Source organism: Cyprinus carpio, chromosome A2 (assembly GCF_018340385.1).
Source record: "Cyprinus carpio isolate SPL01 chromosome A2, ASM1834038v1, whole genome shotgun sequence".
NCBI lineage: Eukaryota > Metazoa > Chordata > Actinopteri > Cypriniformes > Cyprinidae > Cyprinus > Cyprinus carpio.
Window position 1 is genome coordinate 16,523,218 of NC_056573.1, and position 60,948 is coordinate 16,584,165.

Consider the following 60,948-nt stretch of genomic DNA (forward strand, 5'->3'; position numbering starts at 1 on the left):
GGCGCAGACCAATGTACTGTTCCCAAAACATAAAGGGGTAGCCGTTGGGATAGTTCTGGATTCCCTGACGCATAAATTCCTCGCAGATTGTGCGCACACTCTCAATAGCTTCAATGAAGTCTGAGGCTTGTCTGAGGCCATTTAGGTAGAAAGGAAACTGAGCGAACTCTAGAGGCTCTGCTGCAGGGACTGAAAGAGAGAAGTATTGCTCTTAGACATGAACACACTTTTGAAACATGCATCCATAAATATGACTTTGATCACCTTGCTAATGTCATTGTCTTTGGTTTACTTACTGCGAAGGTTCTCCCCAGTGGTGTCGTACTTATCATTGATCCACTCCCGAGGATGGGGGTAAAAGTTGGCTTGGGAGGCAGCATAGCCTAGTGGATCATTACTGACCCATACTGTCAGGTAGATGTAAAATACCTCTGGTGGAATCAGACCATCCTCATCCACCAGGCGACGAGATGTGAGCTTTAAAAGAAACGAAATGTATAAATGTAAGTTTTGGGATTAACACAAAGTTTTGGAGGAGTTTTTAAAAAGAATGGTCCAATAGTTGACCACACACCTGGCTGTAGTTGAAAGGGTCTTTTTTAGAGCCGGTTTGTATGAGAAGCTTGTATGCCAGCGCTCCATCCTCTGTGCCATTGCGATAGCTGTCATAGGTGATTCTGCCAGCTTCCCAGTCAGCATCAAATGTAGCCTGCAGACCTACATGGAGTATGAATGTTTACAATTAGACCTACTGTGAGAAAGCTGTTCAAACCTTCCTACTTTTCTTTACACAATTCAGTAAGCTATGACAGAGGATTGTTAAAATCGCTCCTCCCTTAGAGAAGGGGGCAAAAACTTGGGTCAGATTTAATGCCAAACCACACACACACAAACTGGCGTATAAACCAAAAAGCACCCCCCCCACACCTTGCTGGGTCCTCCATCTTTCTGCCTGGTGCTGAATAAATGTGTGTGGGCTGAATAAACTAACCAGAGAAACCCTTTCGTGCTCTCCAAATAACAAAGTCTGGCAACAGCTGAAAAACAGTTTCCACAACCATTCTGTAATTACAGAGATCTCCTCACAAGAAAAGGAAATAGCATAAGGGAGAAAGAGAGAGTCTTTTAACCACCTCCAGTTTCCACAGCCTTTCAAAATAAATAGCTTCTTTTTAACTCGCTGGGTTTGAGTTATAGTGGATTCACCTCACAGTAAAGCTCTCAATACACACCAAAGTGAGCAAAGAGGTCACAAACTCTCTGAGATAACCCCTGACCCTCCCATAATCCTCACTATGCCCAGGATGGTGGAACACAAATGCAGATGACAAAAGTGAACTTTCATTGACCTCTATCTCTCACCTTTAGAGTAAAGAGCTTTTCCCACACAATGAATGAGCACAGCTGAAAATGATAGTTTATGTGGCATTTTTCACCATAGCTATGTTTCATATTTACTAATATTTTGTAGATACTTATAAATCCTTATCTATAAACAACACAATGGTGCAAGACAAGTTATGGGCTGAATTTTCAGACTTAGAGTTAGGCTTTTCAAAAAAATAGTCATAGTAGTAAAAGCTGTAGCCTTAGCAATCACCGCTAATGAAAATTAACTTATTGTGAACTTACCTTTGAGCCAATCCTGGAAGTAGTGCAGCCACATTCTGGGAAGCTTGTGATTGCTGTCCTTAACTACATATTTTACAGAGTTGAAGGCATTGTGAAGCTGTAGAAGCTGTCTTTGAGAATGGGCATAGTCAAAGCCATCCATGGTAACCAGGTACATGTTATAGAAGGAGAAGTATTTAAACTGGGCAGTGATAAAGTCATACTCCTTTGTGTCTCTGGGGACAATATCAGTCAAGTAGAGTCCATCATGAACCATTGTGGTACCATAGAGGCTGAGGCTTAGAAGAGCCACAAAAACGACGACCACCACAGTCTTAGTTTCAGGCTTCAGCAACAGAGGGGCATACTTTTCCCGTGCAAAGTTTGACAGATTCCAGCGAAAGAAGGGCAGAGGCACACACTCGCGGCCCTCTTTGGGCTCCTCTACCTGGGCTAGAAGGTCTCGGGTGGAGCTGGAGGTGGTGAACAACTGGGAGCTATAGGGGTCAGTGGTGGGAGTGGGAGTGGGTGTGGATAGGACCATGGATGGAGGACTGGTGGAGATCTGGGAAGTGGGTGGCAGAATGGTTACAATATGCTGACCAGCTGCATCACACTGGGTGAATGCCTGCACAGTAGTGGTGATGTGGGTGCTGGTGGTTATAGTGGAGCCAGTATAGGTGGGAGTGGCAGGAGCGTGCTGGTGGTTGTCGTTAGCATCTGAGAACTCCTGAGGCTGGATCTGGATCACCCGAGAGGAACAGGGACTGGAAGAAAAGAAACATATAAATCCACATGTTAAGTACCAAAAGGCTTTGGCATAATAAAAGGGCTGATATTAAGTAAGGGCAGTGCATCTTAGCTACCTGTAGAAACAGCACAGGATGTCCAGTCTTTTGTCCTCACGCCTGTGCAGATCCAAGCTCAGAATGGCAGGGAAGATCAACAGAACCATGGCAAAGTTAAAGACCACCACAATAGCTGCCTGAAATAAAGGGCAAGAGAAAAGAGAAAGAGAGACTTCAGGATAAAGGCCAAGTCTTTTCGTTCATGGGTTATACGCTGCCACCCAACTCCACAGCTGCTGTCTGAACTTGAGAAAAAACACTCTGCATTCAAGATCCCTCGCTGTTTTAGTGCCTCGGATTGAATCCCAGAAAGTAAAATATGCACCCTAAATCAACTAGCAACCCCTTCCCCCATCACTCCACAAATAGTCAACAATCCAAGGAAAGGGGACTCCCAAGGTCACAGCGAGTCTGAGCAGAACCCCCACCCCCCACCAACTCCACCAGCCTCAGACAGACATCATATTCTGTATCATTACAGTGCAGACCACCCAGGGTTAGCCTGGGGAGATCAGAGAAGCACAGTCTGATGGCTGGGTGATATACTGATATATTCACTCATCTCATTACCTCTCTCTCTCTTGTTATCCCCTCCCCACCTGAAAACCAGGCTGTTACTTTAGTTGGATGAGGGGTTTTGACCATAAAATAAAGAGAGGGAGAGAATGCAAGAAAAAGAAACAACAAAGGCCATCCTCACTTTGAATGAACATTGACTGCTCGTTTTTTTAAAGCCACCTGTCGCTGCCCTTTTCAGATAGTCAAAGCTCCTGCCAGTCTTCCTGAATGGGCATCACAGGGTGCCATAGTTTATGACATGTACTCACACACAAAATACACACTCATACCTGAAGTGAGAAGGCCCGGAGAGCAGGAATAGGCACTAGGGCAGCCATGAAAAAAGCAATCATGTTGTTGATGGAGGTGAGAGCCACACTGGTGCCGGTTCTTCTAAGGCAGTCACCTGTCCTCTCCTATGGAGAGATATGGCAAAGAATGAGCTGTGATCTTCAGAAATCACAACAGAAAGCCTAAGCAACATTTTAATTCCCTAGAAGTCAGGATCCAAAGCATCTTCATGAGATACGTGCCTTGAACGGGATGTTGGATCTGGTCTCAGTGAAGGAATGAGCCAGCAAAAACATGTCATCAACTCCAATGCCCAGGGCCAGGAATGGCAGCACCTGTGGAGAAACGCACAGCTCTGAGTTACAGCCAAGCCCTGAATCTGAGTGTGAATATAAGACGTTTAGGTGTTTACTACTTACCTGTGTGGTGGCGGCATTAAAGGACAACCCCAGCAATGAGCACAGTCCAAGTCCTGCAGCCACAGATAGAGCAACTAGAAGCACTCCTGCCAGCCCTACAGCACCCTGAGACTTAGCACAGTCCCAGCGCAGCATGGTCACGCATGCGTATGCCAGCTGTGCATAGAGAGACACATGTAAGGGAATAGCTCCACACATATGGAGACACACTCATAACATTTCCATTAGCCTTAACTCGAGTTGCCACGGTAATGGATGTCTTACCATGAGAAGATAACCACCTGCCACCCTGATTACACTGACGTCAGAGAAAGACTTCATGATGTCATTAAGAGTGGTGGTAGAGAAGGCGTAAACATTGGAGGAAGAGTTCTGAGGAATGCTCCCATGGACAACCTAGAAACAATCACAGTTTTAAACATTAATACAGAGAATCCAACTACATGATTTTCAGTATTTGGATTGGAAAGAGCATGTATCCATGGGTCAAATCAAAGAGGCTTGTGACTGGCTGCAATTCAATAAATTTAGTCATGAGCAATGTTGCTTAACCTAGCGTTGTGTGTTTTAAATGAACTTGTGCACTCATTGCAGAACAGAGTAAATCTTGAATTACTTTTCTGACAAGCCACACAAACATTCATTCTTCTGTGGGCCATACCCTCATCCACCTCATATTTAATCCTAATAACATACAAACAAGATAGTACGAGACCTTATGAAGTTTGACAAGAAAGAAATAATGAGCACAGATGCCATAGGGCAGAGGTCAGATGGATCAGATGAGATCACATGGTCTCTCAGGCTACTCCATCAGCACTATGAATGTCCAACAACCTTAAGGAGAAAGGAATACCTCTGCACTGTTTTTACAGTGCACTATGCCCCAAGCTCCCCTGACTCCACTTCCCTTGCTCTTGCTCTCTTTTCTGAGGCAGTAGACATTACTGGAGGCTCTTCTCTCTCTGTAAATATACTTCAGTCGAAATGGAACAAACTGATGTGATGTCATTTCGAACAAAATCAGACCAAAACGAAGTTCGTTTTGGGAGTTCTAAATGGTTCGCCAAAGTAAACTCTCTGCAAAACACCTTCATACTACCACTGTTCAGTGGCAATTACATAATAGGTAGGTGTGTGCTGAGGCTCCGCCTTCCTTTACATGGAACACTTCTCTGGATCATTTCATCTCTTGAGCCCGTTGAGGTAAGATCTCCATGGGAGAAAACATGAACACACTGGAGATCCGCTTTATAGTAGAAAATGAAGTTGTTCTTCTGATGAAAGCACTGGCACAGACACTGTTTTTCATGTTTGATACTACAAAGCTGCTTGCTTTTAAGCAACAAAGTGCCATATAAATACACGTGACGTGACTTTACTGGAGTGCTAATTTGCAGATTTCGTGCAAACATACCCACATTGCCTTCTCTCTCTCTCTTTCAGTGAACATGCTGGGTGTCAGTTATCACAAAAACAGCTTTTTCATATAACCGGGAGTCTGTCAGTGGCCTCCTAGGAGGACTCCGTTTACTAGGCAGCTGAGGATTGATGGAATTCAGGCAGACGTTGCCATCCTCTGGTCTAAGGAAAACAACGCTCTTGCACCACTTGTGACCTCCTGTGCTCTTTTTACCTTTCCACCCTAGCTGGGCACCCTCCACAGTGAAACCATTCAGACCTCACAAAGGGATGTGTGGGTATATTATGAAAGAGGAAATTACCTCAACGAACTTCCTCTGCCAGGACTCCAAGATGGCAGTGGCCTTGTCCTCGTTCCAGTTGATATCATGGATCTCATAGTCGCCTTTAAAGTGCTCATAGAGCTGTTTGGGACTCATGAGGAGGAACATGGTCTGAAGGGCCTCCGCACTATACCGGAAAATACAGAGGGCTGAGTGAGATCTGAACGTACAAACATGCGTGTACAGACACCACTGTGTTGCAAAGTGATAATAAGGAGACGTTATAAGGGAGACATAATAATAAAGGCTGGAATGATGCGTGTCGTCCATCTCAGGCTTTATAAATCACTCTAACACTTCCACTGAGATTAGAACAATGCTCAAAAACTAGGCAAAAGGCCAATATACCACTCTTTGCAGAGACTTTAATTTATTGCAGATTAAACTTCCTCATTGAAAAAACTTCCTCATTGAAAATACACACATATGAGATTAAATTACAGGTGTCAAAATACTTTTGCTCTTGCTTTTAGCTTACCCACAATTTGTTTACTTTGTATCATATGTTCTTTTTTTTCTGTTCAATGTGTTTTCATTTGTCTCCGCTCTGCATTTCAGATCTGTTCATAGGTTATGTGGCTGTCCATCATGTTTAATTGGTCTTTCCTATACTGGGGTCAGAGGTGGAAACTGATCCCTCTTCATGTAAGGAATTCCTTGGATGTGTGAGGTTATTAGGAGTCAGAAAGATTCCTCCCTCTCTCCATCTCTGTCTCTTTCTGGTGTTCTCTCTTACTTTCTCTCTTGTCAGGGCCTCATATGAGAGGCCCACCCACATACCCCCTCCTCTTGCCTACCCTTCTTTCTTTCCCCCTCTTTCTCACCTCTGCAAGGCATTCTGGGAGTCCTTTACTCTTTCACCCAGGATCAACTCCTCCTGCCAGTGCATGAACTTCTTGGAGAAACCATGGCAACCACCCTGAAGTTCAGCAGCAATGTCGGGCACCTAAATAACACACAGACCACACATTTAATGCAAACGTGTAAAATCTACAGACTCCTATTGATAAAACATTGTCATTTGCATTACAACACTGTGCTCACCTGCCGTGGGTCCTTATTAGGGGCACTGTGAGGGCAGTCTGTGTCATTGGGATCCAAGCATGGCCGGTTCATATAGGCATGGCCCACTTGAGCCTTATCTAGCATCTCTCGGAAGCTCTCTAGAGATGTAAACTGGCTCAACTCCTCCATTAGCTTGAGGGGGTCCAGATTCATCCACTGAATGTCAGGCATGCCCCTGTGACAGGAAACACAAAAAACAACAAAACTGAGACATTTTAATTAAGTTAGCAGACTAAATGTGTCAATTCTATGACTTTTTCAAAAGATAGCATGCTTTTTCTAAGCAAACCCTTTTTCCCTTCCCTGCTGCTGCTTCTCTGAGCCTGTCGGCACCAGTCCCTCCCTGGTGGTGGTGGCAGACTACAGATGCTGCATAAAGTAGCGTTTATTATCCTGTTACACGGAGGGGCATAATGTGCCGGCGGTCTACAGGCTGCTGTCTCTTAACTTTGTGCATCGAGTCATAACGATTACCTCTGCCTCTAAAACATCTTGATAAGGATGAAGGCGGGCAGTGGGAATGCTGAAAAGGGCTGTGTCGTCTTGAATGTTGCTTTGAGCCTAGTGTTCTCAAACCCTTAGCCTGCAGGTTTTAATCTATCTTCTCTAACTCTGTGGGTATTATAATAATAATAATGAATTTTATTTATAAAGCACTTTACATTTTTTTAAAAAAACTCAAAGTGCTACAGTAAGGCATAATAAAACAAGGCAATTTAAACTAAACAATGATTTTAACATTAAAGGTTTAAAAGAAATGTAAACATTAAAAGTTTTTTTTTTTAAAAGGTATGTTTTAAGACCCTTTTTAAAAATATCAGTCCTTTGTGGGGCCCTCAGATGTTCAGGGAGGGCATTCCACAGGATAGGAGCGGTGGCACAGAAAGCTCTGTCAATGGTATTGAGAGAGTGGACTGTTGATTATTGATGTGCCAAAGACTAATTCTCTACGTGTAGTAGAGTTACAGTTGGATTCTTTTTAATGTTCTGATTTACAAGAGAAGACTTCAGCAGGGTGATTCTGAGAAACACTGATAACCTGAAAATTGCAAACTTTTGACATTATTTAATTATCATTATCAAAACTTTCCCGACCAACAAATATGTAGCTAAAACATCCCAAGTAAAAATGCCATAGAACCCCGTGTGAGAGAGGGGCCTTTCACTGTGATGAGTATTTGTGGGTAAAGAAGAATAAAAGTGAATAGTGTCCTAACTCCAGGCCCAATCTCACTCTAATAACTCATGAAGAGCAGCTTCAAATAAAGCTGGTCCTCTCCCATTCCCACATACCAAGCGCCTTTGCTCCTGCTTGCAAAGAGAGTCTCCTTTATCTCCTATTTTTTGCTTGAGTGAACCGGCCTGGGCCCTTTTGTTTTTCCATAGATTGCTGCTCTTTGTTCCCTCAAGTTTTTTCTCCCTCACTCACTCTCTCCCTCCCTTTCTCTCTGTCTCTCTCTCGCTCTGTTCCCTTTAGATGGAAAAAAAAACAGCTGAACTGAAGCGGAAGTCTGAGAGGACATTAGCCTCAGTGGCTAACGCAGGCCCACTTCATACATATCCAAATAGAGAAAACAAGACAATACGTAACAATTTTTAAAGGCCACTCATGTTTCTCGGAAAACCGTGGTATTTGGGCTGATGAAAGTGAAAACAGTCTCTATGAGAACATACAGAATCAGTTTCAGTCAACTGAATGATTTTGAATGAACCAATTTTGTCCTTCATGACATAGAATACAATATGACTACATTTTTCACCAACAAAATATTAAAGAGATGTTTTGGGTGGAAGTGTAAACTACAATGTTTAACATCCATAGTTAATTTCACCCTATTTTTCCTCCCTCTTTCTCTCTCTGGGCCCACGACTTGAATAATGCCCATTTTATTTGTTGGACAACTTACAGCTCCAAGCCTGGGCGATTACCATGAGAATGCACAGTGTTACCCAGTGCTGACAAAGCCGGGCCCCCTCCAGGGCCCCCTTACTGATGGACACTCACTCGTAAACTGAAAGAATGCTTACCATTGTCTGACCCAAAGGCTCCCCTGCCCCCCACCCTTCCCTCCTTCCCACCCAGTAGCAGTCATCTCTCTCTCACTGCTCCCTTTCCGTAAGGGCTTCTTCAGGCTGGGGGATTGGGTGCAGGATTAGAAATTGTCCTGTAAAGCCCCCTCACCACACTGTTGACAGCTCAAGCCACACTGACGACGGAACCAGGCTTCAGCTTATCAACAGACTAAATAGAGCTTTTGCTAGGGGCTTGATGTCAGAAATTGTCGCAGCCAATGCCATTTTGGTTGAAGGTAAAGCCCAATTGTTATAGGAGCGTGTGTTAAATCAAGGAGGGTGGTCAAAAATTTCAGAGTTACAGTTCAGGCACAGTCCCTCGTTTCATGGTTAATTAAGGTCTCTTGAGTTTAGATATGTTTATAATAGTCCGGTGAAGCTATACATGACTTAATTAGAGATATTTGGTTATATATTGATTAAGAATAAGCAGAATGCTTACGGTAAATAGGCAGAGCCTCCCTGCATCTTGGAGCCTTCCCAAAAGCAGTCCAGAGGAGTCACAATCATACAGGGGAAAAGCTTGTCAATCATCTGCAAAGAAATTGAGTATAATCTTCGGTAAGGCAGATTTCATTGCACAGGACAAAAAATAGCAAGTTAAGTTGAATAAACACTGAATAATAGCTGTCTGAAGCACTAAGCAAACAGTAAATTATTATGAAGCAAGCCAAAAATTGCATAATAAAAACATGCTTACCCTCTCAATCATGACATTTTCTATAATTGGGACTCCGGATTTGAAGCAAATTTTATTAAGATCCCAAGATCTGTGGATAGAAATTGTACAACCTCACATTAAAATACTGGCCCTCATGTTTATAAGTGTTTGAAATTCCTTTTAATCCTGCTGGGGGTTGTACTCACTTTCCATAAAGAGACACTTGAACTTTGCTGGCTGACAAAGCAGCTTCCAGGTGGAGTAGCAAAGCCTCCTGGGTAAGAATATTGGTTCCTTCCTGTTTGGGTATCTGTATGAGCATTTGTGAGGTGAACACTGACTCCTCTCCCTGCTTCTCTTTTGTGTAACGTAGCTCCTTGCTCACCCGACTGCCAGCTGAGACAGAGAGACAACACGGTTTATTATTTTCAAACATTCAGAAAGGAGACACCTTTAAGCTCATGATGTTTTTATTCCTTTTGACTATGGATAAAAACAAATCAGAGGAACAATATAGTTTTATGTTAATTGTCACACTGCAACAATTATTTCCAAAAACAACAACAACATGATCCTCAGTGAGAGGTTAATGTCATAATTAAACCCAAATTAAACACTCTACAGTGCTCATTCCCCTGTGTATATTTCAACTAACTCCAGAAACAGATGTGTGGATCACATGTGTGTCTTTAGCACACTTAAGATTGAAAATACTCCTTATGACATGGCCCACACTTTCACACAAGGCTAAAAACAGGCCTTTACACAAAATCCTCCAGAAATTCTCCAATGTGGCTGGCTAAAAACTGATGGATAAACACTGAAAAACTCTTTCCCAGCCTTACTCCTCACTGCTTAGCACAGACTGTGGTTCCTGATAGGAAGGTTGCTCAAAACGTTGGGTCTTGATCTATAGGTCACCATGCCTGATCCAGTATGTGAGCAGTAAATGGAAGGCGGGAGCAAGGCAGAAGAGCAGAGACAGAAATGCTGTTCATGTGGTATGTTGAGTCGGGATGAAAGCATCAAAGAGTGCAGAGGAAACTCCGTAGTCCAGCCCCCTAATTAACAGAGGCAGTGGTGAAAAGAGAACGCGGGGTATCTGCGGCCATGCCAAATGCACATGAAACGCACCGGCCCAGATCAGAGCCTGCCCGTCTGCCCCTCCACATCCCAATACATGATGACAAGCCTCCAGTGGCTGGCTGAGCCCACCGAGCCACTTTTTCTCCCCGGCACATCTCGCTGCCTGCCTCAGTTAATTGAGAGAGGTAGTGGGAGAGAAAGAGACATAGAGAAACAGAAAGAGAGAAATACATAGAGAAAGAGAGAGGGGTACTGTTCTTGTCAGGGGTAGCCCACAGCTTTGTAAGTGGCTTAGAGATCTTTTAAGAACAATCTTTTAACACACATTAAAGGTTTTGTTTAATGAAAGAAAAAGCTGAAGAGAAACAAAGAAATTGCACCACAAATATAAATGCCATGTGATTTGCCCTGAAGCTTACAATATGATGCATGCAAACATTCGACCTCCTAGTTCCATTCATGTCAGTTATCTGACATGCAGGTTATGTAAACACATTACTTCAAAAAATGTGGCGGGCTAAATCTGAAGACCGTTTCCATCTGCAAAATGCAAACATGTATGCGTGTCGATCTACAGACAGCATGTTCATATTTAATGCATTCAGGCATCTGCAGGAATTGAGCTCCAATCCTTGGGCCTGTAATCACAGGGGCTCCTGAAGTAAATTATAGCTATTTGTGTCTGGTTCCTCCCATCTGGACCACCCAGCTAGAGGCCCGAGTGGGCCCCGCCGCTCAGCCACCGCTCTACTCAGCCACCCTCCAGATGGGAGCTTTCCTATGTTCTCTCGGCTCGCTGCTGCCGTACACTTAAAGAGACAGGCACGCAAATACTTTCACAGCCAGAAAAACAACACAGAAGTGGGGAAAAGGGAGTGTGATGCACAAGAGTAATCTAGGATGTACATTTGAGATTTGAACAGCTGGAACTGTCAAACACAGAGGCCTAGGGGGGTTTTCAAAGCACTAATCTTTTCTTTGAGTTCCTGGGACTGGAAAAGTGTTGAGGGGTTTATGATTATGAAAGCTTTTGTTTAAAAAAAAACTCAACAGACACCAAAATGAGGGCAGCCTAAAGGTGTTCTGTGATATCAATCCAGCAATACTGCCATACAGAGTTTACTCTCTCCCAAGCAGAGACCATCCTTCCTTTGTTGTCCTTCATTTTTCACAGCCTTGGGGGTGACATCACCATCACGGGCCAATTATCCACGAGGAGGGTCTGGCCAGTGTTCCCCAACATAGCCAGAAAGAAAACCAGCCTCAAGTGTTTCACAGATTAGATAGTTTTGTGACTGTAAATACTCTCTAGCACATAAAATGATAAAAGCTGAAGCTAATCTACAGTCTGCCCTCACTGGCTGGAACACAATGGTAGCATAGCAAGTTTCAGCAAGCTTGTCTCAAGGTCCCACCCAGGAGCAGACCAGCAAAATGAGCTGGTGTGAGGGGTTCCCTCCCAGTGGGCAGTATGGAAAGTGACATGTAATTAACTATGAAGAAGAAGCCCCCTGCTCCCCAGTGTCACCCTGCCAGTGGACCCTGTCAGCTCCAATCTCACTCATGTCCACCCTGGCTCTGCCTATCCAGTGCTCCTCAACATATCACCCACAACTGCATGCTCAGACTGACCAGAAGTTATGTTTACAATATTGATACACTGATACATAAAGGGAGCAATAAAATGTGGTTTGAATGAAAAATTGCATAATAGTGATGTTATATACTAAGAATTAATTACAACAAAGGTCATGCTAAATTAACCTAATTTAAAGATTACGGAAAAAGATGCCTTTACTTTCTACGATTTGAAGATTTGCATGTGGCGCAGTAGCAATGAGCAGCAAGGTCTGAAACCTAGTGCTTTCTCCATTAGGACAGGCCACCTTCAAAGTGTTGTGGGCCAGATTAGAGGGATTAAGAGGCTTCTGAAAGGACTCACGCTGTTCTGGAGGAAGTCCCACAAGGAAGAGTGCTGAAAGAGACATTTTTACCTGTTTTCACCACCCAAGTAAACCCAAGAGCACAGATACACAGTCGGGTGCCAGTGCGTGCCCACGCACACACTCTCCCATACACGCTTTCACACTCTTGTTCTGTTTCCCTTTTTCTCCCACACACATTAGTATATGAAACCACTAAGAACAAAACAAGCTGGTCCAGCTCTTTTTCCTTGGGTCCGTCAAGTCCAAGTTCTTTGTTTGATTTTTTCTTCCTCTTCTTTCCAGACACATTATGTAGACAGGGATAGATTTGGCTCAAGTGCAAATCTTTTTAAACATTTCAGCTTCACTGCAACGCTCAATCACAAGGAGTCTCAATGGCTTGACCATGACTGAGAGAACCACCCCATCTCACCCGAATACAGTGGCAGATGGAGACTGCTCCACCTCTGCCTCTATGAGTGCTAACTCAAGGCCACCAAGAGACTCAATGCAGGTCTTTGTCACCCTCATTTTCAGTCACTTTCAGTTGTTTCCCAACAAACAGAAAAAAAATAGAGAAACTTACCACAAAAGCAACTGGACCTGGATATTTTGCAGTGGATAAAACAATGCGAGAGGGAGGAAGGGCTGGCAACATAGCTTATCTGTGTGTGTGAAATGCATACGCACACATGCATGCCCTCATGTACAGTTCTGAGGTAACTTTCAGCCTTGATGATAAAACTAAACACACTGTAACTCACCAGATGGCAGGTAAAAAAAATAAAATAATTAAAATCAAATCAAGATGGCTAAAACTATGCTTGAGCTAGCACCTATTCAGACCTGATACTTCTGTCAGCATTGACATAAATTTCCACCGGTTCTGGCATTTAGGTCCTGGCCATTTCCATATGTATAGCCTTCCCTGTACTAATTATGCTAATCAGCCCTAGTGTTGGCTGCTGTGAAAAATACCCACATTAGGCACTCCACTGGCTGCTAATGCAGCTTAATGTGTGGTTGAAACATACATTCATCCCATCGTGAAAGGCAAAATTTTTCCACGTTGCTGGTTTCATTCAAACTGGAAATGAATTTATTGAGCCCAGAAACGATTTCTTTTCCACCACGTACTAAGAAAATGTTTTTTACCCTAACCAAAAGGACAAACTGTTGAGAAGGACAAAAAGGAGACTTTTTATCCAAAAAAGTGACCAGTTTCTGTTTTTTTTCTTTTCCAAAGAGAATGACCCTCATTGGACTGAATGTAAGAAATACTGTCTGAATCGGGCAGCAAGACGGGCAGCTTCTTGGGGGTCTGGGCTCCTACTGCCTCCGCTGGCGTTGTTCTAGTAACATTAGCTTAAGAATATAAACAGAAAGGTGTACCCTAGCACATCTGCCATGGAGTTAGACCACAATTTGCCTCTGATCGTGCCACCAACGTCAATGGGATGCCTTTACACCCTAGATATGAAACATGTTCTGTTGCTGCACTGACAACCTCTGGAACTGCATCATGCGCGCAACCAACAACAAGTGCAATGCCAAACAAACTGATTAGGATAAGAGAATGAAAACCCTGAGTGAAGCCTTAATTGGCAACGCTCTGATTTGGGGAAGAAAGTTGCTAAACTTTGAGAAGGGATGCATTCTGTTCATATGGCTTTTCTTGAGTAATGGGGGCTGGAAGGCCGGCCTGTGTGGGGTTGGGGGTGGAAACGGGGGGGTTGAAGTAAACATTTTCAACTGACCCAGGTTGACTCTGGCCTTGTTTGTACTTTCTACTGGTGAGGTCTAAGTCTCACCAGTTAGAGTTTATTTATGTAGCTGGGGTACTGCGGCTTGCCATTCACCTCCAATAATGCTTCATAGAGCTTTCTTTCTCTCAAATCCGGCACCAGGACTGGAAGACTGTGTATTTTCTAATGAATTATTGCATTTGCCTTGCATTTCTTTTTTGTTTAGATAACTGCTCCTAAAACTGAAAGGTCCACGTGTCTGTGTAAATCCTGGGCTCTTTGCTGGTTCCCTCAGTCTACATGCATGTGGACAAGGTCATTCATGCAATGTCTATATGTTCTTTATTCCTCTCTTCTGCTGCTTTGTGGCTTAATACAACTCCAGTGCTCCTGCTACCCAGATATCCCTGCACACATTTGAGTAATGTTTGTACAGCTTGTCTGTGTGTACACGTCTGTCAAACACACCAAAATCGTGTCAAAACGGATGAGAAAAATTAAGTTACGACTGTATATGACTACATAAACATGTCCATCTGTTTTAAAAAGTTTGCCGTTTGTTTAGCCCGGCACACATTTTTGCAATGACCGTAAAATGCCAACAATCCTTTTGGGAGGCCAGCATTACTCAAGCATATAATCACATATCAAAGTCTGCTCTTTGGCCCCACACCGACAGGCAACTTGTCACTGACAAATCTTTCCTCGTCCTTCACTCTAAAAAACCTCAATCAAATATTAAAATCCACACAATTAAAACAAGATGTGGCACTGCTCGGTTTGGTGTCAGAAACCAGATGAAATAACTTGAGCTTCTTTGAAAACACAACTTTCTCAATCTTTTCTCCCCCTCTCTTAATTCTCCAAACAAATTCCCCTCTGCAATCTGACATTGCACATAAGGAGCAAGCATGAAATCCAGAGTAATTTAAGGGTGTAGATGCTAGAATGTTTCTCCGCTCACAAGCCCCTTAACCATCAGACTACATTTCATTTTATCGCCTCTTTCTCCTGCCTCACAATGTAAGATAAAAATCACACTTTCCAAAGAAGTAACCCATGACTTAATGGGATAGATCAGCCAAATTTTGCCATCATTTATTTACCCTTGTGTTGTTTTAAAGCTGTATGACTTACATTTATAAGTGGAACACAAAATAAGATATTTTAAAGAATGTTTCAACTGTGTCTATGCAATGAAATGAGTCACTGACTTTCATTGTATGGACAAAAAAACAACAACAAAACGTTCTTCAAAAAATAGAAGAAAGAAAGATGTTTGAAATGACTCAAGGGTGAATAAATGACAATGTAATTTTTTGGGTGAACTAACACTTAAGTCTTAACTAAGACTAAAGAAAACTATAATTTCTTCACTCTCTAGAATCTAGAATTTCAAACAATAAACCATATCTTGGTCACAGAGAGAAAATAATTATATTAAACCATACATAAATTCACTAACATACAACTTTCATTGTGATTAATTTTAAGCCAGGTTGGATAAATATCTCTACATTCTGACTTCTTCAATGGCTCCTACTGTTTATAAAAGGTTTTTGTGGCACAACACTCAAAATACACAGTATAACTAACAGGGTGCCTGAACTGGATTACTAAATTGTTGGTTTGTTTTTACAAGGCATCTAAACACCAGGTTGCTGCTTTTCACATATCATTTGATGGAAGGCGGAAGTAATTATGTGTGGCCCGGGTGGTCCCTGAGGACATGGACACTTGGTGGCCTAGGTGTCAATTGGGTAGGGGCTAGAGCAAGGAGGGACAGTTGAAGTCATCGCCTCAGGGGTAATGATGAAGCATATGCTCAAAAATGCACAGCTGGGCAAGTGTGAGATCCACAGGCCCTCACTGTTTTGCTATTCTTTATAGCTCCCCCACACACAACAGATTTAAATTTTTGTGACAAAAAGGTTACCACGTTTAAAATGTAACAGGTCTATGCCAAGTCACTGGAAAGCACTCTTGATATATGCAACTATTTAGTAATCGCTAACAGCACCAAGGGCCTTCTTAAATACAATTCCCAATCACAAGACCCATTATAAAACTCTTTTGTTTGTCTCTGTGACTTTTTATGTGTATGTGTGCAGAAGTGAATGTGTGTGCCTGTGTGTGAGAACTAACCTCTCCTTGTTACCATACCACTTATTCCCCATTCAGCCCAGAGCAGCTTTGTCAATGGGCTATTGGGGGAAACAAGGCAGGCAGAAACTTTAGAAACACAGGCACTGCCTCTTAAAGGCACAGCGTTCCTTTTCAGCACTTTGGCGTTTCACTGCAGGAGCCCCATGCTTTATGCCTGCTTTACATTAAAACACAAATTTCACTGACAACTCCCTTTGCTTAACTCCAGCTAACGTTCCCACCACAGAGCATCTGTTCATATATCACCTCCTTTACAGATCTGAAAATTTCATAAGTAATTATAAACTTGCTTCAATATTATAGACAAAAATATGCTTTTCAGCAAGTCAGAAAGCATATTTTTTGACAATGATATTGTGAAAAAGCATATACAGTTATGTATAAAAGGTCCCACAATTTTTCTGAATCAAACCAATGCTAAGCTACCATGAACAACATGTTTTATTTTCAAGTCAAACCAAAAAAAGTGTAAAATAACAGCATTTGATGCGCTTGTGCATGAGCGTGTGCACGTTGTGTGTGTGAGTGTGAAACAGGTGGGTAAACTTCAGCTGTATTCACTTTTTTTTTTTTTTGGCAAAGGGGGTGCCTTTATTGTTGAATGGAATCCAAGAATAGTGAAGGACCACACAGCGAGCATGAGGGGGAGGGTCAGCACCTCAAAGATGGCTAACGATTCACACACAGCCCATCTGTGCAGGGGATCAGCAGTGTGGCGAAAGCCTAGGGGGCTTAGAAGGAATTTGGCAGTGTGAAAACCAAATAAAGCTGCCTGAAAATGCACAGATAAGTGAGGTGCACGGAAAGGACGTCAAACAGGAAAGGGAGAAAAAGAAAAACATCATGCGTAGCACCCACCGCAAACAATATAGGCTGACGGGGAGAGAACAAGAGAAGGCTTGCATGCGCTAGGAAAAAGAATGCTACGTGTGCATGACAGGAGATATGGAATTCCAAAGGCCACGGTCTATGTCCGCTCAAAGATCCTGAGGCTTCATATCAGAAGCCCACACAAGGTCTGGGTCTGTATCGCCCAACAACTGCACCACAATCACATTTTTTAATCAGTTAAGTTAGCTAAGCTTAGTTAAGTCAGCTTGTTTGGGAGAGAGTCCTAAAATTGAGAGGTCTATTCTGACCCTATGTAAAGTGATGTCACAGCATACAGTTCACAAATAACTTGTTCCTTCAGAGCTCCTCACCATTCAGCCCCAGAAATAAAACCACTCAGCGCAGAAGCAAAACATGAAAGCTTGGACTCACCTTCCACCCATAGTTTCTCAATGTCCGTTTCAATGGCAGCGACCCGCAAACCAACAGACAGGGCTCCGAACACAAGGAGTCCAATGAAAAGGACTTTTCCACAGTGTCGCTGGATGTGACAGCCCAGTGAAAAGAGAAAAGCCTGGAACGTCGCCCGAATCCACAGTGGCGCTTTCTGTCCCACAGCTTTCCCCTGAGACACAAGAGAGGAACGCTTATTCACATGTACAGTGATGCTATTTCAGATCAGTTGTAACACACGGTGCCCTGCCAGGATAGTGAACTGTCCTGACAACACATGAATCAACATTTACTAGTCAGGTTATTTTTATTTTTTTAAGACATTTCTAAATAAGACACTAAATGAGTAAAGAATGTTTAAGAGATTTGGCTACAAAAACTCTGTTAATTATTTTAAGATTCAGTACAAATACCACTGAGACAAATTCAGAATTCAGTTTGCTTATTAATCTAACATAACCTATAATAAACACTAAAATTAACGAACTAATTTCATTTGTGGTAACTTGGCATGAGATAGACAACTTCATAGGTCTGTTAAAATGTTTTTATTTTGTTATATCTTCATCTCCATCCATTTAAATTGTTGCGATATTTATTTTTTTGTCAGTTGTACCTAATTTGAAGTTTTCTCTGCCATAAATCAAAGTTCTAAAAAGTTCAAAGAATTTGTTTTCAATTTTAGTGGGTTTAAACTGCTTAGAGTATTAAAGGACTTTCTCCAAACATCTCACAGGCCTGATGTTTCTCATCTGGTCTGGATTTGCTGCTCATCTCTTTATTAAAGAAGATGGTTTATTCAAATTATGAGTGTTGACAATCTATTGTACAACATTACAACTATATAAAAGCTCCTTAAAAGCTTTAGCCTTAAAACGTAGAATGTTAAAACACGTGGGATCATGCAACCTCAACTAAAAGCTGTCAAACATGCCTTGCAATAAACTATAACAGTTTCAAGATACTTGGTTCTTGTTATCACACAGCAGCATGTTACACGGAAAGTGAATTTGTAAGCATTTCTGGCAGGCTGTAACAGAAAAGCAAACACGTTTATAAGCAATTTGATCAAAAATGTAGATTCGTGTACTCAGGCTTTGCAACTACCGCACAAGTTTCCTTTAACTGGGAGTCCTAGCTGCAGTATAACTGGACATGTTTTGGTTTCACTCATGGGAGTTTTGACACATAGCCAAGCGTTCATGCGCTTCACTGATGCTTTGTCAGATCAAACTCAATCAGTGAATTCCTCAGCAGGACGCGCGCATTGTCAAACAAACACGCTATATTGTATCTAGAACAACCAGACTGAACACTGAGGCGCATTAGGGACGAATTAAACGCGAAAAAGCCTGAAAACGCGCGGACAGAAGAGCTAAATGAATGAAGACTCGGCTTTCATTCATAGAAGTCGCTGTCCGCACTCATATTTAGCGTCGTCTACTCTCCTCTGAACCGATTTCAGATGCATATGTAGCCTGTTGATCAGTTCCTTCTCACTATCTTAAAAAAAGAGAGTAAATTCCCTCCAACACTTCTAAAACTAGGCTAAAGAAAAGCTTTAAAAGTACCCTGGTTCCCTGAAATATATTACACCACGTACACGAAGAACAACAACGTAGTTTGTGTATATATTTTCCACCGGAAAAGCGTTTGTCACCTTGGAAATTTGTTTTAAGGCAAACGCGGCATAGCAGTAACTGGGTCTCCTCCGGAGATCAGAGTTCACAGGCGGCGGAGAGCGTGTGTAACTTGGGGGTAAACCTCCAAAAACACCACCAGCCGGTCCCGGGTCTCTGGGATCCGAGGCCATAGTCCAAACGGGAGGCAGAAGAAGCGCTGAAGAAAGTTAAAGGCAAACGCGGCGCGTTAGGCAGAGGCGATAATAATAATAATCCAAGATTCGCGACACGCGCGTCCACCGGGTTCAACTTTAAGAAATATTCTCTAGTCTTTCCTTGAGCCAAAATCTTCCAACTCCATCCCAACATTATGTGCTCGAGTCCGTATAGATCCTTCGGTCTTCATTCGTCCAGCTATAGCGTGTTTTAAAGCAGAAGAAAGTGGCGAGCGGATTCCGCCAGTCTACCTCTGATCCTGTTGCAGTAACATTTGGAAAGGTAGCCCCTTTGCAAACCCTGAAAAGGGTGGTTTGATGGAAAAGTGCTCTGGTTCTCATTGGCCGAGGAAGAGGCAAATTACTTTGCAAACATCTCCTATTATTAGCTGCTAAGCAACAGCTCACCAAAGTAGAGGGAGAGAGAGACCACCCAGGCAGGCAGGCAGCCCCTCACATCAGCGCCGGGAGGGGGAAGTGCTAGAGGAGCTGTTTCACTGCACTGCTGCTCCGCTCTGCACATTCCCAATAGCCTCAGCTCGTATTTTAACACGCTATCACACAGGCCATCTATTGATACTCCAGCCACACATTTCTTTTATGCTGACAGTCGGGTGCAGAGGGAGACTTTACAAATTAATCTGCTCTGGCCTCATAAAAAATTAATAAAGGCAATAAAATAATATTAAATTACGAAAAACATAAAAGTATTTATGAATAAAATATAAAATACAACAACAATAACTATACAATAATAAACTGATTTCATGATTTTGTAAACAACCAAATGGATAGGATAGAATAAAAGAAAAAAAAAAGAAAATATATGTCCTTTGCTGAGCTTGCCAAACAAAACAATTAATGCCAAATTAAATTCCACATTTTCCTTGCGTGCTATAAGATTCACTCAGGACTTTGCACTTTCAATTTTAGGAGTTTCTACTTAAATTTAAAATGGTTAAATAAATAATAAACAAACAAAAATAAAACAAACCACAAGTACAACAAGCAATGTACATTGTGACTTAGGCACCATTTTTAACACAACAATTTAAGATGACAATAACATTTGTCATTCTTTGATAGATCTGCCCGCAGTAGATGACCCCAGGTTTAGGATAATGGCTTTAGATATTGCATAATGGCAGGGTCAAGTCCATTTCAAGGCTACTCCTACTGATACACTTATCAAGACTGTCCATGATGATTGGTCCAGTTATTAATGTGTCATATGAGACATGCATATGCAATGCACAGATTTTGTGGACCTAAGCATACTGATGCAATTAATTTAATCTCTTTAGAGAAAAAAAAAAACACACACACACACATTAAATCTCAACACATATAAAGCTCAAAATATACATTATATATAGAGAATTCCAACACATTATACAGAGGTTCGTGTGAAGCTACAGTACAATAGAGTTCAAAAGCTTTTGTACAAACTATAATTACCATATAACACTGACCAACCTATTCCACCTGTCATTTGATGATTATTGACTTTAATATGATTGTAGTCAAGATATTACTTCAAATACAGGTTTGTTACTATAAAGAACTAATGGGAAAGCACAAGGGCACGCATACCTGTATACTATGGCAGCACTGAGCACATTTCTCGAAATTGTTTAATTTGATGAGGGTAAGGGCAGCTGGGAATGAGAGCTAATGTGGAATCTGAGGAATTGCTCCATGAGGTAGGGGGCCCCTTTAAGCCTAACAAACTGAGGGAGGTCCGAGCCGAGGTCTAGAGGCCTTGGATAAATAAACTAGGGAGATGACCATGCGCTGTCCAGAAATCTGCCATCACACAGACCCTGAACATAAACGGCCACAGCCCATCCCTGCTTGTGTAAAGGTAAGCTCCAAAAGAACGAAGCACAGCTATCAAACGACAGCTGAGAGGCTCCGCGGGCGAAGATGTGTTTATTTTCCCCAAAAGCTTCAGGGCTAAATTTATTTATCTTATGAAGGCATCGGCACCATGAACGAATTGCTTTGAAACCACCAGCCAAGTAGGTTTTGATGGTAGCTGACTCCTGTGAGCATTAGCACGCTTGGTTTTTATTACATCTGATACCAACCCTGTTCCACACCATCACATACATTATATAATTATATATGTATACATACACACACAAATATTATATATATATGGTGTATATACCAGATAAATACTGTTGTTCTTAACTTTCTATTAATCAAAGAAACTTGGGAAAAAATCTTCTCAACTGTTTTCAACAGTAATAACAATAAATGTTTTTTGAGCAACAAATCAAAATATAAGAATGATTTCTGAAGGATAATGTGACACTGAAGACTGGGGTAATGATGCTAAAAAAAAATCAGCATTGAGATCACAGGAATAAATTACATTTTAAAATATATTCAAATAGAAAGTGGTTATTTTAAATAGTAAAAATATTTACTAAGATTATTTATTAAGATTTTTAAGGTTTTTAAAGAATTCTCTACTGCTCACCAAACCTGCATTTATTTGATCCAAAATACAGCAAAAGCAGTAATATTGTGAACTATTCTTTACTATTTAAAATAACTGCTTTCTATTTAAATATATTTAAAAATGTCATTTATTCCTGTGATGGCAGTCATTCCTGTTTTATGTATTATATATATATATATATATATATATATATATATATATATATTATGTGTATATATATATATATATATATATATATATAAATATATATATATATATATATATATATATATGTGTATATATATATATAAACACGCAAACACACACACATTTCACATATTCAGATTGGCAGTGGCTGACTGTTTTGATGTGGATAAAGGCATGAGGAAACACTAGCCTCCAGCTAACATTCAGGACTTGTTCGCCGAATGTTTACAAAGCTTAAAATATTCTTAGCCCCCAAAGTGCTTTGTGACACACTGATGTGTACATGTTGGCATTGTAAGGGTCCGTCAGTCTCAAAAGGGAAAGACCCGCCACCCACAGCCACAGATAAGATTAATTATGATAATGTATTTCTCTGCCCTTTGTCATCGTAATGAATAGCTCGCTTAAAAAAAAAAACTTTTTCAGCCCTCTTTGTTTGTGGCCCTTTAACAGGGGTATTGTTGGGACAAAACTAGCAGGTGGCAAGATGAAATCAGACCCTTTTGTTTTCTTACTTATCTATCTCTACTTATTTAATGCATGTTGGGGTGTATGTATATATTCTGTATGTATTTGAAAGAATTCATCAAGCCTGATCTAAAACTATGAACTTAGCAGAATTCAATGAAGAAATGCACATTCAAACCAAAAAGTTAGGTACAGGTGTATGACACAATGCTGCAAATATAGAAATCTTATTGATTCAACAAGTGCAATGTTTCAGATGTTTTTGGGTCGTTACAACTCATCCATTTCTCGCATACAGCGCTTTACATCTTTGAGAATCTGATAAGTCCTTGGCTTTATTTCTTACAGAAAGAACAGAGCCACCAGTCAAAGGGCTGTAACTTCGCTGGGGTCGTGCGAGATAAACAAGCTCGGACATTATTTAGCGAGCGTCCTGGGGAGTGTTGTAAAACAGCCAGTATGTTCATTTGAAAGAACGTGCAGTCCCTCACATGTCATAGAGGTTATTGGCCTTTACAGGCCACACAGCTTCCATACTGTCTTTGTTCAGCAGTAAGAAAGTACTAATTGTTAAGTGTGTGTGCACTGAAGGTGGGCGTGAGGGTTTGCAGGAGGCTTGTGGGGGATGCGGCATCTTAAAAGAAGGCGAAGAAGAGAGGAAATTTTGTTTGTGCCTCAAGAACACAGAAGACAAATTGAGGAAGTGTTCTGTTAATGTGTAGGGGTCAGCAGAAAACATGCAGGTTTTCTGCCACTTGGGTGGCCAGCGAGGCTCTCACCACCTCCACCATGCTTAGGACTTCAGCCCTAGAATCTCCCCACCGACTACCACACACCGCCCCACCCTCAAAACCCACCCCCACACACACACATACATTCATACAGTCCCTCAGAGCAAAGGTGGCGACAGTGCCTGTCATTTGGTCAATCAGGTCACTGGCTCTCATGGGCTGGAACACCAGCTCTACACTATCCCAATTGAAGACTGGAGGATGTAACAAATTGCGTATTTATAACCAGGTCACTGTGATTTCTGATGACTCACAAGTACTTCTGGCTTACAGCACTTACTGTAACTACCACTTACACCCATTCACTCACAGAACTGTTCACATTCATTTAAAGTGCAGTTTGCATCTAAATTACTCAAACAGAAACATCCATGACAAACTTCAATCCTGAAAAAGCACAATACCCAAATTAATATTAAGCAGAATGTTTTTTATTGTGAAGGAAAACAAATTGAGGACAGTGTTCTGTTAATGTGTAGGGGTCAGCAGAAAACATGCAGGTTTTCTGCCACTTGGGTGGCCAGCGAGCCTCTCACCACCCTCCACCATGCTTAGGACTTCAGCCCTAGAATCTCCCCACCGACTACACACACACCGCCCACCCTCAAAACCCCACCCCACACACACACATACATTCATACAGTCCCTCAGAGCAAAGGTGGCGACAGTGCCTGTCATTTGGTCAATCAGGTCACTGGCTCTCATGGGCTGGAGACACCAGCTCTACACTATCCCAATTGAAGACTGGAGGATGTAACAAATTGAGTATTTATAACCAGGTCACTGTGATTTCTGATGACTCACAAGTACTTCTGGCTTACAGCACTTACGGTAACTACCACTTACCACCCATTCACTCACAGAACTGTTCACATTCATTTAAAGTGCAGTTTGCATCTAAATTACTCAAACAGAAACATCCATGACAAACTTCAATCCTGAAAAAGCACAATACCCAAATTAATATTAAGCAGTACAATGTTTTTTAATTTTGAAGGATCATGCTTCATGGTCTTCAAGGAACTGCTGAAAATTCTGTTTATATATATATATATATATATATATATATATATATATATATATATACACACACACACACACACACACATTTAAAAATGTTTTCTTCATAATTTTTAAAAAATATTTTTCGATAATACTATGGTACTTTTTTTTTTTGGAAGGGATCTATATAGTTTGGTTTGTGTTATTTATTTTGTTGTGTTAGTTTGGGTTTATTTGATAAAAAATACAGAAAAAAAGAGTAATATTTTAATTGAAAATAACTACCTATTTATACTATATTATATTTTAAAATGTAATTTATTCCTGTGATGGAAAAGCTGAATTTCCAGCAGTCATTACTTCAGTCTTAAGTGTCACAAGTTCCTTCAGAAATCATTCTAATATGCTGATTTTCAATATTAAAAACATTGTGCTGCTTAATATTTATATGGAAAGAATGCTTTTGAAGGATTTTTTGATGAATAGAAACTACAAAATAACTACAGGTATTCATTTCTTTTAAAACAAACAAATAAAAAATGAATGGAACCCATATCTTTGAACATTAGTGTGTGTGTGTATAAATAACACTGGAATCATATATTAGAATACCTGTTTAATCTTCATGGTGTGTTTGATTCAGTTTGGCACATCTTGAATCTCATCTCATTTATGAGCAGGCCTAGAAAACCGAGCTGGAAGCTACCCAGAGGCAGCGAGGTGGTGGGCCTGATATATGATCTGCCAGTTGACATCTGATCCCAGGCCCAGGAAAACACAAGCATCTGTCACATTTGGCCCAAAGGGTGGGGAATGACACTGAACACAGCTCCGCACAGCTCCAAACCAACACAGCCATGGGGACTCCAGCTCTGGGAGGCTTTGTCTAAATATACAAACCTTTGAAAAACAACTGCTGCCACATCTCCTGAGCCAGGTCTGGTGGTCCGAGTGTGGACACTGCGGCGAGAGGGGGCAAAGGCCACGACATCTGATTAGTTATCACACTGACAAAACGGACGACACATGTTTCATATTAGTACATGACAGGCATTCAGAAAGGACCTGGGGCATTTGGGGATTTTAATTATTTCATTTCTACTCAACATGTGCAATGCATCATATCACCAAACAATTTAATAAACATTATGTGTCTCCAGGGAACAATTTATTATTTAAAAAAATTATTATTAAGCCATTGGGGGGGGGGTCTCAGCACTACCGCGCATCCCAATGAGCTTAATCTGCCAAAAGTCTTGAATCATAATAAAGCAAAAAGGGAGGTTGAAATGAACAGTGACAATCTCATAAATACACACATTATTTTATGGATTCAAAGACGGCAAGGTGAAACACCAAAGAGATGTCACTGTGAAATATTTCATTACGCCCCAAAACAAAGCTTTGAAGACACCGAATGTGCAATCATTCCACTACTGACACTAAATGACTCGGATTGGCCCTGAAAACAATACGTTGGAACATTTATAAATCACACAGAGCATCTTCCTCAGGCTCTGAATCCATCGTCACCAGGGAACCAGGGACCTGTAATTTAAGAGACGCACAAGTGCTGGAATGCTATAAATCGTTGACGGCAAAGAGGAAAATCTTTAGGAAGTACTCCTTTAAGGCATTTTGTGAAAGCCTGCAAGTATGTGAGAAAAAGAGACTGTTAGTAGTCACTGTCTGACTGGGTGGTCCATTTCTTTCAGTCTTTTTGTGTACAAATAAACTTATCCCCATTGTGGTTATCCGTTCCTTTCAGCACCAGAGCATGCAGTCCCAGTCACGGTGGCCACGCAGATGGGTGATGGGATATCCACTGGACAAACAACCACAACCAAACTGCAAACTACACAGACACCCACCAAGATCAACGTCTGCAACCAAACACAATTTATGAACCTTGTTTCAATACATCTAACACTTTATACCCATTAATGCCACATGATAGCACATAATGCAATACCAAGAGGAAGTGATGTTGTCAGACGGTTCTTTGATATATTTTCACTGTGTGTGTGTGTGTGTGTATTATATATATGTGACCCTGGACCACAAAACCAGTAAAAGTGTCAATTTTTCGAAATTGAGACTTATACATCATCTGAAAACTGAATAAATAAGCTTTTGATTGATGTATGGTTTGTTAGGATCGGACAATATTTGGCCGAGATACAACTATTAAAAAACTGAAATCTGAGGGTGCAAAAAAATCTAAATACTGAGAAAATCACATTTCAAGTTGTCCAAATGAACCTCTTAGCAATGCATATTACTAATCAAAAATGAAGTTTTGATATATTTACAGTAGGAAATTTACTAAATATCTTCATGGAACATGATCTTTACTTAATATCCTAATGATTTTTGGCATAAAAGAAAAATCGATAATTTTGACCCATACAATGTATTTTTGGCTATTGCTACAAATATACCCCAGTGACTTAAGACTGGTTTTGTGCTCCAGGGTCACATATTTTTTAAAAGCTGACAATTTAAAATGGAAAGGAAAAACACTTCATTAGCAAGTTATTTACTTTTATATCACTTTTTAAAATGTTTATATTTTCACAATACTAAATTAAGTTAAAGGTGTAATTATTATTCATATTAAAATATACATTAGCATTAATAATAATAATAGTTTAATTACTATTATTACTATTGATATTAGCATTCATTACATTATAATTATTTAAATTAATGTTAATAATCACATTTCAATATGAATCATATTAATAAGCATATTATTGACCATAATTTATTATAAATAAATTGGTTAACAACACATTGTTATTATTATTATTTTAATATTTATTAATGCTATGGTTAATATATTAATAATAATTATACTTAATATTGTATTATTGTTATTATTAATGATATGACATATTAATAGCAATAACAATTACTTTATTATCATTTATTTATTTTTAAATAACACATTAAATTGATTGAACTATTTGTATTTATTTCAACACGTTTTAAAGGGTAAAAACTCCATGGTTCCTTTTGTAAGTAACTGGCCTGCACCTACCAAAATGGTGAACCAAACAAAACAAAAAACGAGAAGTCTTGAGATAAATAAATCCATTTTTATTTGGACACATAAAAAATGGATCCTGTGCAGGGGATATGCACATGGAAGCAGGTTTATCTGGTTGTCTTCGTGCCTGTGATCCATCTCCACCAGAGGTTCTAGATCTCCATGAGTTGGTCTGATCCAACGATGACCTCATTGGTTCTTTCAGCTGTGAGGGGAGAGAACAAGATTCTCAGAAAGAGCCGTCAGGCATCTGTCGTGCCTCAAAGGAGATGAGGTGTGTGTTCTGTTAAGATTCATCACTCGGGTTCAATTCAAACGAGGCACTTCAGTATTGAAATGATTGTTTCAATAAATCAAAGACAGGAAAATACTCTCTTTTTTTTTTTTTTTTAGTTAGTTTAGTTTATCTGGAGTTTACCTTTGTGGGCCATTCCATCACATACTGACAAGCAAACAGTTTACAAATCTGTCAGGCTTATACACACTCACTTAGGAAGGATGATATCCTCTTGCTGAATGTGACTATTCCAAACTAAACGTTTGAGAGCAAGATTAATGATCCATATAAAGACATATTTTAGTGTGAAGGAATCCACACAAAAGACTGTTTTTGTGTTCTGAGTTTGGGGAAAGACAAATAGAGCGTGCTATGCCAGAGAAGGAGAGAAAGACGAACACAGAGAGAAGGTTGGAACAAGGGAATCTAAACAGTCTGAGGAAAGGTACATGTCATCAGCCTCCGTAACACCTGCAAATCTACTGCACCTTACAACATGGTGCCTAGCGGCAGGCCGGGTGGTCCTGGACGTACAACCCAGTCTCCAGGGCCTGGGATGCTTTTAGCAGCCATAACCCAACACACTCAATCCCCTAAGGACGATGATGCTGGGAACACAGAATCTTACAGAGAAAGCGTTCAGCTGGAGTTTATGAGAAGTCTATCATTCCTTTGTTGCTAACACACGCAAACAGCCAGTAGCATTAAACAGGCTGGGAATAGACAGAGTGAGAAAGACACTCAGACAGAGGAGAAAGAGAGTGTGTGTGAAGTTGACTGTATTAGACCACCATAGTGGAACAGCTATAAAGTCTACTAAGAGTCGTCTAATCACTCAGCAGCTGTTTAAAAAGGTTACAAGTGTACTAGAGTCCAGTGTGGGGATAACATATAAACTACAAGTGAACAAATCTTGGCATGCACTGATTACCGCTGATACCATTTATTTCCCCATATATTGTTATGCAATAGCTGATTGATATATCAGCACTGATTTGTCTAATACTTTATATTAATTGCATCCAAGTTTTACTCAAAAACCTTTTTACTTTTTTTTATTGATTATGCCAAAATTACAGAGATGAATCCAACTTCGACAATATATACTTTATACATAAAAGCAGAAAAGTTCAAATTCATGCCTTCAAATTGATACGTCACAAAAATGTAAGAACTGATTATTTTAAAGGGGGGGGGGTGATTCTTTTCTATTCCCACTGTGTAATAATAGGAAATATTACTCTTTTTATTATATCTTTGGTCAAATACAGCCTTAGTGAGTAAAAGCGATCTCTTTAAAAACATTTTAAAAAAATCACACCGACTTTTGAATGGTAGTGTAAATGTATGTTGAATCACAAATTCACAAAATTAAAAAAAGAAATAGCTAAAAAAAAATCCATATTATTAACAAGTTAAGATTCTGATAAATGCATTCTCCCCACAGTTCTAAAAATATGATTTTTCTAATGTAAAATGTAATTTCTCTTGATCTTACAGTCGTACATGACAGATGTTTCTTGACTGTTTTTAATAAGATTCATCCACTTAGCACTTACACATCATAAAAGAGCACACTGTTTGAATTGTGGGTAAAGCATTGTTACTGTCCACTACCAATATTGGCCTAGTCAGCCTGATTATGTCCGTTATTGATATATTGCGACCATAAACATATCTAATAGACAATCATAGTATACACAAATAAGTCGCTAATATCAAGATTATTATTTCCAAACATAATTTTCTATATCAGTCCACAAATTTGAATCTACCATAACATTTAAACTACACAGCTACATCAGAGGGAATATTTCAATTTTGTAGCTCAACCTCAAAAGAAAATCAGCCCTTTTATTTCAGGAGGGTAGACACATCAAAACCAAGCAGCGACTCTTTAATGAACTTATTTCTCTCTTTGACTTAATGTTAAATTTGTGCATCTGTGTACAAAGCAGCGAGTTTCAACCTCAAGGCTACTGAAGGGGATTTATTACAGTTATTATAAGCAATGCTTTTTAAATAATAGGTTACATTAACCTCTGCTCTGGGTTTTTCTGGGATAACTTTGAATCGTGGTTTCTCGCTGCGCTTAAATCACTGAAGCCAGAGGGCGGGTGTGTGTCGGGGGAAGTACAGGGGGTCTAGCTTGTAATTTGGGATTTCTGGGAGCACTTCAGTAAGCCTAAGCATTTTTAGAGGTTATGGCCAACTAATCGAGTCCAGCTCGAGAGTGATGATGGAGAGGTGGGGGGTGGAGATGTAGAAAAGTTGCAAGGGGGACGGGGGTGGTTGAGAGGGGGTTAGTCGAGGCAGCAACACCCTGTTGTTCAGTCAATTAGACTGTGCAGCCTCTGGACATCTTAGGGCCGCCTTAAGGCACTGTCATTGATGGAGAGGTTAGAGACCAGGCGCGGACCACCCAGAATACAAGAGCCTGAAGCCACACACACGCAAATAGACGCATAGAAACCTCGCAGTGATCTAAGACTGCGAGGATTAAGCATATTAAAAAATAAAGCTCAATTGTACACACAAGCTTAGGTTTTAATATGCTATTAAAACAGATTAAAACGCACATACACACACACAAGATCACACAAACGAAAAGGCAGACATGGGCATGAGAGTGCACACATAAACACAAACACAAAAGGCTGGATTTAATTCAAACGCAGCGGAACTACAGAAGTTAAGAGTGTGTGTTTTTGTGCGTGTAGTGTAATGCGCAGAGCATTCTCACCCTCTGGCTCTACGTGCTGGCCGCTTCCCACCAGACAGTACTTGATGTCGGCTCCACGTCCAATCACTGCATTGTTGCAGATCACACTACCTTGAATGTTACACCTGGGGGAAGAGAAGAGTGTCAGATGAGTGTTGTTTTAATGTGCATACAACAAACATGTACACTACCACCTAAAGTTTGGTGTCGGTAAGAATTTTTTTAAAAGAAGTCTCACCAAAGCTGCATTTATTTGATCAAAAATACAATAAAAACAGTAATACTGTGAAATTTTATTACAATTTAAAATAAATTTTCTATTTGAATATATTTAAAAATGTAATTGATTCCTGTAATGGGAAAGAGGATGGGAAAGATACATTATCATTTTCAGAAATCATTCTAATATGCTGATTTAGTGCTCAAGAAAAATGCTGAAAACAATTATGCTGCTTAATATTTTTGTGGAAACAATTTTTTTCAGGATTCTTTGATGAATATGAAGTTCAAAGAACAGCATATATTTTAAATAAATAAATTACCGTCACTTTTGATCAATTTAATGCATTCTTGTGATAAACAGTATTAATTTCTTTAAAAAATTATTTTTGTACTGCCCCATATTTTTGAATGGTAGCGTAAATTATGACAGAAATAACACTTGTTATGTACAAACTAGTGACTAGTTGGGCCAGTATTTGAGACTGTCATATTTGTTGACACCTATGTCCATTAAGCAAGTAGTGTTGGCAACAAAAGTCTTGGCTCTACCATGGCTCATTCATTTTTTTTAATTAAATTTTTTTTTTAAGAATTTAAAAAATATTTTTGAGTGAATTTTGAATAAATATTGTGTTAACATTTTGGCTATAACAAACCATTCAGAGATTGTTTGGATATTGCAAGGCCCATATCGTTTGACCACTAGTCCTAACCAAACCATTTTTATAGCTCTGTTCACACAATTTGATCTCTACCATTCCAACTGACTATTAATAACCCATTTTACTTCCATAATGTGTCATATTTCTTTGTGAAACAGAATGTTCAACAAGAAACATACCAGAATGAAGCCAGGCTTCATGTGAGTTTGCTAAAACAATGCTTAGATAGCTATTTGCTCAAAACGAAAGTAGTCTCAGAGGAAGTGTAAGTTATTACAATGATTTTTTTCTGGAATAATACACACCAAAAAAAAAAAAAAAAATCGCACTAATATAGGATAGAAAGCAAACAGTCAATATTGATTTTGTTGCTTTTAACTGTTGGTCTCTGCACATATGCATCAAGACAGATGTCTTTTAAGACCTATAAGATGTGGTTTGAAGTTAAATCTAGTTAAAGCAGAACAGAGACTCCACTGCACTGCAATACAGCCGTTTTGAACTCAAGAACACATCTTGTGTAAATACCTGGCTCTATTGATATAATACAGAAATTAAATAAGTAAAGAATCTCTGACAGTGCGTAGTTTAAGTCTGGAATCTTTGAGTATATTTGAGCATAATGAAAGGCTGATATTTGTGTACGCGAGTTGTAGCGAAGTGCTCGGGAGCCTGGCTTTGAACTATGTGCACTTGGACGCACACACATCCCTGTGCTGCTGTCTGTTTACACCATACATAGAATAATATTTTCCTGGGATCGCTTTGGCACCATAAAACTTTATTTGCACAGTTTTATGTTTACTTGGTTCGCCTGGGCCAACTCTTAACTTTTTCTGCACTCTCTTGCGGTGAAGCATATTTACCACGAGTGTTCAGCTTTCATGTCTTTTTGCTAATTGCACAGCTGAGGGTCTTGTCCTTTCCTCACTAGACCTTATTGCACCCCCCTCCCCGTCACCACCATGCCAATCTGAAACCTGATACCTCAATGTTTTCCCCAGGCTTGTTTTATTTTCCTTTGGGCGACATTAGCATATATATTAAAAACAACATCGCCTTCTGACGTACAGGAGCGCTTTAGTGCTGCTTTTCTGCGATTTAGTGTCCGGATGTCACAGGACATACAGGACGTGCCATTTCACACTTTCTCCACTCATATAGCAATGCAAAATTTAAATCCACAACTTCTTATTAAACACACTCTAAGATTTTTAGCTCATGGAACAGGGACAGCAGACAGGGCGTCCTGTCTTCCAAGATCAAGCAGCGTCGGACAGCATGCCCCGTGTTGTAGCTGACGGAGGCAGGTTTCTATTGGCAGCTACACAGGGCGCTCTATTCAGGTGCACGGGTGTGTACAAGAGCAAGAGCGAGTGAGAGAGGTTTGAAGAAAGAGAGGGAGCGGGTGAGACAGAGGGGGTAGATGGGAGATTACAAGGATTGGAGTTTTAAACTGAGAGACCACCAAAGATGCAGTTGCTGAAATACCACTAATTACTGACACTTTGCTCCTCCTCGCTGTGAATCCCCCCCCTTTATCCTCCACCCCCACAAGCCACCATCATGCCCCCACCCTTCCCATCAACCCCGAAACTCCCGAGCTTTGTAAACTACCACTCCTACAAGCAAACAAAGGGCCGAAAAATGCAAGTGGCGCTTTTAAATGCCAGGGATTTCCTAATCCCTTCTTACTTTTTTATGTTTTGAAAGAGTTGCTGTTCCTTTCTTTCCTTCCTCTATCCTTTCTTTCACTCCACTCTCCACGCACAGGCTAATTCGTACACAAGGGTCGCCACGTTGGCGCCAAGCTTGTTTTTTTGAAGGGGAAAAACTGGTTTTAAAGCTTTTCCCTCCTGTCTCCAGCTAACAGGGTTTTTTTTTTCTGTACCACCCAGAGATGATTTGGGACCGTTTGTGTTCAGTGACAAGCGAGATTTGCCATTAACCCAAATCAGCTTAAATCTAAATTGTTTTGGGCAAAGAAAAAAAATCATTGTTCATTCACAAGTCTATGAACTCAGAAAAGAAGCATGCGAATCAAGCGAGTTTAGCAAGATGGAAATGTTTACTGAGGCTTCTTTAACTCATGTGTGTAATACTTGTAGCGAGACGCTTGTTTCTTAGGGAATCATTACATCTACATTCATCACTTTTCTGTTAATTTGTTGTACCGGAGGCCTGTTCAGGGTCAGCGAACACCTTTAGGGGTCTGACAACGCAAGTTTCTGCTTTTCCTCAACACAACAAAAAGCAGCAGCATCCATCCCAACACAACCCGCAGGCAGAAGCGGGTCAGTCTCTCTGAGCATTATGTCTACGTCAAGCCCCCTTTTAACCTCACAGACAAAATCTGAACTTTTGTTTCTACATGCTGAACATCTGATCCAGACCACTAAATACTCTGGAGACAGCCAAACTGTCTGTCATCCTAGACAATAGACAGTACAGGACAACACAAGGGTGCATGAAATTGCAAAAGCTTTGTTCACTATGTACACTACCACTTAAAAGTTTGAAATTTATACATGTATTCAGTAAGGATGCTTTGTACAAAAATTATATTTCAAATCAATTTGAAAATATTCCAAAGATGCTTTTAATCAAATAATCCTTTTTTTTTTTTTTTTTTTTTATAAAAATGTTCACCGTTTACACAAGAATATTAAGCAGCATATACATTTTCAACATTGATAACAGTAAGAAATCAGCATATAAGAATGATTTCAGAGGGATGAGGTTTTTTTTTTACATAGCATAGCAATTACATAGCAATTGCACTCACAAACAAATTTCTTGCTGACAAATGATTAAATATGAGCATATTATATTCAACACTGAAATTTCCATGCCTTTTTTCAAAGACTTTATTGAATTTTCTAGCTCTGAAAATCATCATTTTAAAATTCCCCATTATTTCCAGGTTGTCCATCACCACTGGAAAGCTTGCTAAAAGAACTGGTTCATTGAAAAATGTTCCCACAAGTCTCTGCAATGCATTTGGCTTTATTTGATCAATTGCAGCAACATAATTTAGTTATTTATTTAATCTATTTAGTTAAATACTGCTTTTTATTAGTACGTTTTCAAATATTATTACATTTCTCAATTCAAAGAATGCAAATGATGTTACTTTGGTCAAACATCCTGTCTGGGTTTGGTTTACAAATAAACTACCTATAAAAAGGCTATAAAAAGATGACTTACCCTTCTTCAATAATGACTCCGTTCATGATGATGGAGTTGGTGATCTTCACCTTCTCCTTGATTGTAGTTGACATGCCAACATTCGAGCGCTTGATGGATGTCCTGTCTGATATCTGACACAATGGCCCAATAATGCTGTCACTTCCAACCTAAATAAAAGAGACAGCATTACTTTATTTGAGGAATAAGGTATTTCTTACCTTAAGGGGTGTGCTCCTTAATACATTTTATGAGGTGTGCATTTTTAATCATACACAGATGTCATTTTTGTGACATATCTATGGGACTCACCAAGGAGCGTTCTGAGACCAAAGCACCTGGATGGATCGGAGGGTCCTCAAACAGCTTTGGAACCTAAGGGATAAAGGAAACATCCCACAATACAATACAGCCACTGAAGTTGAACCAGTGCGGACAGTTAAGAAAAACGTGCCATTGAAACAGTTCTTTCGGCTTGTTCTCACCACACGATTGGCCTCTATGTAAGCCGCGAGCGTGTTCACACGGTAACACATGCCCTCCTCCATTATGTGAACATAACAGCGTAGCTTTCCGCCATGGTAGGCCTCGCTCATGTCTCCACGGTGATCGTTCCAACATGACCTCTCCCGGGCAAGCTGGAGCAGCGCCTCATCTTTACTGGTGCTGAGGAGCTCTGTGAAGACATGTATGCGGTTTTTGAAAGGTCACCGTTTATTCTGTACACATAACACTCTCTTAAAAAGATGACAAATATGAATTGTGCAAATGCGAGTCATTACAAGAGGAAGCTTACCCAAATTGTGGTGAGCATCCTGTTGTTTTTGATTCTTCTCCGAATCCTCTGTTTCATTTTGGGAGTTTAAAGATTTGGAAAATTGCTTGCGCACCAAATACGGCACTAATTCTCCTCTGATTGAGGTGACAGACCTGTAAATAAAATCAGATCGCAACAACACAGGTTTGTATTAAAGCAGGGCTTTAAAGATCATTTAAGACAAAAAAATAATTTTCTCAGCAAATAACGGTAGTGCATATACTATTATTCTATCAATTTGATTATTCATTTAACTAATTCATAGGCATTATTGTGGCAGAAGAGTAAAGCAATGAATAGACATTACACAAAAGGCTGCAGATGTCAATCAACATTACAGGTCCAAGGTTTGGGCTGGGTAAGATTTTTTCATATTTAAAAAAAAAAGTTTCTTATGCTCACTTTATGCTTTCTTATGCTGCATTTGTTTGATTAAAAATACAGTAAAACTGTAATAGCGTCAAATATCATTATCATTTAAAATAACTGATTTCTATTTAAATACATTAGAAAATGTAATTGATTCCTGTAAATGGTAAACCATTACACCAGTCTACAGAGTCACATGATCCTTCAGAAATCATTCTAATACGCTGATAAAGTGCTCAAGAAACATTTCTTCTTATAAATGCTGAAAATGTTTGTGCAACTTAATATTTTTGTGAAAAGAGTCATCTCATTATTATCTGATTAATTTAAAAGTTCAAAAGAACAGCATTTATATTTAGATAAAACCTTGTGTAACATTATAAATATCTGTACGGTCACTTTTGATCAATTTAATGCATCCTCAATTCAAATCAAATTTATGGTCTCTTAGATACAGAAGGGTTAAGTCATGATTTGAAAAAAATCATGTATACTCGAGGAGCAATTAAAAACCTATATCACCTCCTTAAACTAGCCTCTCTCTTTATTTTCTTTTAGGCAAGATTAGAATTTCCATCTGAATGCAGAGAGAGAAACAACAGTTACTATGTCCATTTTCTCCTTCAGTACTCCATGGCACTGCAGGATCAAGGGCGACAGAGAGAGAGCGAGACGGAGGGAGGGAGGGATGGATGGGGGAAAAAAGAATGCGAACGAGAGAGAGAAAAGGCAGCATAAAAAAAGTCAAACTACTTTGATGAGGGAAAGTGGGGAGAGGGGGAGGGCTGGGGAGGGGGAGTAGATTAGATGAAATGATATTTATATCAGGGGAGAATGAATTAAAATGTCAAAGCGGAGAGAAGCCTCACGCTTTTCTGAAGTCTGTGAGAGGGAGAGGACCTAAGAGAGGCTATACACCGCACCACTTTACAGCGGGCTGCCTGGCCTCACAATGTCAGTTACAGGAGCACAAAGGGGACTGGAGGGGCAGGGGAATGGAGGGCTATTGGAGAGGATGAATGGAGAGCTGAGGGAGGAATGAAGGGGTGGACTGTAGAGGACACAGGCCCACTCCAGGATTAGAGACACTGCGGAACGACTAGTTATGTGAAAGGGGTGCTGATAAGATGCTTGCCATGAAGTGCAGACAGCAATTTCTGTTTTTCAATTTAGGCTTTTCCAGTAAAACAAAAATAACTTTCAAATTCAAGTGATTTTAATTATACTAAAGTAAGTAAAAAATAAATACATGTATTCACTTATATTCCTCTCTCCTCCCTGATATAAATATGAAATATTTATTAATTAACTTGCACACCTTCAGAACGGTTCTTTCCATTTCATTAACATCCTGATGGATAAAAGTCTTGCAATATAAAAACATAAAATGAGCCATATTATGAAAATAAAATGCATTGTGAATGCCATTTGATGCTGTCTCTATGCAAGTTTGCAAAAATGAAAACACAAAAGATCATTTTAATGACCTCTGTCCTTACATCAGTGTGTAAAATAATGAAACCATATTTAATAGCTGGTGACGTGTTCAAAAAAGGCAGTTCAGGCAAAAATTGTGCTTTTAGGTGGCACATTTTATAACTTAAACTTTTTTTTGTTTTGTTTTTACACATTTCTGATTCAATACACGATAAGTCATTATAAATAAAACTATCCTCATAATTTGAGTGGCAAGTTAAATTGAAAAATTAATTAATTTAGCTTTATGAATTTATTTTAGCTTAATGAAAGCAGCATGAACCACCCAACAAGTTTGTGTAAAACCTGATGATCTGGATGTTATCTAGCTCGACTTGAGCAAATTGATTCAACGGATGCAACATCTGACCTTATGTTGAAGAGGATTTGATATGGTCAGTGTCATAAATTTGCAGACCTTATTATTCCCTATTTTTAAGTCAAAACTTTTCTTTGTTGTGAACTCTACACCTTTCCTTTTTTTTTGGTTTATCAAAATCCCCATAAAGTTTGTGTGTGAATTATTTGGCACATCGTGCAACTGGCAATAATGGACACAGAAACCTGAAACTCTTCTTTCATTGGGAAATCCTGACTTACTTGTTGTGTACTAAGAAATCAACCACAGATCTCTTCAGGCAGTACAGGTGGGCATCCAGCAGGCCGGTCTTGATGAGCATTCTGGGATGTCTGAAGAGTCCATATAAAAAAAAAAAAGTGTTAGAGAAAGGAAGGGCAGTGAAGACGGGCATCATGGAGTGCAAATAAAAAATAATGACAGTAAATGTGAGGAAGGAGGCTGCGGCTGCTCCAGAATAAAACTCAGGGTAAATGAGTAAAGTGCTTGATGGTGAAACAAAGTAAATCCATAACAGCTCTGACAAAATCACTGTAAGGCACCCTGCTACCTTGGTTTCCTCATAATTAGACTATATAGCTTGCCTTTATGTCCCATGCAGTCTTTCATTTTCCTGTCTCACTCCCACTCTAATTGGGGATTGAGAACTATAACGACCCCCAAAATAACAAGTGAAACACAAGTGAAGTGACATAAAAGAGAAGAAATGAGGTAGTATCTCCATGTAATCTCAAAATAAAAAAAAAAATTAAATTTTTAAACATACATTTACATCACGGCTGCCATGGCAACCCCAGCCGGAGTACATTTGCTGCCACATCCTGTGAGTAGTGAGATGTCAGGAGCACCGTCGGACCCCCCAGACTGTTTTATAGCCTGCCATTGACATGAAAATGCTCTCAGAGCCCCTCCACAGTGCCACGAGAGGCCCACAAAATGGCTGCCCCGGGGCCAGAGTGATTCACATGGAGAAAGATTCCAGTGCATCCCGACGAACAACTTGAAATGTTACTAAAGGTAAAAAAGTTAAGCTGTCAGACGCATTTGAGGATTTCCAGTCACATACACAAGCAAACTTGCATGTCTGGAGAGAAAAGTCTTTTCATCAAGATTACTGGGTCAAGGTTTTGCTCAATGGCCTCAATTCACAATGATTCAAAAACTATCAAGCAGCAGTGCAAATCATGAACAGTGAATTAAAAAAAGACTTCTGGAATGCAAAATCTAAATTAAACCCTGGAAATAATGTTTCAGTATTTCAAGAAATGGATAAATTTTTTTTAAACTATAAGAAATTATAAAAATTCATTAAATTATCATTTTTATTAATATTTAGAATAAAATTGGAGTTATAAGTTGTTTAAAAAATTATATATTTTTAATAATGTTTTTACTGAAAATATACACTACTGTGCAAAAGTCTTAGGCCACAAAAATGGTTTTAAGTCAGTTATTTCTGTCTTTTGCTGTAGTGTGTCAGCAGGAAAAATCAGTTTACATTTATAAACATTTCTTTTGCCATTAATTGGAATACTGCACTGAGAATTTTGTATGCACAAGGAGTCTGACAACAGCCAATGCTCCACACAGAGATCTGATCTCACCATCATCCAGTCCGTCTTGAATGAGATGAAGAACAGGACGTCCCTCCCACCCCCTAGTGACATTTACGAAGCGAGAACGTAAGAGAACCATCTCGTCTCAAGAGCTTTACTGTTTCCCTCCAGCAGTGTTTGTTCACCCAAATCTCAAAAACAGACTCACTGTGTATGAATCAGAGCGTGTGTGCGTGTGGATACATTAGAATTAAATTATGATGACACTAAGCTTTTCCGTTAGCCAGCAGTGGCTGGATTCCTGATAAGCAGGAAAAGTGCGTGCAGAGACAGAGGAACGTTCAGATGTTTTTGACTACATATGGCACCAATGTGCTCGGCTCACACATGCAGACTCCAGGGAGAGATCCAGAGGAGGTGAGAACTGAACAAAGGCATGACACACTGATTTATGGGAACACCCAACACGTGACATCATGGTCTGGCACCTGTGGGCAGGAGAAAGAGTGAATCAGAGAGAATGATGAGTCGAATGAAGGAGTGATAAGTAGCAGATACAGATCTTTGTGGTTTTGGAGGAGGAAAGAATGTTAAAGAGCGGGGAATAGAGGGTCAGGAGGAAGACGAGTCTGCCAAACAATGAGGAACAGGTGCTGTTTATAGAGTGCATACACTACAAGGATCACAGTGCAAAACATAAATAGGAATCAACTTTTCACTCAAATGTAAATAATAAAGAGTGGTTAAAGCATGTTGCTATGTCTTCATGAGATTCAGAACCACAGATATAGCTCAAGTCCCTCATTCAGTGAAAGTCTAGGGCAGTGGTTCTGCAGGGGCCCAAGGGAGACACAGTATTGAACAGTAATTGAATTAATAAATTATTATTATAATATTAATCTAACTAATCTAAATGAAAAAGCTAAAATGAAGATGAAAACCGAAATCATATTTCCTTTGGTTTTACCTCAACTATTGTTTTTATTGAAGAATTTACAGTTCTGGAATACAGAACATAATATATTAAAATAATCCAACTCTACTCTAAATTAAAATGCTAAAAATAAACAAAATGAAGATGTAACCGGAAATCATGTATTTTTATTTTCTCTCAATAATATTGTTTTTGGAAAAGAATATACAGTTCTGGAATACACATTTATAAAGTGTTAATGTATTCATATTAATAATTTCATTATATCTTTTTTTTTTAAACAAGCATCTGTCATATTTGCAGCAGAAATATCAGAATTATCTTAGTATAAATATGTTCAAAAACGTCAAAAATGCTGAGAACCTCTCATCTATGGGATTGTTTTGAATGTTTTGGAAATAAAAATGTTGAGCTATGGTGCTCATGTGGGTACCACAGGTTCAAATCCAGACTTGCAACATTGTGAAATCCAATTTCCCCCATTCATCCTATTACTAAAGGTATTTTGTCTGTGTGACTAATAAAGAAACAAAAAAGTCTCTTCATTTGCTTAAATAATTGTAATCTTTAAACAACTGTCATGAAATGTCATTTACTGCAATGCTCCAAGTTAAAACCCGGCCGTAAATCCAAATGTCTTTAACAGTTTCTATCAAATAAGTAATTTTCTTTCGCTGTCTGCTTCCTCCTCAAGCTGACAAGGATGACAAAAATCTGGGAAAGGCCTCCAGGGATGTGAGTGACTCACACTATTAGTTTTAATGGCTTACTACTATAAAGCCCAGCACAAAGAGCAGCGTTACAGCGCAGTGAGGTCATGTGTTACATAGTGTGGCATTAAATGAGCCCAGGCAAATTTATCCAGGCCTCTTTGAGCCTGGATGCCTTGTAAGATGCAAGGTCTTTGTTCTGCACTCGCTCGTCTGAATCGGCGGGGTAAATAACTAACAGACTGACAGTGAAGGAGAAAGACAGGAGCTGACTCTGGATTTAATGGGTTGGTAAATCTTAGCACAGGAAAATCTTAGCATATGGCTCACACCTTCCCCTCAAACATCCTCAGTCAATCTGGAGAGTGTAATGTTTGAGCAGCATGTTTAAGAGGGGGAGCTGGATTGTGCACAATGTTAAACACTGCTCCTCGCTCTGTTAAGGCTGAGAGCGTTTAACGATGCTAACATGCCTCTTCTCTGAGCTTGTCTGAGAAAGTTTACTGCTTCCATAGCTGTCAGACTGAGATACATGCAAGTTTTCTGTCCCACCTAGTCTTTCTAGATTTCTGTCACTTAAAAGGTTTACATCTAGTGTGTAGGAGTAGGAACCAAATTGTGAACCAATAGTCAAACAGTTCATTGTCACGAACTGAGCACTACCATTTTGTCACGTATATGAGTGTGCATCTTGTTTTTGGACCGCCAAATCAACTGCGTATCTGATACATTATCACAACTGTGATTCCTGTGCAAATACTTCAGAAAGTCTGCGTATATGTGGCACTCAAAGGGATAGTTCACCCCCCCCCCGCCAAAAAAAAATAAAATAAATACTGTTATCATTTTCTCACCTTGTTCCAAACATGTATTAGTTTCTTTCTTCTGTTGAACACAAAAGAAGATATTATGAAGAATGTTGGAGACCAAACAGTTGACAGTAGCTATTGACTTCCATGTGAAGTTTTAAAGTACATAATATAACTAAGTACAAGTAAAATAACTAAAAAAAATAAAAATAAATAAGATAAATGGCTAAATAGAAAACACAAAAGCACAGAACAAACTGAACTAAAATTTAAATAAACTTAAAATATAAAAAGTTCATTAATAAGTGGTAATGAATACTATAAAAACCTGTTACTAAACAACACTGCAACTGTTTCAGAGAAAGACAGCTCACAGGTCAACAATTTGAGGTGGAAAATAAAGCTAGATGAATGTGACTGCAATCTGTAAAAATCAATTCCAGTGGCAACTAACGTCACGTGCAACTGTTTCGCTGTGTTCTGCTACTAGACCGCATAAAGATGGCGACATCGATCTGCAAAATGTGTTCCTCTCACATTTCAACAGTCTTTGACCCTAGAAACACAAAAGGACCACAGATAAGATGCACTTCAAGACTGTTACTGCCTCTTATGATGATGCAATGCTAGAAAATGTGTCGGTCATTGCAGAGTTGCCAACTCTGCCCACTCGCTTTCAGGCTCAGTCTCATGCTCTCACACTACCCAACTAAAACCCATGCCAAATTACAACACAGCACAAAGTAAATCTCTAAATATGCTCAAAAGGTTTTCCAACCAGTACAGGACTTGTTTGGTCTGACACAGATATTATTGATTGGACTGGTCTAAAGAGGCAGGATTCTGCCATAATCAAATTTCTTCCCACACTTCACAAAGTGACTACTTCATAGCTAGCTGTCAACAGCCGGACGGAGAACATGAAGAGCGTTTGTGTTAGTGGAAGCATTATATTAGGCTGGTGAATTTCGCAGTGTCACAAGCCAGGCAGGAGTTCATTTTGTTGCATATAAGGTGAATATGTGCACTGTGGAGAATATATAACTTATTTAGAGAATGTTATAACTTATTAAGAAATTTACATAATTTACTCTCACGTACTCTCTACTCTCTCACAAACCAGTGTGACTTACTTTGTTCTGTGGATAAGCAAAAGAAGATACTTGAACAACACTAGGCCCAAACAATACTGGACCCCATCGACTATCACTGCTTAGATGGAAAAAAAGTTTGTTTTCAAAGTATCTTTTGTGTTCCACAGAAAAAAGAAAATCATACAGGTATGGACTATGGAGCGGCACTAAATTGAGGGTGAACTATCCCTTTGAGCCATAATAATAGAGAGAAGACAGTGTTTTTACAGGTCTTATAAATAATGAGGACTGGCTTAACACATGTGGACTGCACATATATAGGCTTCACGATGCCTGTATAAACACACTTCCAGACAATGCCAAGGCTCAGAGACAACTCAGACAAACAGAGCAGTATCTGAAGTACTGTTAAACATTAGCAGACATCTCTCAAACCGCACTGAGAATTCCTGTCCTTGAGAAGAGCTCAGAAAGAAACGGCCAGGTCATATCCCACCCCAACATCCAAAAAAAAAAAAGGAATCATACTTTGCATAAAACTCAAGTTTTTTTTTTTTTAATTATGACATTATTATATAAGCCCTTTCTGCCACTGAATAAATAAGTAACTTAATAATAATAATAATAATATAGAGTTTTTTTCCTTGCAATTCTTAAAATTCTGTCTTTTTTTAGAATTGCAAGCTATAAACTTGCAATATGCGTGATATAAAAGAATTATGAGATAACTGACAATTATCTTTTTTCTGTGGTGTAATTCCCAATGGTTATTTTCATTAGATTCTCACTATTTAAATTTTTTTTTTTACACAGTAAACAATCAAGAAAAGCTTCTAGTTTTAATTTAACCAAAATATATAGTGTGTGTTCATTCTCCCACTCAACGGACAGCATGCTAACAGCTGCTGCAAACCTTCTATTACTGAACAGGATTTACAGTGGCAACGACTCCCCAAATTATTTATGAGCTCCCAACACAGCCGCATACGGAGCCCAGTTCTCCTACTCCCAGACCCCTGATCACCCCTCACAACAAAGAACGGCAGGACCTTTGGCCTCCAGAGCCCAAAGCACACTAGCACAGGCCCCACACAAGGTGCTGACAATATGATGAGCCTTTCCAAAATCAGGCCTAAAACACAAAAATGACAGTGTCAGATAACATTAAAAGCGGAAAAATGGGAAGAGTTACTATGGCAGTTAAAACTAAAACAAGACTTAAGTTATTTCAGCGGGAAAAAAATAACCATTTGTATTCTAAATTACCATTATTACCAGGGTAATTACCATTATAGGTCAGGGTAGACTCCATATATATGTATATATATGGGGTATATATATATATATATATATATATATATATATATATATATATATATATATATATATATATATATATATATGTATATGGAGTCTACCCTGACCTAAGGTTCATTTTCAGTCACGAAATGCAGATTTCATTAATAACAACTGCCAAATAATACTTTTATTCAGAAAGGATGCATTAAATTGATCAAAAGAGACAGTAAAGACATTTAAATGGTTACAAAATATTCTATTTTTAAAAAACAGAGCTGTTGCTTTTGAATTTTCTATTAATCAAAGATTCTATTAATCTTAAAATGAATAAAAAAAAAAAAAAAAAATCGGTTTTAACAAAAATAATAAACAGCACAAATGTTTTCAAAATTATTAATAAGGAGAAGAAATGTTTCTTACATGTAATAATATATATATATATCATCATGCAATCTAGCCAGCAGCGTATTATGCATCATTAGCAAAATATAAGCTATTGAGTTATACGGTTTAAAAAAAAAGGAATACATTTGCATTAAAGCATGAATAAAACATCCACAGATGAGGAGGAAATGGCTTCTGAAATTAAGTACTCATAAATTAAACACTCATCAGATAAAACAGTCTAATAAAATGTATTTTCTCATAGTTCTGGGAAATAGCACACACAGATCCAAAACCTCAGACACAGAGAAAATCCAAAAAAAAAAAGAAAAAACAGTAAAAGAAAGACAGAGCAGAAACGCAGAATAGAAGAAAGTTGAAAAATAGTTAGGATCAACAGTTAAGAAAGTCAGCCGCCTGCTAAAGCAGAGTTGACGGGCATCACTTATGACAGGCCAGTGTGGAGAAGGCCCCAGTTTTATTAGCAAGCCCACATAAACAGCAGGTCATCGCCCCTTGAGGCCGCCATTGTTCTGAGGAAGTGGCACCTCTCTGAGGGCAAGTCTGATTTTTAGCATGAAAGATAAGTAGAACAAGAACACAAAATGGACCAATGCATATCCCCTAAACACTAAGTCCAAAGTAATGTACAATAATGGCATAACTGCTTTCACTAAAAGGCTTTATCAACATTTCATAAATAAATAAATAAATAATCTAAACTACAAAAATGTAAAATATATATAAATAATAAAATGTAAATAATAAAAAAGATATAAATAATAAAATGAAATGAAATAAAATAAGGTTAGACTTGTGCTGTTGACACATACTTGCGCATAATAGACTTCCGGAAAACAAGGCCTTCGTCCAGGTCTGCCTCATTGGCCATGAACAGAAGCCTCTTCCCTGTGACGTCCACGCCTACAAAGTCCCGCTGCTCTCCTGCCACAAGGCACAATTCCAATCTGTCATAGCCAACTCGTAAAATACTACAGGGGGATATTGTACAGTCAAACTGTATTTTGGCTCAAGACAGATGGCCAGTCAACAACTTGAATCATCTGCAGGAATGCAAAATAATACAGTCCACTGGGATGTGTTTTTTAGTTCATACTGAGAAGAGAGTAAATGACCAATAAATAGCAGGCCTTTCAAAACCACACCATCTTTTCCCTACTCAATCATGTTTGTGTGAGTGATAGTACCTGCTTTCTTCTTGCCCTTTTGGCCAGGGACAGTCTCTGTGAATTCATGCACTTTACTCATGAGCATCGAAAGAGTGGCGCTGTGTGCACGAAAGAGGTCCACAACTTCATGCAGAGCCACATCCGTTATCAAATCACAGCTCACCACCAAGATGTCTGTCTGTGGGAGAGAGAAAAAAACAAACAAATCACATTTTAACCAGCATCAAGACAAAACAATCCAGCTTTCCACCCTCAGTTTGATTATAATGTCAACTGGAAGGGTGATGTGTTCTCTACACATAATTAGAATGATTACTTTCAGGTTTTGAAATCACCAGTTGGGTTGAAATACTTGAATAACAGTTGTTCTTTTGTGCCAATAGGCAAGTTTTTCAAGTATTTGCTACAGACTCTCTGAAAAATAGCATCTTCATTTTTCTTTTGAAATAAAAGAGTCTGAAATATACAGATATATTCAGTCACTAACATAAAGCTCCTAAAGTGTGGAAACTGAAAGAGTCAAAAAAGCTGGACAATATTCAACAAGTGCACAACTACATGGAGCACAACTTGGATCAGTTTCATCTGAAACAGTTGGAATAGACTACCACCAGCACATTAAAGGGTTACTCCACCCCAAAATGAAAATTTTGTCATTAATCACTTACCCCCATGTAATTAATGTCAAAATTTTCATTTTGGGGTGGAGTATCCCTTTAACATCATGTTGGGTTTATCTTGCCCTGGCTCAGGTCAATATTTCACACCTCAGACATATTACCTCATATGCTCAGCTTATATATGCTATTTTAGCCCTATGTGTGGACTACTGATTGGCATGCTGATCTCCTAAAACTGGCTGGTACATTAAATAAAACCAACAACAACCGGGTATTGACATTTTCTGAAGAAAATGAGGTTTTTGCTCATGCAAAACACTGCCACAATGCTTCAGATGACACTTCCACGGCATAAGGTGCTCGACTTCATGTATGAAGGTTCTTGACAATGGTCACAACAACAAAAGAAATGTTTATAACATCTCATGCAAATGATGTGAGGAAATGAAAGACCCAATCTATCAAAAAAGCACTGTGCTCTGCCACAATTTACGTGAGTGTGTGTAAAAGTAAGTGCAGGCATGGAGGGGAACCCAGTGATAAATCCTGCTCGCCTTTGCCATTGTTTCTGTTTGAGTTGTCTGGTTCCCATCTGGTCTGTCCATCTCAGGCCTGTGGATAAATAAACATGGGAGCAGGAGTGAGAAACAGCCCGTTAGAGCGTGCCTGGCTCAGGGAGAGCTGCATGCCTCATTGGGGAGGCCCAGGGAGAGGCCCTGCCATGACGCTCTGCTCCGCTCCGATACAGTTCCGGTTATCTTGTTCTGGCCCTGGGGCAGAAGGCCCAGGAGCCACCGGATCACACATGTTCAAAGCATAACAGGGCGCACAGTACTGTCTGTTTAGAATGAGCTAACTGTGCTACTGAGGAAGGAGAACAATCGCTCCCCACTGCAGACTCAGAATATCTTCAAGCTAATGCGCAAATGAAACTTCACAGCAAAGTTAGAGCCACTCACAATCCACATTAATTAATGTTTACATATTCTGCACTGAATTTGTGGGTCGTGGTGTGTGTGGGGTGGGGGTATGAGACGCTGCAGACTTTAAATATTGTGAAATCTATAATTACTTAAAATACATTCTTTGGCTGACAGAATGCTCAAAATCATACAGAAATTTGATAGAAAATTTTCAGAAAATCAGAAAAGACATCCATATTATACAGTAACCTATTTAAAATGTTCAAAATGGATTGAATATAATAATAAAATAAACAAAGAATTAATTTTTTTTTTAACACTTAATGCCATACTCAAAGCTGTTTTATAATAGCTGATACACACACAGACTTCTGATCACACATCTACTTAAATTACTACATTGCTTGCCAACGATAAACTGTCTAGAGTTAGACAAATGAACTACATTATTTGGCAGCAGAATTGTTTATTCCAATTATTTATATTGAGCATATCATAATACTGTTGCCAGTGTTTAATTAAAGTAATTATACCCTAGGGGCTGTGCCTTTCAGCAATGTCTATCACAGTGCTTCTCAAGCCAGTGTTATTTTAGTATCGCTGAGATACTATTTTAGTTTTTATGAATATATCAAATTAGTTTTGAATTTTGAGGTTTCATTTTCATTTTAATTAGTTTTAGTAATTTTTTTGTATGTTAATGTTTTCTTTTTAATTTCTTTTAAAATGTCTATAAAAGTTTTTATTATTTTTGCAGTTATTTTAGTTAGTTATTTTAGTTCATCAAGTTAAACTATATCAAAATGAGAAATGTTGCCATGGCCACTATATGAAATAAAATTAAATATAAATTAAAATAAGTTTAAGTTCATTTTTGAAGGCCCCATGATTTTCCAGGTGTTTGTGATAAGGAGTTAAAGACAAGGAATTGTTTAAAAAATTACATTTTATATATATATATATATTATATATATATATATATATATATATATATATATATATATATATATATATATATATATATATATATATATATATATATACACACACACACATATACACACACACACACACACACACACAATTATTATTATCATTATTAAAAAATGTCAGTTTTATTCAATTTACATGACTTTCCCAGGTCTACAAATCACACTTTTAAAATTAGGATACCTTCATATATTCAGATTTTCCAACACTCTGAGAATCATGGGCTTTCACAATTTTTTTTTTTTTTTTGGTCAAAGTCATCTTGAGGTCCCTTGGAAGTTTGCTGAGGCCCCCGGGTCCCCAGTTTGAGACCAACTAGTCTGCCATGACTTGTTTAATTTAGTAAATTATGGCCATGAATTCTGCAAATACCTCTTTTCTGCAGGCACACATTTCATGCAAGTTTAGCAAAAGTTGAAAGCAGGAGAACAGCAAGTGTTCAGTAAGGGGAACAAACCACCTGTCCAACTGAAATGAATACCCATGGTGGCAAATGGGAGATTTTGTTGACCCTAAAAAGTCCAAATCCATCTTCCAGAATTGGATATGGTGAAAATTCTGTAATTTACTTTCATTCACTTTTCAAACTTTCTTTCATGAAACACAAAAAGAGATATTTTGAAGAATGTTTATACTGTTTTTGCTCATACTGTATATTGAAAGTAAGTGGTGTCCAAAACAATGCAGACATTTTTCACAATTCGCAAGAAAAGAAAGACATACAGGTTTAGAATGACATGAGGTTGAGTGAATGACAACATTTCTTTTTTATTCTTGGGTGAACTATTTATTTAAGACTGGTCACTGCAGTGTTTCAAATTAGCCAACAGACAGGCGATGTCTGGAAATGTGTACTCCAGTCCCAGAGTACATAAAAGGAACACAGAGCGAAGGCACAGCAACGACATAACATACATAACATCCAAACATTTACCATGATTTCACAGTCAACCAAGAATGTACGCTGATGAAACGTAAAAAATGCGACCAATGCCAGCCCACCCATTATAAACCACCCAAGTAAATCGATCTGTCGCTGCAGCTCTAACCGCTTAACATTTCATAGCTGGGATTACTATTTTTGAGGGGACCTGACAAGTGGCCAAATGCCTGAGGCCTGACAACGGCAGTGCCCTCTTGGCCACTGGGAGGGGAGGGAGGTAGGAAAGCTGGATCAGCGGCCTGCCTTAGTCACAGAGCCTCTGAAGGTCTGGAGTGGGCGTCAGCTGTTGGATCATCTAAGAGCTGCTGCTGCTGACGCTGGGCCTTTCAGTAGGCCTTGGTGCTGTGCTGCACTGGAGGAGAAGCACAGGGAGGTCAGGCCACCCACAGACACTTCCAGTTCTGCTTGGCTGCCCCCTGGGCCAGCCAGGTGAGACCACCCAAGAGGAGAGCAGAGGAAGAGACGGGAAAATAAGGGTGGACAGAGGAGGACAGGAAAAGAGGGAATAAAAGGGAAGGGAAGTAGAATGTGTCTCACAATCATATGCCACTAAAGACATGCTAACTCGCTCACAATTGGCCTGTCATGACTGTGTTAGGTTGTATTGAAAAACAATACACATTTACTTTTCAAATTTTACAATTTGAAGTGGATAACAAAGACTGTCCTGGAGTTATTAAGTAAAATGCAGTGGTGGTGGGAGAAAAATTACTTTTCAAGACAATTTTTTGAGAAAACTTTGGTGACAACTTCACACACACACACACACACACACATATATGTGTGTGTGTGTTAGGGCTGGGCGATATATCGCATGCGATTGTCATGCGCATTTTGTCAGTGATATATCGCCCAGCCCTAGTGTGTGTGTGTTTATTCAACACTAAGCACATATGTAGCAAAGGTATTTTTCTAAAAATTACAAGATGAAATTGAGACAATTAGAAAGTCAATAACTGATAAAAAACAAACAAATATAAACGTATTTAAATAAAAAATATGATAAATAGACACTATGTATATACATATTACATACACAAACATACATACATACATATATACAAAGTAAAGCACTTTGAATTACCATTGTGTATGAAATGTGCTATATAAGTAAACTGTCCTTGCCATATATATATATATATATAATATATATATATATATATATATATATATATATATATATATATATATATATATATATATATATATATATATATATATATATATATATACATACACACAAACACACACACACATTACATCCAAGAAAGAAAGAAAGAAAGAAAGTTACCTTTCAGATAAATTTTTCATGCAAACAAAGATAAGTGCATTAAGTGCATTTTATTTTATTTAATAAGTGCATTTTTTTTGGAAAAATGAGTACACAAACTGATCGGGAACGACTTAATCCCAGTGAACTCGGAGCCTTATTATTAACAAAAGCCAGCAGAACGCTACACACCATGAAGATTATTCAGTTTCTGTACAAACATTGACTCAATGCATCAGTATGAACTCAAACATAGGCTAATGAAAGATAGTTTTAAGAGTCAGGCACTCTGTCAGATGCTTCCATTATGTCCACGTTGTTTGCTGAAGTGAGGGAGTAGACTATGTGTTTAGACTGTACAATAAACGGGGATTTAGGGCCTGTACTGCCAGCGCTCATCTCTCAACACATAGTGGGGCTGTTCGTGCACTGGAGGGCTCTGCAACTCAATGCTTTTAATCTCTCACTTCTCTCTAGGATTAGAAATAAATGCACTTGTGCTGTTAGCGTGCTCCGGCAAGCCCTCCTCCTCAACTTTCCCTTTCCACTGCATTGATATTTTTTGTCAGTTAATCTCCTGTGATAAGCGTTTGCACATGTTAAAGACATCCCTCTCTCAGAGATTTTACACTTTCATAAGTGTTGTGTGCAAAGGTATGATACACATGAACAAATTCACTAATGCATCAAAATATTTTTACCCATTTGAAAGAAACAAACTAATTTTTTGGCAGCTGCTTTAATCCAAAGTGACTTCAGTGTACAGTGGGGTGAAAAAGTGAAGGCCAATAGTTGGGGGATAAAAAAAAAATTAATTAAAAAAACACACACATCCATCCATCTATCTATCTATCTATCTATCTATCTATCTATCTATCTATTAGGGCTGTGCGATTAATCGAAATCGTAATAAAATCACAATTTGAGCGTGTGCGATTTCTAAATTGCTTTATAGCACGATTTTCCGCGGTCCCGACCTCCCGCAGTATGCCATCCGATCTAATCAGAATGCAGCGCACCTAAGTGGAGCGCGAGAACAGGACAGACTGGGCATATGCCTAACTCCAGGTTCACACACACTGACACACTGTCTGTGATGCGTATTTTTCCGAGCCCATGTTAATGGATCAGAACGTTCACACTGCACGCGGAAAAAGATGTGAACAGAAAAGGTTAGAAATCGAGAGGTGCGAAAAGAATGAATATCTAGCGCATGTGCATAGAGAGAGTTGTGATTGAGTGAGAGGAGACATGTCTTAAGTGCGCGCACTCTCTCCGGGCGAGAGGAGCGTGTATCTGAGCATGCGCGTCTGGTTTTGTGACAAAGCAAAGGAAATGTGAGTGCAAGTGGAGAGATTCGCGCTGGCGCATTATTTTAATGTGCTTTCGCGTTACAATAACGCGCTCTCGCTGATGCTTCTGCACCGCATACACATACTGTATACACACTGCAAACGAAGTACGTGTGAACCTTGGGCAATAAATATATGCTGAGGCACTGCTACAGTGAGCTCTATAAACAATGCATGGCAAAAAAAAAAAAAGCCCTGGACACGGGTTTTATTTTATTATTATTATTTTTTTTTTACCATATGTCTCGACATTTTGTTTGACATCTTTACTAAGTGATTATTTTGACTTATGTCTGTTCTAGAGGCATGTTACAACTTTTTGATAAAGCTCTGATTGGTTTTCTTTTGGAAATATGTTTCAAATTTATACTGAATGCATTTATGACTGTAAAGCATGTCTGTGTGTCAAAATCGTGATTAAAATCGAAATCGCAAAATTGATCAAAAAATCGTGATAGGTTTTTTTTGTCCATATCGCACAGACCTACTATCTATCTATCTATCTATCTATCTATCTATCTATCTATCTATCTATCTATCTATCTATATCTATATCTATATATACACACACACACACACATATACATATATATAATATTTTTCTAATGTAATACACATCTATTCATTTGAAATTCAACATGACATTTTGGGTCAGAAATGTACTGAAAACAATACACCATGATGCTACAAATTCTCAGAACAATTTGAAATGCATTTATTAAAAAAATAAAAAAATAAATAAAAACCCTCAAGATTGTCTTGGATTTCTGCCCAAAATTAGCAGCAATGATTCTTTGTTCAAAATGTTTTAAAATCCAAAATCTAATTTTCCCCAGAAATCTCAGATTTTCAATGTGGTTTCAGACTTTTATTCCCCACTGTACTTATTAAACATACGTGTCTTGCTCAAGGATACAATGCTGAAAGCTCACGGATCATCACTTGTGGGATTTGAACGTATAACCTTTTGGTTACTAGCCCAGATCTTAAACCACTAAATTACATCACAACCAAGGAACAGAAAAATATTGTTTCTCTGACTAGTTTCAAACTACCTTAAACCCAACAGGGACCCTAAAAGTCCACCAGGATGTTTCCTTACTGCCAAATTCCATCTACACAACAACTCTTACACATGTCCTGCAGGCCCATGAACACCAGTAAGAGTTAAGGAAGGGTTCTGACATCATGTGTTTGTCTCTGGCTGTTGGGCTTTCAACAGGTGAAACGAGGCACTCTGTGGAGCTGGACCCATCAGCATGGGGCTGCACGGATCATAGATCCCCCTGTGGCACACAGGATTTGCCACTGACCCCAGGCCAGCTCACATGGGAGACAGGTTAAGCTGTGTATGCCTGCCAGGCTTTTACACACTTCTGGCCACACGCTCATGCTTACTTGGATGTGCATGCTCATGCTGTTATTATGTTTCTTCCATTTAGTCACCATGCTGTGGTTAACTCTGAGCACAATGATTTAAAGGGAAGAAAATTCATCACATCGTGTTGCTAACTCTTTTATGACCCTCCTTCATCACGGAGCACTCCTAACATGTCAAATCAGTTGCTACATCATTACTGCCTACAACAAAAGACTACAAATATTATTTAGGCAGTTATTTGAAATAGTGATATCTTCATTGCATTCCAAATCATTTAAGGGCTTTTTTTGTCTCAAAAAAGTTAAAATAAGGAATATATCATGATTATAACAAAGCACAAAATAGCCTCCCAGAACTTTAACACTCACTGTTCTGGGATGGTGGAACAATCTTTCAAAATCTCTGAACAGCCCTCACAATCTTCAATTGTGGGCAATTGAGAAAAAGCACTGGCAATTTAATAATTAAAAAAACCGCTTTTAATAAAACTTTTTAAAATAAATTTTCTGTCAGTAGAAACGCAAAAATAGTTGCTAAAAAAAAAACTACAAGACTAGAGAAGCATGAACTGAAAAGGAATGTGATTTACCCTTTTGCCAAAAACTTCAACATCCACATTGCACTTTTGATTCTGGTGCCATCCCTCTGTTGAGCCGACTTTCCATGAGCGGAAATACAAAAGTATGAAAGTTTGATCTGTATTGTTTTACCAAATAAACTGGGAGCACAGATAAAGAGTATACATTATTCATTTACATGCACTACAGACACTGTAATAATGCATAGGTGGGTGAAAATGTAAAAAAAAAAAACCTATTCCTTTAAATGTGGTTTCTTCTTCTTCTTAGAAAAAGAAAAATGTTTTCTTAATTTTACTCTCTACTCTTTCATTGTTTCTTTGTCACACCTACATGTCTGCATTAGCTTCACAATGTTCATGATTTTGCTAAAAAAATAAATTTTCCAGGATCATCATCTTGTTGTTCATTTCTACCAACTAATCAGATCTTAGAGTACGGGGCTTTATATCCTTTCCCTCTCATTTTATGCAATTTATGGTTAGGGTTGTGGTTAAGAATATTTCTTTGAGAGGAATGTTGGTTCAGGACCAATAAAAGATTTTGATCCTATTACTTAGAAAAACATAGCTTGTACTTCTTAATTTTGGAATTTTGCATCGTAGCACTTCTTATGTTACTGTAAACTGTAACTAATATGGAAGCATTTTTAAAAATTAGCGCACAACTGGATATGCTGGACAAATATTCTATTTCATAATATTATTAATGTTAATAAAAATAAAAAAAAGAGCATGAAAAGCAGCTTGTTTTAAGCAAATCAATTTTGTATCTTCTCCCCCTTTAAAAACAATAAGAGCTCTTAGCCTTCTTGACCATCCAAATATTGACAATTTCGGCCCTTTTTGGTGTCCGTTTTTTTTTTTTTTTTTTTGAAAGTGCCAAACGTCAACGAAAGAAATGTTACTACTTGTTAATATCCTATGATATTGACACTTGACGCACCTTGATCTTTTGCTGTATGTGTCGAAGGGCATCTGCAGTGCCCATGTCAGCTTCCTCCTGAATACATACAACATCCAACCTCATCTTAACATCTGTCTTCAGGCGATGATCGGCGCTCAGGGCCTTCTGAACCTCTTTAGTGGTAATGACAATCACCTCTGGAAAAGAACATAATGATAATACTCAGATGAAACAAGAATTTAACCAAAAGCAAAAAACTTTGTGCTCACCAAGGGTGCATTTATTTGATCAAAAACTCAGTAAAAATATAAAAATTACCAAATATTATTACAATTTAAAAGAAGTGTTTTCAATATGAATATTTTTTTAAATGTAATTTATTCCTGTGATGGCAAAGCTGATTTCTTAGCAGTCATTGAGGGTCACATAAACCTTTAGAAATTATTTACAATAATTATAAAGAAATAACATTTCTTGTAGAAATGGTGATACATTTTTTCAGGATTCTTTGATTAATAGAAAGTAAATAAATAGAAAGGATTATTATTTACAAATTTTTTTTTTTTACATTATAAATGTCTTTACTGTCACTTTTAATCAATTCAATGCATCCTTGCTGAATAAAATCTTACTGTCCCAAAAATGTTGAATGGTAGTGTAATTTAGAAGATTACGGAAGTGATAACGGTTTAGAGATAAATTTGTTTTTGTGGGAAATGGAGGAGATGGTTTTGTTTCACTACACCACTGGTTGAGCACAGCACACACTTCACCTATGATACCTCAGACTTGTAAAAAATATATTAGACAAAACACCTTCAATCGAGTCTTTGTGAATTATTTGCTGTATGCCCAGTGAGACAATTTCAGTCAACTAGAAGATGTTTGTCCCTGAATTCTGCTTAACTGCATAAATATTTTTTAACAAAGCAGCTTACTTACTACAGTTTATGCTAAGAGTTGTAAAAGCTAATTGCAGGGTCTTGCTGGCTGGCACTCTGGCTGTTAACAGTACAGACTGTGCCACACATAAAGGTGTATACTGTACTTCTGGGCAGGCAAGGGGCCTGACCCACAAACTCCATAGAAGCTGGATCGCATGGTTACTCAATACAGCTAGGTGTGAACAATAAACATTTAATTATCATGCAGGCATTAAACACAAATACTCAAAAAGGTACACGTCCCCTATTGGCACTCAAATGTGGTAAAGCAATGAAGTGAACACAGGGTTCTAAGTTAACGGTTTAGATTTATTTCCACAAAATAAAACACGCTTATTTAAATTTTTAAGGCATGGATGGGGTTTTCCTAACATTTTCATTAAATCATACAATTCTATAAATACAGATATATGTAGCCTAGGATTAGGACTGACACTTAAAATGAAGGGATGAGTTATCGATTTAATAATTTAAACATAAAAATTTTAATAAATAAATCATTATTTAAAAGTACAAATTAAGACATTTAAAATGTTTTGTTTTTATTTCATTTGTTCTCTAAAATGTAAATTAAAGGTGATCTTTAAATGCACATTTTAAACTGTATTTTGAACAAAAAAAAATGTAGTAGCTTTTTGCACAGTAGTGTATAATTTAGGAATTAAAAAATAAAGTCTATTGATTTGTCCATCTAAAATGTTATTTATTTCCATATGTATGTCTGAATAATATTTATTTGAAATTATTAAAATGTAACAACTTATTCCTTACTAGCACTATTAAATTGCATATTGCTCCACGCTATGTTGGCCCAAAACAGTTTTTAAGGGAGGACCTGTTGAAGGTCTCCAGTTTCTAAGCTATGTGGAGGAAATCTGGCCTAAAACATAAGGCACTCTGCCATTTATCCTCAAGTACAAGACTGCAGTTGATTTATTACAGAGTTGAAATGATCCAACATTAGTTGTCTGGGGTGCATCTGACTCTGTGTAATTATATATTGGCTTTATTTCATCTGTCTTTTACAACTCTAGTCTGTCAACTAGGCAATACATCCACATCTACAATTTGAATGTATAAATTTAGGACAATTAGTCATCCCTCATATTTAATTTATTTATTTATTATATATATTATATATATATATATATATATATATATATATATATATATATATATATATATATATATATATATATATATATATATATATATATATATATATATATACACATACACACACACTGATTACGTACAGCCTTATAAAGCATAATATGCCTTCAAAATATGAAAACAGCTAAATCTAGTTGGTTTTATAAGCTACTACTAAATATTGTAGAAACTTAATTTTCTGTAAAGTTGCTTTGTAATGATTTGTATCGTAAAAAGCGCTATACAAATAAACTTGAATTGAATTTAATTGAATTTTATCCAGCTCCTGTTCCCTGACAAAAAGAATCTTGAGACTAAAAATGAGAAGCAACATAGGTGCTGGTCTGTGCGGGTGGCTTTAACATGGAAACCATGCCATTATAGTACGTCAATTGTAAAAACGGCCCTACCTTTCCTATTTAGGAAATAAGGACTTTATTAGTTCAATTTAAGCAGCCTGCGCAAATTATTACCACCTGCAGCTTAAATGTGCTGCAAGCAGTTTCAGCCGTTTTGTTAACTTCCACCACACACACTGTACAAAACCCAACCCCAAAGACATGTCATCCAATCCGATGTCAGCAAACCCATGCAAAGTGATTCACAGACAGAGTTTCTGATTGGCTGTAAAAGCACGAGTCTGCCCTCAACTGTTTTGTGTTATTGTTTACAGAGTCCACGACTGTCAGAGAGAAAGATTTCTGAGGACATCTATTTCAGTGATATCTGTCAGGTAGACTGTTACTGCATCAATCCCTTTCCTTATTATCATTTTTAAAGAGGGTAAGCATGCAAGCATATAAGTATATAAGTATATAAGCATATAATAGGAACCAGGCAATATATATTTTTTTTTTACAATATACCAGTTAAAATAGTTATTAATGTAAAAATAATAAAAAATAAGCTTTATTTGCATAACACCTTTCTCACAATAAATGCAGTTTTAAAGTGCTTCACAATTTTTAAAAAAGCATTACATAAGCACATAAAAACAGGTAAAATGCCATAATATAAAATAAGATTAAAGATAAAATACATTTTATAATGATAATAAAATAACAATCAAACAAACCAATATACAAAAAAGGCAAAAGTAAAAAAAATGGAAATTAAAGTAATAATAAAAAGCATTACACTGTCTTTTAATAGTCAGACACTGCAGTATTAGACCAGTATTATTTTAGTATCATTGAGATACTATTACAGTTTTTAATAATATTTTGAATGAGTTTTAATTTTTATATTTTCTGTATATATACAGTTTTCATTCATTTTATTTCAATTTTAGTATTAGTTAAGTACATCAAGTACAAGCTTAATTAAAATGAGAAATGTTGCCTTATTAAGTACAGTAGCTAATACATACATACATACATACACACATATATATATATATATATATATATATATATATATATGTTGCCTTATTAAGTACAGTAGCTAATACATTATATATATATATATATATATAGTAGTCAACATTTGTAAAACCAAAACAATAGCAGTTCTTGTCCTAGGACAACTTTGATGAACTTTTCTGATCCACTTCAAAAATTTACTTCTGTATATATATATATTTTTTTCATTATTTTCTATTATTAAGGATTTTCTTTGTCTTCTTAACAGGAAAAGCCCATTTTTACTCCCATTTGGCACTCAACAAACAAAAAACAAAAAAAACACTGAGCAATGTAAGGAACAGCCATCAAACAAATGTCAGTGATTTGTAATTTATAATCTGTAAACACAAATGACATAAATATACCCATAATTCTCTATATAAGTATATATACTAACGCTAGATACCTGAAACCGAAAACACCAACTTTTTCAATGAGACAATAGGCCTTTGTTTTCTGATATGACTGATGTGTTTACCTTCAAAGCCCACTCTCTCCAGCAGGTTGAGTGGGTACCAGATGAGGGGTCTGTTGCCCACAGGTAGCAGAGGTTTGGGGGTGTTATAGGTGAGATCCATCATCCTGGAGCCTCCACCTGCTGCCATCAGCACCGCCTGCAGCTCCATCCCTAACAGCTGCAGAATAAAACAAACAACACATTCAGTCTAACTACAACAGCTCTCATAACAAAACATTGAGCTAGACTGACACACAGAACCTCATTTTGAATATTCATTGATTTAACATGTTTTTCATAACATTACAACTGACAGGACTCTTATTTCATCATCTACACAACTTCAACTGAGACCCACCAAAAACATAACCGCTTCTGACGCTATTGTTTATTAACGTTTAAACGAGTTTAGAAACACACACACACTCGGCTTACCTGTATTGCTTGTCCGAATGTTTATGGTTTGTAATGTTTAAAGTATTTGAGTCCGTGCACGTGAATATCTGCAGCACTGTAGCAGACGCTCATGTGGATCAGTCTGTCACTAGACTCGCTATCTTCAAACACCTTCTCCTAAAAACCGAGAGAATCTAACTGCTTATACACAAAAAATACGAATAACTAACCCTCCGAATATTTTTATCTGTAGTAGTCTACAATAACTGACAAGACATTTCGAGATAATGTCATAAGACCGCTACTTCTAAATGGGTCGTACGGAAATCACGACCAGCATTTTTTGTTCCGCAAAGAGAATCAGTTCCTCTAGTGACTATTTGACGCAGGATGAGAAAGCGTCACTTTAATTTTTCTTTTATGTATTTATTTTATTTATGTGTGTGTGTGTGTGTGTGTGTGTATATATATATATATATATGCTTTGCATTTACAAATGGATTTTTATAATAATGTATTGTTTTTGTTTTATTTCATGCAACAGTAAACAGTACTCTTTTTGTAGCTAAATGTAAAATCAAAAAGGCGTCTAGATGAAAATATTTTGTAACATGTGATCTTGATAGATAAATCAGCCACCTTTTCCCGCTTTTTGTATGAGTTTATGCATTGGCTGTTTTTTATTATTCTTTCATTTTCGTATTTTATTGTTTGCATAAGTTAACCAGGTAAGCTTTGCAAAATGGTGTTCATTATATATTATTAATTTACATTTTATTAGTATTTTTTTTTTTATTATTATTATGCATATAATTGTAATTTTTAAAAATCAACAGAGGAGTTTGAGAAAGGGGTTGTAAAAATGTAGGCTATTTATGTTTAAAGTAATCTGAATATGACATGCTAAGTAGCCTATTGAAATGTAAAAATATGGATTATAACAATACAACATATAATTTTACATATAATGAAATACATAATTAATATACATTACATTGACCAATTCGTTTTCCATTTTCATAGCATCCAGCATCCCTTAAAACACTATAATACCCAAAATAAATTGCAGTAATGTATTACTCACCACCACACTGTCATCAAGAAATAAATGACAAACTGACAGAGAGTGTTTAAATGTCCAATATTAATTTATTATGGCTTTAGAGCAGTCACAACAAACTGTAGCTAGTAACTATTTTGGCAGAATAGTTACCACGTTACAGTTTGTAATAGATTTTTTTCCTTCCCACATCAACAATTCTCCCTTTTTCTAAAGTTCACTTGGAACCAAAGTGTATTAAGAACACATCAATTTCACAGTTTAAAGTCTTCTCTCAAGCCCAGTTCCCTCCATCCAAACCCCCTCAGTCATCAGGCATGGCTCAAACCCCAATTCACAGACCTCCGATGTAACAGCAAATTGAACTCTGGGAATGTTGCTTAGCTTTGTTTTCTCTGGACAGGAGATGAGCTTCATTGGTCGCTGCCTGCAGAAGAAACATTGGAATAACAAGTCAGGCTGCCTCCAGTAGAAAAAAAAAAAGCAGAAAGAAGAGTTAAAGCAAAGGAAATATTGATGTTACAGCTCTGACTGTTTGTGTGCTGAATTCGCACCTTTGCTATGTGATTCACACTTTCCAAAAACTTTGGCCACCTTATCTTTTCTTCTTTTGTAAAGTGAAGCAACATTTTTAAAGGATAACCCGAGAAATCTCACATGGATTACATGACCCAAGTTTAACATCTGGTGTACTGCCTGAACAGACCACTGCAATTTCTGTGGGGTCATGTTAAATGATCACAAACAGAGAGCAGAAACAAGCATTCTCATTTACATTTTTATGTCCAGCTAAGCAAGCAAATCTGCTTTTCGTTTGGTCTCTTTGAGGGAAATTACGCTAAATGTTGGTGATGTGCATCATTGAAACTAGATTGATTAAAACAGATGTGCGCAATAAAAAATAAGCCCAAACATCCAACCACTGTTATATCAAATTCTGCTGAAACCTGTTCAGATGTTGTTCTTTGGAAGCAATAAAGGCTTAAATGGCTTATTACTGGTACAAAATGGCAGTAATAATATGAAGAAGTATAAATATAACAACTAATTAGCTGGTTATCAGACATTCGTACTTTAAAAATGTCTTTATTGGTCATAAAAATGCAATTCTGGTCAACCCTGAACTATTAAATAAATGCGGTTTAAAGCTAAAAGGCCTGAATTTCAGAATTTGACTGTCACTTCTCACAAATGTCAAGAGGGTATATTTTAACATCCATGAAAA

At 38.2% G+C, this 60,948-nt stretch overlaps 2 protein-coding genes across 2 annotated transcripts in view; both read right to left on the minus strand.

Moving 5' to 3' along the window:
- The window catches only part of LOC109058479 (protein patched homolog 1-like), a 26,143-nt gene extending 6,331 nt beyond the window's left edge, over nucleotides 1–19,812 (minus strand). The window contains exons 1-17 of the mRNA XM_042775877.1: nucleotides 19,138–19,812; nucleotides 17,457–17,649; nucleotides 9,478–9,667; nucleotides 9,311–9,380; nucleotides 9,053–9,144; nucleotides 6,517–6,712; nucleotides 6,297–6,418; nucleotides 5,452–5,599; nucleotides 3,992–4,123; nucleotides 3,728–3,883; nucleotides 3,551–3,643; nucleotides 3,308–3,433; nucleotides 2,478–2,596; nucleotides 1,633–2,378; nucleotides 575–717; nucleotides 297–477; nucleotides 1–189 (exon numbers count right to left, since the gene is read on the minus strand). The exon at nucleotides 1–189 is cut by the window's left edge and continues 92 nt beyond it. Coding sequence (XP_042631811.1) covers nucleotides 1–189; nucleotides 297–477; nucleotides 575–717; nucleotides 1,633–2,378; nucleotides 2,478–2,596; nucleotides 3,308–3,433; nucleotides 3,551–3,643; nucleotides 3,728–3,883; nucleotides 3,992–4,123; nucleotides 5,452–5,599; nucleotides 6,297–6,418; nucleotides 6,517–6,712; nucleotides 9,053–9,144; nucleotides 9,311–9,380; nucleotides 9,478–9,667; nucleotides 17,457–17,649; nucleotides 19,138–19,290 — 3,049 coding nt within the window. The 5' untranslated portion in view covers nucleotides 19,291–19,812. The remainder of the gene's footprint in view (nucleotides 190–296; nucleotides 478–574; nucleotides 718–1,632; nucleotides 2,379–2,477; nucleotides 2,597–3,307; nucleotides 3,434–3,550; nucleotides 3,644–3,727; nucleotides 3,884–3,991; nucleotides 4,124–5,451; nucleotides 5,600–6,296; nucleotides 6,419–6,516; nucleotides 6,713–9,052; nucleotides 9,145–9,310; nucleotides 9,381–9,477; nucleotides 9,668–17,456; nucleotides 17,650–19,137) is intronic.
- A 7,500-nt stretch (nucleotides 19,813–27,312) lies between these two features.
- Nucleotides 27,313–59,012, minus strand: LOC109058481 (translation initiation factor eIF-2B subunit gamma-like). The gene is made up of 12 exons (XM_042775879.1): nucleotides 58,703–59,012; nucleotides 58,289–58,445; nucleotides 54,351–54,508; nucleotides 45,367–45,526; nucleotides 44,992–45,103; nucleotides 37,615–37,704; nucleotides 35,149–35,282; nucleotides 34,838–35,028; nucleotides 34,665–34,727; nucleotides 34,374–34,522; nucleotides 30,304–30,407; nucleotides 27,313–27,488 (listed from the first exon to the last, which is right to left on the minus strand). The coding sequence occupies exons 2-12, from the start codon at nucleotides 58,434–58,436 to the stop codon at nucleotides 27,436–27,438; spliced, it is 1,362 nt and encodes a 453-aa protein (XP_042631813.1). The 5' UTR covers nucleotides 58,437–58,445; nucleotides 58,703–59,012; the 3' UTR covers nucleotides 27,313–27,435.
- Between the last annotated feature and the right edge of the window lie 1,936 nt (nucleotides 59,013–60,948).

What these genes read in the sequence shown, in the direction of transcription:
- LOC109058481 (XM_042775879.1), bottom strand. Translation starts at nt 58,436, where the DNA reads ATGGAGCTGCAGGCGGTGCTGATGGCAGCAGGTGGAGGCTCCAGGATG. An exon ending in ACATACAGCAAAAGATCAAG is followed by an intron (nt 45,527 to 54,350) that starts GTGCGTCAAGTG and finishes TCTCTCCCACAG; the next exon opens with ACAGACATCTTGGTGGTGAG. An exon ending in GATTTCTTAGTACACAACAA is followed by an intron (nt 35,283 to 37,614) that starts GTAAGTCAGGAT and finishes TTTTATTTACAG; the next exon opens with GTCTGTCACCTCAATCAGAG.